The sequence below is a fragment of the Trichosurus vulpecula genome, chromosome 4 (assembly GCF_011100635.1).
Source record: "Trichosurus vulpecula isolate mTriVul1 chromosome 4, mTriVul1.pri, whole genome shotgun sequence".
Taxonomy (NCBI): domain Eukaryota; kingdom Metazoa; phylum Chordata; class Mammalia; order Diprotodontia; family Phalangeridae; genus Trichosurus; species Trichosurus vulpecula.
The window spans coordinates 102,670,132-102,731,079 of record NC_050576.1 but is presented as its reverse complement, the minus strand read 5'-3'; the positions used below and the strand labels follow the sequence as shown (position 1 = coordinate 102,731,079).

At 47.5% G+C, this 60,948-nt stretch overlaps 3 protein-coding genes across 4 annotated transcripts; 2 read left to right on the top strand and 1 right to left on the bottom strand.

Annotated features, from left to right (window-relative positions):
- Positions 1 to 518: 518 nt before the first annotated feature.
- Positions 519 to 25,868, top strand: PTPN7 (protein tyrosine phosphatase non-receptor type 7). 2 transcript variants are annotated; one of them, XM_036756151.1, is made up of 11 exons: positions 519 to 573; positions 1,876 to 2,063; positions 3,133 to 3,316; positions 3,952 to 4,036; positions 6,479 to 6,555; positions 11,284 to 11,421; positions 11,786 to 11,896; positions 19,754 to 19,911; positions 21,306 to 21,419; positions 24,219 to 24,335; positions 24,722 to 25,868. In XM_036756151.1, the coding sequence occupies exons 2-10, from the start codon at positions 1,942 to 1,944 to the stop codon at positions 24,310 to 24,312; spliced, it is 1,083 nt and encodes a 360-aa protein (XP_036612046.1). In that variant the 5' UTR covers positions 519 to 573; positions 1,876 to 1,941; the 3' UTR covers positions 24,313 to 24,335; positions 24,722 to 25,868. The 2 variants fall into 2 exon arrangements, with proteins under 2 accessions (XP_036612046.1, XP_036612045.1); XM_036756150.1 differs by having other exon boundaries at positions 24,219 to 25,868.
- An 8,179-nt stretch (positions 25,869 to 34,047) lies between these two features.
- Positions 34,048 to 46,308, top strand: ARL8A (ADP ribosylation factor like GTPase 8A). Its single transcript, XM_036758138.1, has 7 exons — positions 34,048 to 34,507; positions 42,289 to 42,369; positions 42,950 to 43,023; positions 43,430 to 43,523; positions 43,796 to 43,863; positions 44,720 to 44,790; positions 45,206 to 46,308. The coding sequence occupies exons 1-7, from the start codon at positions 34,385 to 34,387 to the stop codon at positions 45,253 to 45,255; spliced, it is 561 nt and encodes a 186-aa protein (XP_036614033.1). The 5' UTR covers positions 34,048 to 34,384; the 3' UTR covers positions 45,256 to 46,308.
- Positions 46,309 to 50,105: 3,797 nt separating this feature from the next.
- Positions 50,106 to 56,293, bottom strand: GPR37L1 (G protein-coupled receptor 37 like 1). Its single transcript, XM_036756310.1, has 2 exons — positions 55,553 to 56,293; positions 50,106 to 51,577 (listed from the first exon to the last, which is right to left on the bottom strand). Exons 1-2 carry the CDS (start codon positions 56,177 to 56,179, stop codon positions 50,765 to 50,767), a joined length of 1,440 nt encoding a protein of 479 aa, XP_036612205.1. The 5' UTR covers positions 56,180 to 56,293; the 3' UTR covers positions 50,106 to 50,764.
- Between the last annotated feature and the right edge of the window lie 4,655 nt (positions 56,294 to 60,948).

Here is a 60,948-nt window from a genome sequence, read left to right as displayed (position 1 = left end):
TGAAGGCTCTTCCAGTTCTAAATCTCTGACCCCAGCAACGTACCCCAGTGGTCAGAGGCAGCCCTTTGAGGGGAGAGACTCAATCTTTAAAACAACAGCTCTGCTTACCAAAAGCTTAACAAGATGATCTGCCCAGAAAAGATATTTAATAAATATTTGTTGAAGAAATGAAAAAAATGCTGAATTTAATTAATCTCATAGAATTTAGAGGTGGAAGGGACCTCAGAGAATATCTCACCCAATCCCATTATTTAACCAAGGAGGAAACTAATGGGAGAAGTGTCTTGCTTAAGATTTATAGCATTGGATTTAAACCCATTGCTTTGAATTGAATTTCTGGGAAAGTGGAGAGAGGAACACCTGATGTCAGACTTGCCAAGTGGCCCAGGCAAACGGGCACCCTCCCCCTGGTGGCAGTGACAGTGGGCGCATGGAGGGCAGCATGTGGTTGGGGTGTGCGTGGGTGGTAGGCAAGGAGGGGCTGAGGGAGGAAGCTGGCTTCCTGAAGCCTTCTCAGCCCTCAAACAGACAGACAGCTGGCAGGACGCAGCCTGGGGGGACACAGCCACTCCAGTAAGTACCTAGAAGGGGAATGTGGGGAGGTGGGCAGTGGGAGCCCCTCAGCTCCGCACAATGGCAGCAATGCGTGGGAGGAGGGCATTGCTGGAGAAGGTGGAAGAGGGAAGAGTTACGTCACCCTAGGGCTGGACTGGACAGTGGACACAAATTTCCAATAACGCCCAGAGGCCATGAGGGCACAAAAGGCTGAGGGGTCTCCCAGAAAAGGATAGGCAAAGTATTCCTCCTTCCCAAACCCCAGATGTGTGTGTTCCTATCGATCCCACCTCCACTTGCCTTCTCTTTTTCCCTTCTATCTGACCCAAGAAGTTCAGTTCTCCAGCTGCTCTCTTTAGCCCCTGAGCCTGAACAGCTATGGCTGAGAGGGGATTGCCCCCTAAAGAGGAAAAGGCCAAGGTGCGTCCCCATCCCCACCCCCCACGTGTTCCCATCTGTGTTCTGCCACATGCTACAATAGATTAAAGGCTCAGTGAAGCCTTTTCCTGACAGTTACGGAGGCAAGAGTTGGGGAAGGAGAGGAAGAGGAAGGAAACACCCCCTCGCTCTTCCTCCCTGGACAGAGACCCCAAAAGCCACAGCTGAAGCTGGGAGGGGGCACTGCCTACGGTTAGAAGGGACCTGGGTAGGCATGTTGGGTCTTCCACTCCACCACCCCTTGGAGTACATTGAAAGATAGATACGCCTGGGTCCCCATCTCATCCCAACACTGTGATATGCCTGTCTGGGATCATGGGGGCCAACAATACGCCCAAAGAAAAAGCGACCTCCAATCTTCTCCCTTCCTCTCCTCCCCATTGCAACCTGCTCTGTTCCCACTTCTCTTGTCTCCCTGTTAGGAGTTCTTGATGAGCATAGACACATGTACACACACATACACACACACACAAACATATATTATATATATGTATATATTATATATGTATATATTATTATATATTATACACACACACACACACAACCCAGCTCTCTCCTCTATAGATCTCTTCCTGCCCCTCACCAAAGTCCCTCTCCCCTTCCCCTTAGCTCATCCTGGGCCTTAAAAGGCTGCCCTTCCTGCCCTCTAGATAACTGCTGCTCCCACCCCGGAAATGCAACCAACTCTGGGGGGGAGTGATAACACCACCATGAGAAAACGGACAACGGACTGGGGTAAAACCACAAGCCCCAACCCCTGGGCTGTCGGTGCCTGCTCTCCCTCCTCCTCTGCTCAGATTCCTCGTTCTGGTCCGGCAGCCGTGAAGGCCTCCTACCCATAGCCCTAGTGACTGTCAGCCGTGGGGTGCCTGTGTCTTTCAGGTGGTCACCATGGCTGAGTGAGCCTGCTCTGAGCCCTTGCCTTGGCCCCTTGGGCCCCAGCCCAGCATGGTCCAGGCCTGTGGGGAGTGCTCCCGAGCTCAGCAGACAAGTCTACCACAGGGGGCAAGCATGGCCCAGTCCCCTGCTCCCACCTCTACAGCCAAGAAACACATCAGACTGCAGGAGAGGTGAGGCCTGGTGAGGGTACGGGGAAGAACGATTTTGAGAAAGGGAGTTATTCCCTACCCTGTCCCTTACCCCAGAACCACAATTCCCCTCAGCCCTGATCTCCCCAACTGTGCCCATCTCCCCTGCATCATTAAAAACACCCCTCATCCTTCCAGATCAGACACCTTAGTACAGAGCAGACCATGGACCTGAATCAATAGGGAAACCCAGATGTATTTGTATGCATTTGCATGTCTGGGAACATGGGGTTTCAGGTTACTCCATACCCGAGGTCCCCTAGACTCTTCATACTTCTATAGGCTCAAGTTTGGTTGGCCTAGCTTGAAAGAAAAGGTGGCTAGGCTTTGATAGGAGCATTTCTCAGGATATCCTTAACAGCCACAGACCCTGAAAGGACTGTCTTTGGCCTCCCTGGTGTTGGGTATAGATAGGGGGAGGGGAATAGCAGACATGGAGAGAGAGAAGCAAGGCTAGACTCCCTCAGAAGGCATGGCTTGAAAGAGCATCTTCCATGGAAGAGGAAGAAAGAAGAGCTTTAGCCCCAAACACTCTGAGCCACGGACTGGCCTCCTGGGTGAGTGCCCAGGCCATTCCAATGAAGGCACTGGAGAACATGCCAATTCAAGAGCCATTAAAGGAAATGGGGATGGTTAGCTTGGAGAAGGAAAGATTGGGGTGGGGGAGGGGACAGGATAATGATCCTTAGATGTGAAGACCTGCCATGTGGAAAAATTAGCTTTATTCTACTTGGTCCCAGACAGGAGCAATACATGGAAGTTGCAGAAAGGGAGATTTAGGCCTCCTCTAAGGATAAAGCTTCCTAATGTTTAGGGTTGTTCAAAGGTAGTTAGGCTGCCTTGGGAAGGAGTTCCCCATCACTGGAAGTCTTTAAGTGGAAACTGGACTCATGTCATCCCATCGTCAGCAATGTTGTAGAAAGGCCCCTTGCTCAGGTACAGGTTGGGCTGGATCCCTCTTCCAAGGCTAAGATACTGGAACTCTATGACCCTGGAATTGGGAAATGCAGAGCATGGCCTTGACAGCTGCGACCTCTGGCTTTCTTCACAGGAGAGGCTCCAATGTGGCTCTGATCTTGGATGTGAGCTCTCTGGGGGCAGTGGAGCCCATCTGCTCAGTATCTACACCCCGAGAGCTCACTCTTCACTTCCTAAGGACAGCTAGGCACCCCCTCACCCGCTGGGCCCTGCAGCGCCAGCCACCCAGCCCCAAGCAACTGGAGGAAGAGTTCTCGGTAAGGACTGTGGGGTTTACGCTTTACCCCATTTACCTCTGAATTACCGCCCTGAATCATACCACAATTGGGGGATGCCAGAGGTGGGGGAACTATTTGGCAACGTTACAGTTGTTTATAACGTTAGCAAAAATTGAAGACAAATGCGTGTCTTTCTGTGGCCAGGAGAGGTCAGCAGAGGAGTCAGAGGTAACAGGAAGTGCTCTGGAGTCAAGGTCGACATGACAGTAAAAGGTCATGGAAAACCTGGGGATTCTCTGGTGCCTGCTCTTCTGACTGTAACCACATCTAACCTTAGATGCTAATATAAAAATATAGGAAATTTAATCAACTAATTAATCAACTAGGCAGCAAGGTAGATGCAGTGAGGAGTCCTGGGCTTGCAACTAGGAAGACCTATGTTCAAATCCTACCTCAGATACTGACTGGTTTGTGTGACCTTGGGCAAGTCACTTGATCTCAGAGGCTCAGCTTCCTCCTCTGTAAAATGGGGGATTGGACTCCATGGTCCTTTCTAGCTTTAAATCTATGATATATGATCCTATGGGAAAAGTAAGCCACAGAGAGGAGGATTCAGCAGGGAGTCCAGGGCAGGAGTTTCAGCTGCTCACATCCTTCCTCCTCACACTTGCCAGAAGATTCCCCCAAACTTTGTCAATCCTGAAGAACTGGACATTCCTGGCCATGCCTCTAAGGATCGATACAAGACCATCTTGCCAAGTAAGAGCCATGCCAGGGAGCAGGGGAGGTGGGGTGGGGACTCTCTCCGTTGGCTAGAAAAGGCAGGCCTGGAGTGGAATTTAGGGTTGATTACAACACTCGGGTTCAGTCTTGTCCCAGCTGTGAAACCCAGGGACAAGCTGGAGGAGGGGTTGGTGCCACATTCCTCCCTCCCTCCACGAGAGAATGGTGGAACGGTGGAGGCACATCTGGGAGAAAAAGTGGCAGCTGGGGTGGAGGAGGAAGGGCTGGAAGGGGGAAGGCACAGCTGGGACAGAGGATATTGTTTAACTAGAGAAGGCACAGCTGGGACAGAAGATACTTTGTAGAACAGAAAAGATACAGCTGGAATGGAGGAGATAGAAGGCTAGAAGAGGCCTAGGTAGAAAGGAGGAAGCACTCCTGGGATAAAGAATCAATCCATAAGCATTTATTAGACACTTACGTGCCTGGCTGAGCACTGGGGATACAAAGAAGGCTGGTGGGATTTGAGCTGAGTTGTGCAGAGAGCCTGGAGATAGAGGGGGAGCATTCTAGGTATGGGGGGCGGGGGGCCAGCAAAAATGCCTAAAAGCAGGAGTTTATGTGCAAAGTAGGGCAGGGAAACCAGATTGTAGACTGTGTGGAAGAAAATGAAGTCTATGAAGAAGACTTGAGAGGTAGGCAGGGTCCAGGCTGCAAAGGGCTTTAAATGCTACATAGAGTACTCTGATCCTGGAAGTGATGGGAAACCACTGGAGCTTATTGTAGGGAAATGGGACATTGTCAGACATGACCTTTGGTGCCTGAGTGGAGGATGGACTGGAGTGGGGAGACACTTAAGGCCTGGAGACCAATGAGGAAGCTATTTTAATAGGCCAAGCAAGAGGCGATGAGAGCATGGGTTAGGTGAATGGCTGCATGAACTGTGACAAGGGACACCTACAACAGGTGCTGGCAAAGATAGAAAAAATGAAATCCAATGACAGATGAGATGTGTGACGTGAGTGAGAGTGGAGGATCAAGGATGATGGTGAGGTTGTGGGCCTGAGTGACTGGGAGGATGGGTGAAGCTCAATTGGGCTGGAGGAATCCTATGTGGTATGGAGTAGGCCCAGCCACAAGGAAGGAGACACAGCTGGGCTGGAGGAGATGTCACCTCCAGATATGGAAAATGGACAACTGGTAAGGGAGGGAGCTGAGGAAAATCAAAGTAGCCCAGCAGATTTTCAAAGAGATTATGGAATTAGGGTGACACTGGGTTCCAAGGAGCTTGAATCTTCCGTCTCAGCTGGATGTGAAAATCTGTTTCCAAGAAATGGGTAAGCATCAACCTTTTCTCCAATCAGAGTCTTTACTGCACACAGCCCTCCCTCTCTCCTCCGTGTGACCTTAACCACCTACAGAGTCCCAGCCTGGTGATTTCAACAGCCTAAATTCACCACCATACCAATATTCAGAGAAGAATTTTCTGTTCTAAGAATCTGGCTGCTACCCTTGGAGTGTCCATAGCCTGGGGGTGAGGGGCTGGGGGTGGGACTTGGCTAGCAAAAAAGCAGATAGATAGATTTAACTAGACAGAAAGTAACACTAAGCCCAACTCAAGCCAACCACAGAGGTGCTAGGGTAGGCAGAAGGACCAGGATAACATGATGGCAACTCTTCCCGAGCTCCACCCTTCAGAGCCCTCTGATAAGGATAGTCTGGGAAATAGGAGACTTCGTCTCTGGTCCTCTTGCTGCTGAAAGCCACCTTGCCTGTGATGCTTATTGGTCATAGTTTCCTGACTTTGAGCTGGAAGGGACCTCAGGGAACTCAGCTAATGATGAGGTCATCAGATGAGCAAAGGCCCAGAGAGATAAAATTATTTTCCCCAAGGACTAACAGGTAATTCATGCCAAAGCCAGAACTCAAACCCACGTTCTCTGACTTCTAATCTAGCACTGCCTTGATTGCTGTCTTGACAACCCTACTTGTGTTTGTTTAAAAAAATATATGATTATAAGACCCTCCATGGAGGGACTTACATCTGAGTCAAGAGGCCTAAAGTCTTGTCCTGCTTCCTCTCCTGGTTTGCTGTGTAACCCTGGGCTAGTTATTTCTCTCTCAATCTCAGCTCTTCCATTAGAAAGACATTCTTGCTTTACAGTCTCTGTCATCGATTACTACCTTTCCATTCCCAGCGCAGTCTATCTCCATATTACTTCACACTTAAACTATTCTAACAATCTCCTAGCTGGGGTCCCAACCTTCAGTCTTACTTCTCCAATCCATCTTTCCCACTATTGCCAGCATGATTGTCCTAATCCCCAACTCATGTAACACTTCCCTGCTCAAAGACTTTCAGTGGCTCCCTATTATCTACTGAATGAAGTCTTTCCTCATTCAGCAATTCACTAATGATGTTGACAATGAGCATTATTCCATATGACTTCTGACCTCCATCAATTTTTTTTCTCTTAGATCCCCAAAGCCGTGTCTGTCTCGGGCGGGCACAGAGCCAAGAGGATGGAGATTACATTAATGCCAACTACATCCGAGTAAGTATCTCTCGCAGCACCATTGCCAGGCAAGGGGTTTCTTGGGTAATTTGCCTTATTGTAATTCAACTCAATAGACATTTATTAAGTGCCTACTTCTATGTGCCAGGCATTGTGCTAAACTCTAATAAGAAATAACAGCAATTTGCATTTCTATAACATTTTATAGTTCACGAGCTGTAGCAGAAAGTTCATTTCTCAAACACCTTGGTACAGAGGTGGTACAGATAATATCACCACCATTTTACAGATGAGGAAGCTGAGGTTCAGTTTGGCTAAGTGAGCAAGAGAAGCTAGATAGTCCAGTAGTTAAAATGCCAGGTCTGGCATCAGGAAGATTCATCTTTCTGAGTTCAAATCCGGCCACAGACCCTTACTGGTTGTGTGACCCTGGGCAATTCACTTAACCCTGTTTGCTTCAGTTTCCTCATCTCTAAAATGAGCCGGAGAAGGAAATGGCAAACCCCTCCAGTATCTTCTGCCAAGAAAACCCCAAATGGGGTCACAAACAGTCATTCACAACTGAAACGACTGAACAACAAAACAACACAGAGAAAGTGGAAGAGTTGGAATTCTCACCCAGACGTCTCTGCTCTGACGTCTGTGCTCCTCTCTGCCCACTGTGTTAATTCTCTGGACCTTGGGGTTCAAGAGCTCCTCACAGAGCTGATCACCTTTGGGTGAATTACAGAGAAGGCACAGAATGCTAGAGACGGAAGGGGTGTTAGACATTGTTTAAGTATTTTACTTCCTCTTCTGTTGATCTGGGCAATTTATATTTTTGTAAATATTCATCCATTTCATAATATTAGACACTGTTGAATAATATGGAGATTCTTAATCTTTTGGTGGGCTGGACCCCTTTGACAATCTGGCAAAGACTCAGGATTCTATCTCAGAATCATATTCTTAAATAATTGAAGGACATGCTCAATTTCAGTTAGAGGTTAGCGAAAATGGAGACGTACATTTTTCCCATCCGAGTTCATAGACCAAGACTTGGGGATTCATGGACCCCGGCTTAAGGACCCCTGATCTAAAAGAATGTAAAGGTAAGGGCTATTTTTATTTCCTAATCTCGATCTTCAAAGCCTAGCACAGTGCCTAGCACATAGCAGGTATTTAATGAATGTTTGTTTGTTGATTAATGGGTCTAATCCAGCTACTCTGTTTTACAACAAATGAAACGAAGATATAAGCTGACTTCCTCCGTAAAGTGATGAGGTCAGACTGGACCAATGTTCCCCAAACTGTGTACTGTGGAACCCTAGCATGACATGCATGGCGACTTTGGCAGAAAACGTTGTTGTCAGTGATGGCTTCTACTCTGAAACACTAAATATGAACACATATGTAAATACTTACTGCATGTGATTTTTTTGTCTGAAAATAGGCCTAATTTCCTCTTTTTATCCTGGGGATATTCACAGAATAATTTTATTTCAGGGATGAAAGAAAATTCAGAAACCATCTAGCCCAACCCCCAGCCAAAAAAAAATTACCCTATAATAAAGCCACAAGTATCAGCTAGCCTGAACTATATATGTGTGTATACAAACATAAACAAAAAATATATATATATATCATATGCAGAATATATACAGTATATCCACAATGGGACGTTGTTGTTGTTGTTCAGTCATGTCTAACTCTTTGTTACCTACCATACTGTCCATGGGATTTAGTGGTTTGCTATTTCCTTCTCCAGAAGATTAAAGCGAACAGGTTAAGTGACTGGCCCAAGGTCACACCTCTACTAAGTGTTTGAGGCTGGATTTTAATTCAGATCTTCCTGACTCCAGGCCTAGTGCTCTATCCCCTGAGCCACTTAACTGCCATAAATACCACACACACACACACACACACACACACACACACACACACACACAATGGAAGGAAACCCACTTCTACCTAAGGCATTTCATTCCAATGATGTATAATTCCTAATTGTTAGGAAGCTTTTTTTTTCCTGACCTCAAATTTAGTTTTTGCCTCTTTGCAACTTCTCCCTCTTCCTAGTGTCCCTTTTTTTTGCTGTTGTTCAGTTGTGTCTGACTCTTCATGACCCTATTTGGAATTTACTTGGCAAAGATACCGGAGTGTTTTGCCATTTCCTTCTCCAGCTCATTTTGTAGTTGAGGAAACTGAGGCAAACAAGGTTAAGTGACTTGCCCAGGGTCACACAGCTAATAAGTGTCTGAGGCCAGATTTGAACTCAGAAAGAGGAGTCATCCTGACTCCAGGACCAGTGCTCTATCCATTGCAGCACTTAGCTGCCAATGTGTAATAATAGAAGCATTTGTATAGCACTTTAAGTTTTGCAAAGTACTTTATAAAAATTATCTCATTTTATCCTTATGACCACCCTGAGAAGTAGGTGCTATTATCTATCGTCGACATTTTTTAGGTGAGAAAAATGAGGCAAAAGGAGGTTAAATGATTTGCTTATGGTCATAGAGTTTGTTAGTGTCCGAGACTAGATTTGAATTCAGGTCTTGCTGGCTCCAGTGTCAGGACTCTATCCACTGTTCCACCTAGTAACCAGTTTATTCTGGTTGGTACCCAAAGTGGAATCCTCTGTGTATCCAGCTCCATTGCTGTGGTTGATTTTATAATTCCCAAAAGGTCACCTAGTCTTTAAGACTCTAAAATTCTGCATTTATGTACAGCACCCATAGTAGCTAATCCCCCTAAATGTGTCAGGGGCCCCCTCATGCTGAAAATCCCCCACTCAGCTTGATGAGAGTTAATGACGTTGGGAGTCTGCACGAGGAAAATGCCAAAGGCATTGGAGAACAAGCCTCAGCTTGACTGCAATGGCGGCTTGTGTTTGAGTTGCCACCTATATCCTCCTTCTCTCCCTGTGGTCATGGGGAAAGAGAGGGACAGGAACAAGCAATTATTAAACACCCACTCTGTGCCAGGCACTGTGGTAAGCGCTCTATGGATATTATCTCACTTGATAACAGCCCATACATTGTAGGGGGTACTGAAAAAAACGTTGCTTTGGCAATTCAGCCCTTTCAGGGTCGCTTTTTTTCCATATCTCTCACCACTTCCAATTCTCGAGTCTCAGTTTCCCCTGACCTCCATATCCCATCCATCACAAGGGCTCAAAGCCTAGGTGCCACTTGATCAGGAAAGGATTCTAGAGGCTGAGAATCCTCCAAAAATTGGGCAGCTGGTAGCTAAGGAAACTAAGAGAAAAGGCTTAGATTTCAGCCTCCGGGAATGCCTTACCTAGGCGTGGCTTCTCGTCAAGGCATCTTGCCAGAAGTTTCCTTCTTGATAACCCCCTAGTGCCTCAAGGTATGGAACCTTACCCCACTATACCACGCATCCCTACAGTGGATGTGAAACCTGCTGCCCTCTGGTGGTTCACAAGAGCAAGGGCATCCTTTTACAGATGTTGGGAAATAGAACGCCATCAGTGATAAGCCAGGACAATTTAGAGGGGAAACAGGATCTCCCTATTCATAAGATTTAGAGCTGGGAGATAATTTAAAGATCATATAATTGCACTTCCCCCCCCTATTTTACAGAAGAGACAACTGAGGCCCAAAGAGAAAACTTGCCCAAAATTATGCAGGTCACATGTAACAAAGCCTGGTTCCACAGCAGATATGTTGAAAAGAAGGTGGGGTCCAGAGTCAGGTGGCCTGAGTTCAAATCCTAATTCTACCAGCGTACTACCCGTGTGAATTTTGCCATATCGCTTTGTCAATTTGGGCTTCTGTTTTCTCAAATGTAAAATAAAAAGTCTTTACTAGATGTCCTTTCCAGATCTAAATGTCTGGCACTATGACCTAGGTGATTTGATGGGAAATCAAACGTCTCATGGCATCTGTCTCTGGCAGCTCCTCTAGTCAATCCCCACTGAGGAAATTTGGGCCCGGAAAAGTGACCCAAGGTCACACAGGGAGTAAATAGAGCCACAGTCAAACCCAGGTCTTCTGCCTACAATCGAGTTGTTTCCAGAATGTTACACTACCTGATCCCTGTCTCATGGGATGCAAAGAGAGAATGTTGATCTGGAATTCAGCAGGAGCAGCTGTGTATTCAAGGACAGAAAATTATCCTGGAGCTATATCCTCCTTACAGCAAATACTCTTTGATTCTGCAATGACCACCCCCCCAGGGACACCCTCATCATCCCTGGTTTCCTCAGACTCAGATTAAGCATGACCTTCTATATGGGGTTTTTCCTGATCTTCCCAGCTCCTGCTGCCTTCCCCAAATTACTATGTATTTTCTATGTAGCCAGTATTTATTTATTCGTTTGTCTATTTATCCATCCATCCATTTATTTTTGCATTCGTTTGTTTATGTGCGTGTTGCCCTCCCTTGAGGGCAAGGATTATTTCATTTCTGTCTCTGTATGTTCTACCATTTAGCACAGTATCTGGTACATAGTAGGTGCTTAAGACATGCTTATCATTCATTGATTGGGCGGAGGGAGAGGGAAGATGGATTTTGGAGGGAAAGGAACTTGAAGACATTGCTCTGCATTTTGATGCTAAATACATAAAATGTAGCAAAATTAAAATATGCATATGTCATATAAATCGTGAGAGGGGTGTGGGTGTGGGCGTGGGTGTCTGTCAAGAGTTCTGGCACATTTTTTGTAAAAGGGCTGCAACCTAATGTCAGGGTGTCTTAGTTCCAGGGAGAGGGAGCTGGGGGAAGTTTCCTGAGGTTCTTACTCCTCACTTTGTTCCATCTCTTTAGGGCTATGATGGTCGTGAGAAAGTTTACATTGCAACCCAGGGCCCCATGCGTAATACTGTGTCTGACTTCTGGGAAATGGTGTGGCAGGAGGAGGTACCCCTCATCATCATGCTCACCCAGCTTCAAGAAGGCAAAGAGGTAGGTGGCAGCTTTCCCCAGAAAAACCACTCTTGAGGATCTCAGACAACCAGATTGCAACAGAAACAAGGGCAGTCCAGTTAGAATATTGTAGGATTCTTCCTCTGTCTTCCTTCCCTTTCCCTTCCCCCTTCTCCACCTTCCACAGAGTAGGGACAACCACTTGGGGGTAAAGCTTACTCCTTAACTCTTATTCTTAGTAACAGACCTGGTCCCTGACTCTCACCCAAGGGCAGATATAGCCTCTATAACATAAAATCCCCTATCTCTCTTCCCCTAAAGAGGCATTTCCTGTCTAGAGCATCCCCTGGATCTTGCTGACAGAACTGCTTCCCTCTCTCACTCCCATCTCCCTTTCACCTAGAAATGTGTTCACTATTGGCCTACAGAGGAGGAAACCTATGGGCCATTCCAGATACGGGTCCAGGATGTGATTGAACGCCCAGAATACATTGTCCGGCACCTTACCATTCAGGTATAACAACTGCTCCTTAGAATCATAAAGCCATTAGCTGAAACCTCCCTACCCTGAGGAACCTGGTGAGCCTGAAAGGAGATAGACCTCCTCCACAGGGTGTAAGACCTGCCTAGCCTTCCCCCCATCCAAGTCCAAAAATGTATGTCTCATCATGCACTTTGTATCCATCAACTCTCTGACAGGAGGTAAATAATGTGCTCCATCATTGTTCCCCTGGAATTATGGTTAATCATCACATTGATAAGAATTTTCAAGTCTTTCAAAATTGTCTTTATAATGTTGTTGTTGTATAAGTCATTCTCTTGGTTCTGCTCACTTCACTCTGTATCAGTTTCTACAGTCTTCCTCCATTTCTCTGAAACTGTGTCATTTTTTTATGGGCACCATAGTATTCTATTCCAGTGAGGTGTCCTCATTTGTTCAGCCATTCCCCAATTGATGGGCACCACCTTCCTCCCCGGCCTTTTCCAGTAACTCTATTTTGAATCAAGTTGCATCTCCCAAATCCTTCATCAGGACCCAGGTCCAACAAGAATTCTTGAGTCCATAGTCAGAAAAACCCTAGATTATGTATTAAGGCACAAGAGAGAGAACCTACACTGCTCCTGCCTTCAGGGAACCTACAGGCTCACCTTTGTTTTGCCATTTGGTAAATTCATGATCTCATAAATGTAGGCTGGTTCAGATCATAAGGCATCAACATATCCTCATCCTTCGTGATCCTTGTCTGCCTTTCCATAAGTCTTCCTTCATAAGAGGCCTTGGTCTGGTCAGTGCTAAGGCTGTCTGCCTGTTATCCCTCATTCTCACCATATGACTGGCCCGCCTCTTCTTCCAATTATGCACCTCCTCCGTGATAGCATGTATTCCATTTCTCTCAAACAAGTAATTGTTGGAAATGAGCAGCAGCAATCTCAAAGCCACCATGAATCTTTCTGTTGCCCTTTGACTCACTTGCAGTTGGGATTCTTCTGAAAAGCGGTGTTTCATGATATGCGGTCAATAAGCAAACCACGTGATAATGAATGATAGAATTGTTGCTTATCAATGCTGTTCTGTTAAGGTAGATGGCTGCTGTACAGGGAATTTGCCACTTTTATGCAGCTGTCCACGATTGTTAAGTATCCTCCCAGGCTATTAGGAGCTTCTATCAATGCTGGCGATGAAACAGGGTTTAATGTGACGTAGAGAGGTTGGCAAGTGGGAAGAGAGAATAAATAGTGCACAGGATAGTCACTATGTTACAGCAGGTGCAGAATATTGGGAAGGACGAATAAGAAAGGGAGTGTCCCAGGGGAGACTCTCAGAGTCACTTCTGCGTTCACCACGTGTGAGGGAGGAAAGGTGTCCACGTGCAGATCCTTGGAGCTGATTCCATGTTGGGCTATGAGGAATCCACTGTAGGGCCAGAGCATTTGCAGGGCCTGTACCCAGAGAACAGTCTATGGGAGTTATGATGACCAAGCCCTGGCAGATGGAAATATCTAGTTGTCCCAGTTTGATCTCTGCATAGGAAAAGGGAACACTTGACGAGAGATGAGTGGACCTAGTTCCTAGATGTGAGTGTGATTAGGAGCAACGGGAGTACATGCATTCTAGTACCAAGGCAAGAAGAGGCTGGACTAAGGTACATGCTGTCACTAAGAATTAGAAGAACAAGAGATGGGGTGAAAAGGCTTTGAAGAGACTGTAGAATACTCTGGGGTTTGGAATTAGAGGACCTGGGTTCAAACCCCATTTCTGTTCACCTAACCACCAGGACTCAGTATCCTCATCTGTAAAACAAAGGACTTGAATGGATGTCTTCCTAGGTTTCTTTGGGCCCTAAAACTATGATTTCTAACAAGGGCTCCAACCATTCTTCCACTCATCCAGGTTTGCCACCCCCAGGTCATCCCTGATCCCTCATTTTTCCTCACCCCATATAATCAATCTGTTCCCAAATCTTGTTGATTTGGCTTCCATAATGTTTCTTATATCTGCCCCCTTTTCTTCATTCATATGGCTCTCTCTCGCCTGGACTATTTCAGTAGTCTTCTAATTGGCTTCCCTGCCTCTCCAATCCATAGACCACTGTCAAAGTGATTTCCTAAAGGGCGTGTCATTCTCCAGTTCAATAACTTCCAAGGCCTTCCTCTTAGCTCTAGGTGATACAGTGGCTAGAGTGTAGACTTAGAGTCAAGAAAATCTGGCCTAAGCCCTGGAACCCTCGATTTCCTCATCTGTGAAATGGGGATAAGAATGGCCCTTAAACTTTCAGGGTTATTTTCAGGATCAAATAAGATAATGTATATCAAGTTATTTGGAAAATCAAAAATACTTTATTAATATTAGCTACTATTATTATCATTATTAGGATCAATTCAATAAACATTTATTAAGCACCTACTATGTGCCAGGCAAGAAAAAGAAAGACAGTCCCTGCCCTCAAAGGACTTACAATCTAACAAGGAAAGACAACACACAAGAGGAAGCTGGAAAGGTGTGGGGACTGGGGGAACAGGACACCAGGGAGTCATCTTGTTTCATGGAATTGAGACCAAGCAGATCAATACAAAGTCATTTGATTGGCAGGGAAAACTCTTACAACCAGATGCCAATTTATCTGTCTAGCCTTATTACACGTTGCTGTTGTTATTGTTCAGTGGTGATCTCATTTAGGGTTCTCTTGGCAAAGATACTGCAGTGATTTGCCATTTGCTTCTCTAGCTCCTTTTACAAATGAGGAAACTGAGGCAAACGGGGTGAAGTGACTTGTCCAGAGTCACACAGCTAATAAATGTCTGAGTACAGATTTGTACTCAGAAAGATGAGTAGTGCTCTATCTACTGCACCACCTAACTGCCCAGAGCCACCTAGCTCTCCTTCATACTCTGTGGTCCAGCCATCTGGACTTCTCACTGTTCCTCTCACATAACATTCCATCCTGTCCCCATGCATTTGCACAGGCTGTCCCCAGTGCCAGAAATGCGCCTCCTCTTCACCCCCCCACCTGTCTTCTTCACCCCCTCCCCCATCCCTACACCTACTCAAATGCTGCTTCCCACACAAGACCTTTCCTGATGTGCTCCCCTAGCTGCTCATGCCTCCCCATTCCCCTGAAATTACCTTGTATTTACTCTGTATATGTGCTGTGCATACTTATAGGAATAAGTGTTGCTTTCCCTGAGAGAATGGAAGCTCTTTGATAGTAGGTTCTGTTTCATTGCTTCATTGTTTCCTTCTGTTTCATCCCCAGGGTCTAGCTCAGTACATGATATGTAAGAGGTGCTTAATAAAGACTTGATTGAGCCACTGATGAGCCTAGATCCCAAAGAACACATTATGCTTTTTCTGTGTTTTGTCCTCATGGCAACTGGGAGAGATAGAGAGCTGGAAAAGGAGGTGTATCATTACCCCTAGTTTACCATGGATCTGGAAACTGAAGCCCAGGAGATAAAGAGATTTGTCCAAATTCATATTACACATCAGTGGCAGACCTAACACTAAAAAGCAGGTTTCTTAGGAAGAACCCATGTTTGTACCATTGGTCAATGCTCTCTCAATTCCCCAGTCCCCTACCCCAATGTAGATTGCTGTAGAGCAATTCTTTTTTATTTAATTTTTAAAAAATTTATTTTTCTCATGTGTTTAAATTAATTCATTTATTTAATATTTTATTTTTCCCCAATTACATGTAAAAACAATTTTTAACACTTGTCTCTTAAAATTTTGAGTTCCAAATTCTCTCCATCCCTCCCTCCTTCCCCTCCCTCCTCATGGAGAAAGCAAGTAATCATATGGTAAAAGAAAACCCAGACCCCCCAAAAAAAATCTCAAGAAAAATAAAGTAAAAAAAAAAAGTTTGTTTCAATATACATTGAGACTCCATCAGTTCTTTCTCTGGAAGGGGATAGTAGTTTCATTATAAGTCCTTAAGAATTGTCTTAGATCATTATATTGCTGAGAATAGCTAAGATATTTGTGGCTGATTGTCGTACAATATTGCTGTTACTGTGTACACTGTTCTCCTGGTTCTGCTCACTTCATTTTGCATCAGTTCATGTAAAATCTGTCCAGGTTTTTTCTGAGAGCATCCTGCTCATCATTTCTTATAACACAATAGTATTCTGTCACAATCATATGCCACAACCTGTTCAGCCATTCCCCAATAGATGGACATCCCCTCAATTTCAAGTTCTTTGCCACCATTAAAAGAGCTGCTATAAATATTTGTGTACATTTCCTTTTTTGTTCATTTCCTTTTCTAAAAAAAATCTGTTTGGCATATAGACCTAGTAGTTGAATTGCTTGGTCAAAGGGTATGCATGGTTTTATAACCCTTTGGGTATGGTTCCAAATTGTTCTATAAAATGGTTGAAAGAGCTCACAACTCCACCAACAGTACGTTAGTTTCTCAATTTCCCCACATCCCCTCCAACATTTGTTATTTTCCTTTTCTGTCAGCTCATCTGATAGGTATAGGGTGATAGCTTAGTTTTAATTTGCATTTTTCTAATTAATAGTGAATTACAGCATTTTTTCATATGACTATAGATAGCTTTGATTTCTTCATTTGAAAAATGCCTGTCCATATCCTTTGATCATTTATCAGTTGGGGATTGGCTCTTATTTTTTGTAAATTTGACTCAATTCTCTATTTGAGAAATGAGGATTTTATCAGACACTTGCTATAAAATTTTTTTCACAGTTATGATTGTTGTATATTTCCCTCTATCCTATTTCCTCCTGTTTATCCTACCTTTCTCTCCTTTCACCCTGTCCTCTCAAAAGTGTTTTGCTTCTGACTACCTTTCTCCCAGTCTGCCCTCCCTTGTATCACCCCTCCCCCTTCTCTTATCCCCTTTTACTCCTACTTTACTGTAGTGTAAAACAGATTTCTATACCCAACTGAGTGTGTATGTTATTTCCTTTTTGAGCAATTCCAATGAGACTAAGGTTCAAGCACTCCTGTCTATCCCCTCCATCTTCTCCTCCACTGTAAAAGCTCTTTCACATCTCTTTTATGTAAGATGATTACCCCATTCTATCTCTCTTTTCCCCTTTCTTCCAGTGCTTTCCTCTTTCTCACCCCTTAATTTTATTTTTTAGATTATCATCCCATCACATTTGATTCACACCCCTGACTTCTGTCTATATATACTCTAACTGTCCAAATAATGAGAAAGCTCTTAAGAGTTATAAGTATCATCTTCTCATTTAGAAATGTAAACAGTTTAACCTTATTGAATTCCTTATGATTTCTCTTTGCCTTTTTATGCTTCTCTTCAGTCTTGTATTTGAAAGTCAAATTTTCTATTCAGCTCTGGTCTTATCAGGAATGTTTGAAAGTCCTCTGTTTCATTGAATATCCACTTTTTCCCCTGAAGGATTATACTAAATTTTGCTGGGTATGTCATTCTTGGTTGTAATCCTAACTCCTTTGCCCTCTGGAATATCATACTCCAAGCCCTCCAATCCTTTCATGTAGAAGCTACTAAATCTTGTGTTAGCCTGATTGTGGCTTCACAATATTTAAGTTTTTTTCTTGCTGCTTGCAATATTTTCTTCTTGACCTGGGAGCTCTGGAGTTTTGCTATAGTGTTCCTGGGAGTTTTCATTTTAAGATCTCTTTAAGGGGATGATTCATGGATTTTTTCCAATTTCCATTTTACCCTCTGGTTCTAGAATATCAGGGCATTTTCGCTCGATAATTTCTTGAAAGATGATGTCTAGGCTCTTTTTTTTTAATCATGGTTTTCAGGTAATCCAATAGTTCTAAAATTATCTTTCCTTGATCTATTTTCCAGGTCAGTTGTTTCTCCAAAGGGATATTTCACATTTTCTTATATATTTTTTTCATTCTTTTGACTTTGTTTTATTGCTTCTTGATGTTTCATGGAATCATTAGCTTCAGCTTGCCCAATTCTAACTTTTAAAGTATTTCCTTCATTGAATTTCTGTATCTCCTTTTCCATTTGGCCAGTTCTGCTTTTTAAGGCATTCTTTTCTTCATTGTATTTTTATGCCTCTTTTATCATTTGGCCTATTCTGTTTCTTAAGGTGTTATTTTCTTCAGTATTTCTTTGTGCCTCCTTCACCAAACTGTTGACTCTTTTTTCATAATTTTCTTGCATCACTGTCATTTCTTTTCCCAATTTTTCTTCTACCTCTCTTGCCGCCAGCGGCTGTGGCATGGAATGACCGGAGATGGCCAAATACCAGAGAGAGTGAAAGAAAAACACAAGCCAGGGGAACAGTAAAGAACAGCTCTGTTTATTGACCAGAAAGGGTGGATATACTCTCCAAGCTAGTAAACATAACACCTTTCTCATGACAACATTTGGCAATTATTAACTACGTTGCATACTTTGTTTCCTTGTGCCCTATCAGCACTGTGTCTGTATCCTATCTGGGAACAAAATATTCTATACGTACACTTACATGTAAGGGGGTTGGAGAGCCCATGTCTTGAGTATTATCAGCCCAAGGACAAGAGTAGGCTTCAGTTAAAATCTGGCCTGGACTCGTCCTGTTGGGGACTTTCTCAGAGCTGGCCCTCTACACTCTCTTATTTGATTTTTAAATCCTTTTTGAGCTCTTTCAGGGCATGAGACCAATTCACATTTTCTTTGTGACTTTGGATGTAGCAGTTTTTATTTTATTGTCTTCCAAGTTTATGTTTTGACCTTCTGTGTCACCCTAGGAACTTTCTGTGGTCAGGATCTCTTGTTGTTGTTTGCTATTTTTTTCCAGCCTATTTCTTGACTTTTAGCTTTATATTAAAGTTGGGCTTGGCTTCTTGGGTGGATAGGACACTGTCCCAAGCTTCAGGTTTTTCATGCAGCTATTTTCAGAGTTAGTTAGGTGTAAGTTTTTGGTTCCTCCAAAAGTATGATCTAAGGAGGGGTGTGTTTACTACTCTCCTGGCTTATGCTCTGGTCTGTGAGTGACCACAAGCACTCTTTTCCACCCTGGTACTGTAACCAGGGTCCCTGTTTCCTTGCTGCCACAAGTTCTGGTATGCTAGTGTGCCTCCTCACCCTGGACTGCAACCCAGATCCTCGTATGGGTAATGCAACAGAGTGCTGGACCCAATGCCAGCAAAGGCACCCCTGTAATTTCCTTCTGACTAGTTCTCTGACCATCTTACTATCTGTAGGTTGAGAGCTCCAGAAGTAGCTACTGCCACTACTGATTCAATCATCCCCAAGGCTTGCTGCTGGTTTATTAGGGTGAGGCCTATGCTGGTGTAGCCTGTCCTGGAGTGTGCTCCAGTCTCATCCTAGTGTGATAGACCTTTCCTGCTGATCTCCTAAATTGTCTTGGGCTGGAAATTTGTTTCACCCTGTACTTTTGTGAGTTCTGGTGCTCCAGAATTTGTTTTGAGGTGTTATTTAAAGTTCTGAAAGGAATTTGGGAGAGCTCAGGCAAGTCCCTGCCTTTTCTCTGCCATCTTGGCTCAGCCCCACTTCCAGCAATTTTAAGGAGGGAAAGAACAGGACATTGAAGGCAAGAGAAAAGCCGGTATCACCTACCTGGCTCCTAAATTCTCCAGAATAATAATAAGGTTTGACTCATTATACAGAGTTCCCTCCTCTTCCCTACCTCTTAGGACCTTTGGTTCTTCCTTGTAGGTTCGAGCTCCTAAGGTGAGCCTTTCCTGATCTCCCTAATGATCTAGGGCTCTCTCCCTAGTGAATTTAACATAAGCAGACTTATCTGGTGTTAATTCCCAGTACAATGTAAGCTCCTTGGGCAATGGCACTGGTTCCACCTTTATTTTTATTTCCATATGCTTACTTAATGCACACCTGTTGAACTGAATTGTACCTGCACCCCTACCTCGCCTCACCTCTTTACCTCATCCCTTAGTACCAGGAAGAGTGTCGCCCAGTAAAGCACATCCTCTTCTCTGCCTGGCCTGATCACCAGACCCCAGAGTCAGCTGGGCCCCTCTTACACCTGGTGGATGAGATAGAGGAGAGCCCAGACGCAGCGGCCAACTCTGGGCCAATTGTGGTCCATTGCAGGTTTGTATCCCACTCCCTCTTCCCAAAACCCCCCTAGGTCTACCCCAACCCCGGGGAGTTAAATACATAAGCAAACACACACACATAAATATGCACACATATGCTGCACTATTAGGCCTTATTGCTCAAACCTGTGCAAAATGAAGCCAAGTGCTGCCTTGATTTGGGAAACTCTAGGTCATTTATGTAGTCAGATGGCAAAGTGGATAGAGTACTACTGTACTGTACTTGGAATCAGGAAGACTTGAGTTCAAATCCACCTTATAGCCTATATGATCATGGGCACAGCCTCAGTTCCCTCATCTGCAAAACAGGGATAATGATAGCACCTACCTCAGAGTTGTTAATGAGATAATATACATGAAATGCTTTGGAAAAACTTAAACACTAACTAAACGCTATCTATTATTATTATCAAATGACTCGTCTTGACACTGAGTACAGAATGCTAGCCTAGATACTGAAGGGAGATGGGGGGAAGAGTGGACATGGAGAAGTGGTCTCTATTCTGAGTGAGCTCTTATTCTGGGGGAAGAAAATCTGGGAAAGGGGGAGCTGGCATAGCTCGTGGTCTCGAGCTCCCAGAGAGATGGCACATGAAGGCCTCCTAAAGGAGATGAGGTATGAACAAAGCGGAGAAGAGAACTGGGTACTCACTCAGTGGAGGTGGGAGAAAAAGGGAGGATGAAGGAGGAGAAGATGGAAGAGGCATAGCAGGGAGAGAGGGTTGGGGGGCAGGGTTGGAAATATATCTGGGATAGAGGAGGTGCAGAGCAAATAATATGACTAGCCGACATTTATTTAGACAGCACTTTAAGGCTAAATGGCTTGCCCGTGGTTACACTATTACAGGCAGGCTTTGACCCCTGACTTTTCCTATAAAGAAAAAACAGATAAATGAAGAAATGGCCTACCAGAAAAGCATGAGAAATTTTGCTCAGTTGGGGCCGAGTCTGGGCTTACCAGGGAGGAGGATGGTTGCATAAGAAGGGCTAAGTGGTAAAAGAGGCATCATGGGGACCACAGGAGATTTCTGAGCAGATGAAATTTAATAAAAAAAAAAAAGTAGCAGGAAAAGAGTGTGTTTTGTGGCCTTAGATTGGTTTGGATAGCTGGTGTGCTAATAACTGCCCCCCAGTTCTTGACTCCTGCTATAACCACTCATCTGCCTTCCTCCTAGATGAGATTTTCTTTGGCCCATACAGTTATTGTGCCTTCACCAGAGCCCCAAGGTGGTCTGAGCAGCATTGATTTCTTTCCCAAGAAATTCCCAAGGCAGTAGCACAGTTTCCAGCCCTGCTAGCCTACAAACAGATTCCTGGAGCCAACTGATGTCTACATACACTGATCTCCTTGTGACATACCCCACTTTGCCCCCTTTGCTTTATCTCCAGTGCTGGGATTGGCCGGACTGGCTGCTTCATTGCCACACGGATTGGCTGCCAACAGCTCAAGGCTCGAGGGGAAGTAGACATCCTGGGCATCGTATGCCAGCTTCGGCTGGACAGGTGGGTTCAGGCTCAAGCTAAGAGGGTGAGAAAAGCCACCCTGACAACCACCCTTAGTGACTGCCCCAAGGTTGAAGGCTTTTCCTTAGGTCCCCATTCCTATAAATATCACTCAAGCATCAGTGCCTTGAAAGAAAAGACCCCTGCTACTGAAAAAAACTATTTTACAACTAGCACAGTATACATTTTTATTTGTGGATTGGGGTGTCAGAATTTCAATTTAGATCACATATATATGGATTTATTCTGAGCTTCCGTTGGTCATTTAAAAGGATTTGGGGTTTGTATAAAATCATTTTATAATACCCTTGACCTTGAGAGTTTGGGGGTTGGGGAAGAGTGTAAAGCCTAATAATGGGAGAGAGCTAAAAATTGAAGATATAGAGACTAAATTGTAGTCGGATACCTGCAGAAAATATATCATGAAAATATGTCGTGTCAAAAATGCACAAATAGCTAGGTCTCAAGAGCTGATGGAATCAATGTGATTCACCAGACATTTATTAAGTGTTGTGCAAGACTCTGTGGTGAGTACTCAGAATACCAAGATGCCTGTCCCAGAAACTTCCTGCCCTCAATGAGCTTCCTATCTAAAATGGGAGAACAACATGAACACAAGTAATGCTTAAAGACAAGCCAAGGCAAGGAAAGGGCCAAGCAAAGCGCTATGAGAAATCTGAGGAGGGAGAGATCACTTTACTCTGCAGCGAGGAAGGAGGGGGAATGTCAGAGGAGGTTGCATGGGCCTTGAAGATAGAACTTTAACTGATGCAGAGCATAGGAGATCGGATGTGCAAAGGTCAAGATAGGGCAGAGTAATCCAATTAGCTGCTAATTGACTCTCTAGCTTACTCCCCAGATTGCTTTTCCTCCCACCTTTCAAACCACTCTAAGTGTACTTTGCTGATCATCACCCACCTTTTGCCCTTAAACATGGGCATCCCCCCCAGGGTTCTCTCTTGGGCCCTCTTCTGTCTACACTCTTATTTTCCCAAGATCTTTGTTAGCTCCTATGAGTTCAATGGTCATTTTCTTAAATTTTATTTTCAATTCACAGAACAAAACAAGTATTTCCATAATAAAGTACAATAAAAAAGATGAATGTACATGAAACTGCAAATCTACCATGTACAACTTGCTATTCCCTCCAAATATACAACAAAATTATCACGTAAATTTCTTTTTCTTCTTACCCCGCCATATGACTTACCGCTAGACACAAATAGGTGTGTGTGTGTGTGTGTGTATACACACATGCATACATATATATATACTGTGTATATATATATAAAAGTATATACATATGTGTATATATCCACATATATACAGTATATATGTATCTATATATACACGTGGTGGGGGGTGTAAAATTATTCTATACATCTATTTCTCAATTCTTTCTCTGGATGCAGATAGCATCTTCTTCATATGTCCTTTATTTTTAATTTGTATATTTATAATAGTCAAGATGACTTAGTCCCTCTCAATAATTATTTCTATGCAAATGACTCCCCCATCAATATATCCAGCCTTGATTTCTCTCCGAAACCCTAGATCTGCCTCACCAAGTATTTGTTGGACATCACCACCTGGATTTCCTACAGGCATCTCAAACTCAACATGTCCAAAACAGTACTCATCATCCTCTTCCCATCCTCTCCCTGTCTTCCCTCCAGGGGCTATTTCTGTCAAGGGCACCCCCATCCTTCCTACCACCCAGATTCAAGACCCTGGAGTCATCCTTGACCCTTCTTTCTTCCATATTACCACATGCAATCCGTTGCCTTGTCTCGTCAAGCCCACCTCTAGGCATTGCTCCCATCCGTCCCCTTCTCTCTACTGTTATTAACTAGACTTTTCCAACAGCCTCTCTGCTTCTAGTCTCTTTCCTTCTAGAATCCATCTCCTATGTAGCTGCTGAAATCATATACATATATGTATGTATACATATGTGCATGAGCATGTGTATGTATATGTGCATGTATACATATGTACATGTATTGTATATGTGTGCATATATGCATATGTGTGTACATACACATGTACACATATATACTGTTTTCCTGGCTAGATGTCATAGATCATATTATATCGTATCATATCACACCAGTGAGGGACTTGTAGGTAGGAAATCGAGAATGGCATAATACAGAAGATAAGCTGAGAGCCTTAAAAGACACTAGGGATTCTAAGAAACAGGTAAGCAGTGGGTGTATTTTTGGTATGGAGACCAATGGGGACAAAGGCACAGATATTATAGATGGAGTGATAAAGATGAGGCACATAAAGAGGACCAGATTGGCTGAGCCCTCTTTACATGAATGTGAAGGGTAGTAATGTATCAGACTGGAAAAGTAGGTTGCATTCAGATGGTGAAGGACTTTAAATGCCAAACAGAAAAGCTTTGATCCTAGAGGTAATGGGGAGCTATTGGAATTTGTTGAGTAAGGGAGTGATATCGTGAGATCTGCATTTAGTTAGGAAAATCACTTTGATGGCTCTGTGAAAGATGGATCCGAGAGCTGTAGACACAGCTCTGGGCAAAGCAGGATGGGACTTCTCCCTGGAAGGGGTGGTTCTGAGGGTCAGAGAGTGGACACAAGTGAAAAATTGGTTTAAAAAAATTTCATTCAGGGAATCTATGACTTGTAAACCCAGGATACCAGCTTTGAGTCTTAGACCAGAACCCCATATGGGACAGAACAGGTGCCCAGCACTTGGAGAAGATGGAGCACTTTGGAAGCCTCCTGATCTTGTGGTCTCTGCTCTCAGCATCAGCTTTGTTGTTTCTTATTCCAGGGGGGGCATGATCCAAACCAGTGAGCAATACCAGTTCCTGCACCATACCCTGGCCCTGTATGCTGCCCAGCTGCCTGAGGAACCAAATCCATGACCTTCTGGAACCTGGCTGAAGAGGTGACATAGGTCATATAGTATCTAGACTGAACCCATCCAGAGAGGAGAAACTTTCTCCTTAAAGGCCTAGAACTTTGTCCTCTATCTCCATCATACCCCGGTCCCCAGGGTCTCTGATCCTAGAAGAGGCATTGATCCTCTGATGCCCCAAGTTTTCATTCTCCTTTTGTGTCCCGAAAGACCTGGTATCCCAGATCACTGACTCATTGACTGGCAGATGGAGGAGCGGAGGAGTTGTGGGTGTCAGGGGGCCTTTTGTGACTAGAAGCCCAATCCTTGGACCAGAGTGGAGAGTTGATCCTCCTCCTGCAGCCAGAGAAAGCTGAGATGAAAGGATAAGACCAGAGATACAGGGATTTTATCTTACTTTCTTCTCTTGTCCTCAGTTTCCTGAAATGGACAGCAAGGACATTACACCTATATTTGTGTGCCTATTTCTCAAGCCCATAGCCTGCTTCAAGCTCAATGATTTGAGCTGTCAACTGCAGCAAGCCTGAAGGAAAAACCCTAGGTGGTCCCACCTCCTCTGGCGTGCTACTTACGTGCCCAAGCTTCCTCTTCTATGAAGGCAACGCTTCTAGGGACCCCGATCATAGACCTTGTGTTTGAACATCCTAAGGACAAAAGGAGGATGGGGAAATTCCTGGCAACTATTTTTGCCTCATCTCCCTTCCTGGAAAATAATCCTCAGCCATAACCATCCCTCTACCCACTCCTTGTGGGAAGCTTTGTAGCACAAGAGTACTATACAAAACCACCCATGCAGCCCTCAGCACATTGAATGCCAATCAGCCCTGAGATGCTAGTGATGTTAAGCTCTTTAGGCCAGACCCTGATAAAGCCATCTAAATTCCTAGAGATGCTTCCTTCTTCTCTCCATCAACCAATCCGTGTGCACTGTCCTTGTGAAGGCAAAAGAGGCCAGTTCTCTCCCTGCAACCCCATCTTGGGTCTTGGAACCACAATAAATAGATGGCCCAGGCCATGTGGCATCCAGCCTGAAACCATCTTAGGAGGGAAGGGGAGGTGGGGAGGAGAAGAGAAAGAGGAAAGTGAAGATAAGTTCCTCTTGAAATGTCTGGAGAAGTATCCTCTCCCTCTCTGACACCATTCAGAGCTTCCATTCACCAGGTAAATTTCTCAAGGGCAATCCCACCAACCAACTGTAAGCCCCCAAAGGTCCAGTCCGATAAAACAATAAAGCATTTATTAAGTGCCTCCTATGTGCCGAGCACTGAGGATACCCTATGAAGAATGAAACGATGCCAACTCCCTGGAGCTTAATTTTAATAAAGCAGACAAGCACATATATAAATGTATACAGCATAAATATAAAAGTGAATAAACACAGACATATACAAATTACTTAAATAAAAACTGGGAAAATCATTAAGGCTTAATGCAGAAGATGGTCAGTCCAAACCCAGAGATGGAAAAAAGCTTTGATGCAGCTAGCTAGTAGAATGGGTACTACATGGGACTTGGAGTCAGAAAGACCCGAGTTTGAATCCTGCCTCAGACACCAGCTGTTTAACCCGGGGCAAATCACTTAACCTTTGTCTGTTTCTTCAGGTGTAAAATGGGGATAATAATAGCACCTACCTCCCAGGATTGTTGTAAAGATGTGATGAAATGGGGCAGCTAGGCAGGCAGAGAGTAGAGCAGCAGCCCTGGAGTCAGGAGGACCTGAGTTCAAATCTGGCCTCAGATGCTTGACACACTTACTAGCTGTGTGACCTTGGGCAAGTCCCTTAACCCCAAATGCCCTGCCTTCTCCCCTACAAAATAAAAAAGATATGATGAAATAATTGTAAAGTGCTTAGCACAGTGCCTGGCACATAGGAAGCACTATATAAATATTAGCCATTATTATTGGCTACTATGAAGATGGAAGAAGGAAATAGGGGGCTTAGTCTGGCTTTAGGTCCCTTTCTTCTATCCAAAGCCCTGGAGGTTCAGTTTGGTTCCAGATACAATCTAGGACTTGCTGCCACTCTAGAGGACCTGGCATCAGACCTAGCTTCCTCTGAAGTCTAAATCCTCAAACTGACCCAACTTCCCTGGTGTCTCCAGGACTAACTCAGCACCACATTCCTGAAGAGAGAGGATCAGAGTAGAGGCCTGTAAACCCTCCCCTCTAACCTAAGCATGGAAGAAGGTCTGGCTTTTGTTCCATGACATCTCACATCAATCAATGTGGACATGGTTGTATCATTCCTGGGTCCTCAGGGCATTGATCCTCAAGGAGGGTCCCCTTATTCCTCAAAGAATAGTGTTAAAAGAGAATATGATTTCTGAAATGCTCTTTTCTGACCCCTGTGAGCTAGGCGCATCCTTGCAGACAGAGGAAGATGGGGGCAGGTCCTTCAAGTGCCTGATCCTATCCTGAGCTCAGACCCAGCAAAGAGAAAAAGCTATGGAAGGGGCAGAGCCAAGATGGCATGTGAAAACAGCTCTTACAGGAGCTCTTGAACAAATTCTGTCAGATACCTCTAAAAAAGTGAATCTGAGCAGATGTGATAGAGTTAGAAGCCACTATGAGATTGAGTGTGGCAAATTTCCAAGCCAGGAGAGTTCTCAGGGTCGACAGGATGGATCTGTAGGCTTGGGAGAGCGCCGGCGCAGAGCTGCAGCAGACCACACCAAAGCTGAAGCAGCTGTGAAAACCAGCCAGCCATTTCGGCTGGGAGAAGGCTGGGCACAAAACTGGTGGTGATCCCCAGGCCTCCCAGCCCAGGACAGGAGTCTGTCAGAGCTACCGGAGGAAGCAGCACAGCACCTGAGGCTGTGAGAACAACTCCTCCAGAGGCTTGCAACCAGCAGTCTAAAGGTTTGAAATGTACCCTCTTGAACTTCCGGGAGCCATAATGGCAAGCTAAAATGGCTCTCATCTCTCCCTCCTTCCCTAACCCAGATAATATATACTCCTTCAGGAGAAACTTTGAAATAGAAGAGCCAGAAGTAGGGCTTCGGTAGCCTTTTAGCTTGAGAGGTTGGGGAGAGGGCCCTTATTGTGGTGGTGGAAGGAGACTAGTGCAGGAAGGGAGGTGTCCCAGCAGGGCCCACCTCAGCAGAACAGTGGAAGTTCCCAAGTCTCAGGAGGACGGAGCCAGCAATCCTCGACACCAGGACCCCAGACATGCCTTTTCGAACAGCCAGGGGAAGTGGCAGGCATCAAACTTCAGCGAAGAAAAGGGCTGTACCACTGCACTAAGGGAAGAGGAGACTTCCAGCAGCCAAACCACCCCTCCCCCACACCTCACAAAACCAGAGGCCATAACACACAAAGCCAATAACTACGCCCACAATTCCCAGAACAAGAAGCCTGGGACAGAGCCCCCTGAACCCCAGAAGCAGAAATCCACTTTAAAGCCAGGAAAAAGTTAACCAACATGAAGAACTCTAGAAAACCTAGGACTATTGATTCTTTTTATGGAAACAAGGAAAATCAAAATACTAATTCGGAAGAGGACAGCATGGACACTATACCCACATCTGAAACCTCAAAAGGGAATGTGAACTGGTCTCAAGCACAAAAAGCATTCCTGGAAGAGCTCAAGGAGGATTTTAAAAAGCAAATTAGAGAGGTAAAAGAAAAAATGGAAAAAATTTACGGATGAAAACAAAACCTTAAAGAGCAAAACTGGCGAAATGGCTAAGGAGATTCAGAAATCTAGTTAGAGAAAATGATGCCCTGAAAAGTAAAATCAACCAAATGGAAAAGGAGGCCCAGAAGCAAAACGAAGACAACAATTCATTAAAAATTAGAATTGAGCAAGTAGAAGCTAATGACTGAGGCATCAGGAGTCAGTCAAACAAAATCTAAAGAATGAGAAAAGCTATGGGAATTTTCCAGGCTGTTTTCTCTTGTTCCCACCCCACCCCTCAATCAACGTCCCTATCTGCTTTTTAGCCTTCTATCCCTTTTGAGGACTCGAAACAAGAAAGCTCTAAGAGGGTGATCAGGTGGAAAAATAAAAGGTTCTTGAAATACGGGGTTTTTTTCCTTACTACATGAAAAAATACTTTTGTGCACAAGTACAAAGTTTGCTGTCAAGGTTTACTTCTCATGGGGATGGAGTTAGGCTGGGCTGGATGTATGTTGCCAAGAGTGTGCATTTGTGGGATAGAGGTGTCCACGCCTAAGAGTGCCACCTGTAGGCAATCCCTGGCCCTGTTAGTCCTTCTGCCCTGGTCACCTGAGTTTCTTAGATTATGGCAGAAAAAACCCTCAGTATATTTAGCACATATCCTTCCCACCCTTCCTCTCAAGCGTACTCCCTTACAGCTCATCATTCTCTGGGAAACAAGTTGGAACTCTGAAGGGTTTATCTGTAGGGGAGGAGTAGAATTCTGGTGATTGAGGATTTGCTCGGCCTCCCCCTCACCCCCTTCCCCCCAAAACAAGGAGATAATTCTTTCTGGGTGTAGACACCTTTCTGGGAGGTCCCTGTGGCAGAGAGAAGAGGAATGGATTTGAAAAGACTTCATTTCAAATCTCACAGTCACTTAGTACCAGTGGGATCACAGGCAAGTTACTCTGAGCATTCATTTCTTCATCTGTGAAATGAGAATTAAATATATTTGTACCACTTCCTTCTCATAAAGTTGTGAGAGGAAAGTATTTTGTGAACATTAAAGGGCTATGTAAACAGTCAGTAAACATTTAGCAGGTGTCTGCTATGTGCCAGGCATTGAGCTAAGTGCTGGGAATAAAAAATACAGAAAAAGCAGACAGTCCCTGCCCTCAGGGAGTTTACAATCTAATGGGAGAAGATAAAACACAAAAAGCTGAAAAATGGGTGTGGAGAGGGGTGAAAGGGGAGAAGGTATATTGGATGTACTGAGGTGTTCCAGGAGGACTAACACCTCTGGTGTGAGGGCTTGCTGAGCTCTTTCCAGGGCAGCTCATCCGCCTTTGGTGTCTAGCTGATTCAGTCAGCTCTCGCTTGTGGGGGGCTCCGTGGGTCATCAGCCACACTCCAGTAAACTGTCTAGGCAGTGGGCTAAAGGAGATTGAGGGTAACCAACAGGCATCAACCCTGTCGGTGAGTTAGGGGGATGTCTACTCCAAGCTTGTGAAGACCTCCCCCTGTGGAATGGGCAGATGAGAGCAATTTGTTCCAAGGGCCATGAAAGTGGCTGAAGCAGGCACTGTGGAGCACTTAGAGCTTGATCAGAAATTGAAGATACTGAGGGGGTCACCCACTGCCTCCCAAACCATCACCAGTCATCCTGACTTTTGTCTTGCCATTAGACTTCTGTGACTCTGGTAGAGAGAGTGAGGCTGACTCTGCACAACTCTGCCTCACTGAAATTCAATTCAGGCACAAGTCAAGACATCACCCTATGATGTCATTGGTCCTCTTCAAAATGAAAGAGGACCAATAACATGACCTGGGGGGAAGGTGGAGAAATCAGAAAAGTCCCAGGTGAGAAAGGAAGAGAAGTTGGACCAGAGCTCTCCCCTTAAATGGAGGTTTGGAATTCATGGTCCCACCCTCCAATTAGGGGCAGAAGGCAGTGATGAGGCGGAGTGCATCTGAGCAATAGGGAAGGGGAAGAGAGAACCAGAGGATGATTAGCTCACTGGCTTGGCCACTCTTGTCTAATTGAATTCACTGGTAGTCTCTTAGTCAATCATGACTAACTCCCAGTGGAGGTATTTTTCTTCCACAATGAGCAAGTTGTAGTAGGAAAGGAAGCATCTGATGCTCCATGTCTTGTCTCTGCAGCCTTTGCCCCCTCTTCCATTACCTATCACTGTTTGCTCCTATCTCTGGAAGGGCAAGTGGGTGCTGCCCTTCCTCACCTCCTTTTAGGAAGGAAAGACTCCTCACCCCTCAAAGCAGAGAGGTGGTATAACCACCATCACCCTTAATTTCCAGAAATCTCCTAAAATTGAATTTCACTTAGATGGTTCAGCACAAGCCAGAAGGGGCTGGCTAATAAAGAAGTAGAGAGGGGTAGTGGGGACAGATAGGATCGTTCCAGCCACAAACATGACTGACTTCTTCAAAGTGGGTACTTCAAGTTTCCAGGGTCATCTGAATGGGGAGTTAGGGGATATAGGCTTGAGGCTTTGATTTGGTCCTTACAGTCTGTGACCTTGGACAAGTAACCACCACTCTGGCCTCTGTTTCCTGATGTAAAAAGAGAGAATTGCCCTACACTATCTCCCAGGTCATTCCAGTTCCAAAAATCCAGCTGGCTCACTCTGGAAGGTGGGTCTCATTCTTCCCTGGCTGAGGTGGTTTCCGAAGAGCAGGCAGAGACCAGGAGGCCAGCTATGGGTTCCAGGATGTTTCTACCGAGGCTCTGTCATTTTGCTTCATGTTAGCCAAAAATAAAGATTTTGAGGGGAGTCTGATTTTTGTTCCAGGCACAATGATGGTTAATAAGAAGATCTTTTTAGAATGTGCCCGTAAGATTTTGGGTCAGCAGAGTGTAGCTTAAAAGCAAAACCTCCTACCTTGGCCCCAGAAGAAGGAAACACCGCCTGGGGACTGCCTTGAAACACAAGGCCTAGAAAAGCAATTAAAGCATGGGGCTAGAGTGGTACAAACAGCCCAGGCAAATGCAGGCTGGGCCAGCAAGTGTCTAACCAAGCTGGAGGAGGGGTGCCCTTCCACAGGACTATTTTGGGGGCTGTAACGGTTGGCAAGCCAGGCCTGTCTACAGCCTGTGCACCTCATGATGGAAACTGTTTATTTCTTAACCAAACAGACAAACCTTTTCCTTCCCCTCATACGAACCGTCTTCCCTGGAAATCCCCTGTTACAAATTCTCATCAGCCAGACCTCCCCCCTCCTTTTTTCTTTTTTTTTTTTTTTAAACCACACGGACACTAGCAAGAATCTTATTAAGCATAACGACTCTATCCAGGCCAGAGTCTTTCTTACAGAAGTGGGTTGCCTCTGTAGGACACAGGAAGGAGGGGTGGGGAAATAAAAGACCAAAATGAGGCTATTTGTTGCCTCTAAGTGCAATTTGTACAGCTGGGGCTCAGCATCTGGTGCCTGTATCCCCTGTGAGCACTCAATAATTTATTTTCAACTGGTGGCAACTCTTATCCTCTGGTTCTCTTCTCAGAATGTCCCATTCCCATCACTACTTCCTACCAATAGCGCCGACTTTCCTCTCTCCCTTTCCCAAACCCGATTTCCTTATATGTCTAGGATTGGAGGATTTAGAGCTGGAAGGGACCTTGCAAATCTAATCCACCCTCTCCTTTGACAGATGGGGATACTGAGACCTAGAGAGAGAAAGCATGTTGTATAAGGCCATACAGGGAGTAAGGAGAGTCCAAAATCAAACCCAGGTTCAGTGACTCCAAATTCAAATCTCTTTCCAGTATATTATGCCACTGCTGCTTTTCCTCCCTCTATTCCTCCTACCCACCTCCCCCCCACCAGTTCCTCACACACATTAATACACACCCCAAAGCTTCACTGAAAGGCTGACCTCAGTCATCATCGGATCAAGCGAGCTAATTTTGTAAACATTCTCAGATGTGACTCAGTGAAGCCATCAAGATGGCAAGAAGAACCTCAGCTACCATTCCTGGGGGTAGGGGTGAGGGACCACAGAACAAGTGGTCTGTGTGTTGATTAAGGGGACTGGAAGCTCCTTCTTGCCCTCCTCCCCTCACTCCTTTTGACCTCCACCTTTTCTCTGAACAAAAAAACCAACATGGCATAATGCAAAGAGTACAGGTCTCAATGTCAGAAAGACCTGAATTCAAATCCAGCTTCTGACACTTACTATCCATGTAACCAGGGATAAGTCATTAACTCAACAAGCATTTATTAAGCACCTACTATGTTCCAGGTGCTGCTAAATGCTAGAGCTAAGCATGTAAGCTCTCTAACCCTCTGTAATAGGTTTCTATTACTAAATTACTATTTCTAATACTGTAATTAAAGTCCTTGCCTTAATGCTTTGCACAGTGACTGGCACATAGTAGGCTCTTAACAGATGTTGATTGATTGCCTCACAGTACTATGGGGAAGATCAACTAATAATCATAGTAAGAGTGACTGCTACCACTTATATAGTGCTTTTAGGGTTTGCACAGAGGTTTATGAATTATCTCATTACATTCTCACAACAACCCTGGGAGGAAGGTGCTGTTTATCGATCCCCTTTGGCCTCACAAAATTGGAAGTGCTATCTATTAATCAAAACAATGAGCCTTTATTAAAGCTCCTATTGTGTGCCAATACAATGTGAGACAGATGTCTCACTAGCCTTTAAGGCACCTACTGTGTGAGACAAAATGTGTCACAATGAGCCTTCAAGGTGCCTACTGTGCCAATAAAAAAAGTAGTACAAGGGGCAGCTAGGTGGCGCAGTGAGTAGAGCACCGGCCCTGGAGTCAGGAGGACCTGAGTTCAAATCCGGCCTCAGACACTTGACATGTTTACTAGCTGTGTGACTTTGGGCAAGTCACTTAACCCCAATTGCCCTGCCAAAACAAAACAAACAAAAAAAAGTGGCACAAAATGTCAGCAATGATTATATCCAGGGACTGAAAACTAGGATGAGGAGTTAAATATCAGGTGAAGACGTTGCTGACAGTGATGGGAGGAAGGCAGGGCTAATTAGGCCCATTTCCCTGAAATGCTTCCCCCAAGCTGCCCACCCTCACCCCCACTTTACATATTCTGGTTTTCTCTTTTTTCCCAGTTCTCTTTCCCCCTCCCCCTTTACCTGGGGCTCAGACCAAGGCTGTGGGTAGGATGAAGTGGGGTGCAGGGCCTGTGCAGGGAGGGGAGGAAAAAGGAGAGCAGGAGAAGGAGGAAGAGGAATAGATGGAGGGATAGGAGGAAAGGAGAGCAGGAGGAGGAAGAGGTGGAAGGAGAGGAGGAAAGGAGAGCAGGAGGAAGAGGAAGAGGTGGAGGGATAGGAGGAAAGGAGAGCAGGAGGAAGAGGAAGAGGTGGAGGGATAGGAGGAAAGGAGAGCAGGAGGAGGGGGGAAGGGATGAAAGGAGGAGAGTAGCAGTAACTGCAGGAGGAGGGGAAGAAGGATGGGAGGAGGAGGAAGGGAAGGAGGAGCAGAGGAAAAAAACAAGACCAGTCAGGATGGGAAGTGGAGGAGGAGGGGCGGAGGAGGGATGGGAGGATGTATAGGAGGAAAGGAGAGTGGCAGCAGGAAGAGGAGGGGAAGGGGATGAGGAAGGGAAGGAGAGATGCAAGGAGAGAAGAACAGCAGGGGGGGGAAGGACAGGAAAGGAGGAGGAGGGATGGAAGGAAGGATGGGGGAGAAGGAGAGCAGCAGGAGGAGCGGAAGGGGAAGAGGGAGGAGAGGAAAGGAGAGCAGCAGGAGGCAGGGAAGGGGAGGAGGGAGAGGAGGAAAGGAGAGCAGCAGCAGGAGGAGGAGAGGAAGGGCAGGAAGGAGAAGAGGAGAGTAGCAGCAGCAGCAGGAGGAGGGACGAGAGGAGGAGCGGAGGAAAGGAGAGCAGCAGGAGGAGGAGGGGAAGGGAAAGAAGGAGGGGGAGAAAGGCGGCAGCAGGAGGATTGAGGAGGGGGAGGAGGGACAGGAGGAGGAGCGCAGGAAAGGAGAGCAGCCGCGGCGCGGGAGGGGGAGGGCTCTGAGGCCACACCCATCGACGGGCGGGGAGCGGGGAGGGAGCTGGTGCTGCTGCTGCTCCTGCTCCTGCTGCTGCCGGGGCTGCTCGGAGGGCCAGGCGGGCAGGCGGACAGGCGAGTGTGCAGGCGCCAGCAGGTCCCGGGCCGCGCGAGCAGGCAGACACACCAACAGACGGACGGAGGCGCGGGCGGACGGGCGGGCGGGGCTGCTCGGCGGGCGTCCGCTGCCCAGACAGACGCACGGATAGCGGCCGGACTGCCGGACGGGGAGCCGGCGGGCGGGCGTCGCCGGGCGGGCCGGAGCGGCAGCGGCAGCGGCAGCGGCTGCAGCCGAGTCGCCGGGTCCCCGTGGCGGGCCGGGCAGGCGGGCAGGCCGGCGGGCGGCCCGGCTCGGGCCCGGAGCGGAGCGCGGCACAGGGGCGGGCGTGCGGGCGGGGCCCGCGGCCGGAGCCGCCACCATGATCGCTTTGTTCAACAAGCTGCTGGACTGGTTCAAGGCCCTGTTCTGGAAGGAGGAGATGGAGCTCACGCTCGTGGGGCTGCAGTACTCGGGCAAGACCACCTTCGTCAACGTGATCGCGGTACGCGCCCGGGGGCCCCTCCCCGCTCGGGGGGCGCTGTCGGGGAGGGGCATGACGCGGCGAAAGCCGCCCCGGTCCTCTCCGCGGGAGGCCGGGGGGGGGGCTGTTAGTGAGCCCCACGGGGGGGGCAACCCCTCCCAGCCGGAAGAGGAAGGACAGCCCCGAGTGGGGGAGGGGGAGATGTCATCCTCGTGGGGCCCCGGGGGGAGGGGGAACCGAGAAGCCACTTCCTCGGGCTCCAGCCGCCGACCCGCGTGACCATTGCGGGAGGGGTGCCCCGGAGCGGTGCGGGGTGGGGGGGACACGGCGGGGACAGGGGCTCCAGGACGAGATGCCCTCCCAGAAAGGACGGCTGCATCCTAGCTGGGCCCGAGGCCGGGAGACGGGCGTGGAAAGGGTTAAATCTCTCCCCAAAGGGAGGATGAGCTCGATGGGTGTGAGCTGAGGCTGCAGTTATGGCTGCGGCCTGCATGGCCAGCATCCTTCGGAAGAAGTTGCACCCCGAGCTCAGCAGATCTGGGGGGGCGGGGAGCCGAGATGGGGGCCCTCCTCGGGCACCCCCAACCCCAGGGACTCGGCCCCGCTCCCAAGGCCGTGGCTGCCCAGGATCGGGAGTGCCGGGGGTTGGCTGGGAGTGCTGATCCGATGGGGGGGCGGTCAGAAGACCCCCCTGAAGACCTGAGGGTCCTAGGTGACTTCCCCCTGACCTGCCAGTCAAGTTCCCCAATCTGGCAAATGGCAGGGCTTATAGGAAGTGTCAGCATTTCAGGGTCTGTGATCCTGGATCCTCTGAGACAGATGTCATCACATCAGGCCTGGGGTGGGCGGGGAATGGGAAGAAGAGCAGGCAGGCCTCCAGAGAGTCACATGAGTTTACCCTTCTGTTCCCAGATTCTCTAGACAGAACCTCGGGCCCCTTCCCCACCCAGTTCTGCCTGCCCTTGGGCCACGGCATTCCTTGTCTTCCTGGTCCAGACTATTCCCTTTGGCGCGGTGATCTGTAGACCCGACTCCCCACTGGGACCCAGCCACCCACTTTCCCCTCCCTAGATCTATAGTCAGGGACCTCAAGGTTAGAGTCTGGGGTCATTGAGGGACCTTTGGCTATCTCAGGCGGGGGACAGGAGCCCTAGTTCTCTCTTTTCCTTTTCCCCCTTGACTTTGGGGGAGTCAGATATTCAGACAGGGAGTTAGTAACTGTTTTCGTGGGGACACAAAGGGTGGGAACTGGAGAGGACCATTTCTACCACGAATGGGCCAAATGGTTTGTGATTGCTGCTGAATTTGGCCTAGTGTTTGTTTTTGCTTGCAAGCCCCGACATTCGTAAGATTTTTAACAATAAATTGTTTGCTTATATGACAAAGTGAAAGCTATATGATAACATTGTGTAGTGGAAAGAGAATTGCATTAAGAGCCAGAGAAATAGATCCTGCTTTCTATTGTGCTGGTTAGCTGAGTGACCTTGGGCAAGTCTCTGGGCCTCGGTTCCTTATCTTTGAAATGAAGGACTTGAGAGAAAAAACAAGGAGCTTGGACAAAACGATCTCCAAGGTCCTTTCCATTTCTGATAGTCTATCACCTGAATTCTGTAGGTTTGCCTGGGTTAATAGGATGGGTGGAATGCGTTTGCTTTTAGGCCCTGTGTCCTGAGAGAAGTTGATGCTGTTCTGCTCTTGGCCTAGGGAACAGCATGGGGCAGGGGGGACAGACAGCTTTGGCATTGCCCACAATCCCTTGCGCAAGGCTCCTGATGGAGTATTAATGAGACCATGTTCCTGGAAAGGAATCAGTGGATATAGAAATCCATCCACTGCCCAGCTGTTTCCTAGTGGGCATTACCACGCCCATCCCACCCCCTAAGCAACAATCCCTGTAACAATAATCATAACAGCTGACAACACACTTATCTACTATGATGTCTGTTGCTGTGACCCTGGAAAAGCATCTGTTAGAAGGTCCTCCTTTGTCCTGGGCTGGTACCATACCTAGTGATGGGAGAACCCAGGAATCCAGAATCCCAGCCTAGCACCCGTATCAGAGATGCTTCTGGGAGGCCCACGAGGTATTTTATCTGCTGGGCCGCTCTGCTGTCTTTGATTCAGTTCAAAAGTGCAGACCCCAGGAGGAAATGGCAGATTAACTTGACCCTCTTTGAAAGGAAGCCCTAAAAAGCGCCAACAAACTTGTAACCCCGGCCACCCGAACCCTGCCATTGCTTCATGAACTTATGACTTTCTCCGTTTCTCTCTGAGTCACTCCTCTGTACTGTGTGAGCCCTAGAGGGGTTGGAGAAGAACTTGAATTGGGAATGACCTGAGCACCCACCATGTAGTGGGTGGTATTCAGAGTGGAGCCTTTGTACAGCTGGTGAGACTCTGAAGTTTTTTGCCCTCACCTCCATTCATGGTCCAAAATGAGGAGTTGATGAAACAAATAAGAACTGAGTCAGGGGCTTAGGGGATGGCAGTAAGCATTTATTAACAGGCAGTAAGCCTGGCAGTAAGCCAGGCACTGTGTCAAGTGCTTTTACAAATATTATTTCATCTGATCCTCACAACAATCCTGAGAGGTTTACAGTCAGGGAAACTGAGGCAAGCAGAAGTTTTTAAGTGACTTGCCTGGGGTCAGATAGCTTAGAAGTATCTGACGCTAAATTTGAAGTCGGCTCTCACCAATGTCAGGCCCCGTGCTCTATCCACTGTACCACCTAGCTGCGCTATGGCTTAGTTCCCATCCATATTAACTGAACAAGAGGGGGTGAAAGTGGGGGTGCTTTTTTCTGCTGAGTCTCTCAGAATTCCCACTTTTCCCAATAGCCATATTTTGCTCGATTCTTGTTCACTTGATCTAGAAGCTGGGAGTGAGCCACAAAATGTTTGCTTTTCCTTTCAGGGTTCATCTCCTCAATTCTTGGGAGACAGGAACTCCTCCTGTTTCCACGGAGAAGGAACTAAAATTCAGACTCCCAAAATGTTAGAAGTAGGAGGTTTCTGATTGATCACATAGCCCAGACCCTCATGTTAGAGATGAGAAATTGAAACCCAGAGAGGGAAGCACCTCGACCCACGTCCCCATGTCCCTGTCGTCACAGTCGGGGCTTTCTCCTGGTTTGTAGGAAAGCCCGTTGTAAAACCTAAAGGTCAGCTGCTGTTACTTGTGTTCCTTTAGCCAGTACTTACTGATTCACCCGTATTTACGTAGCATTTTAACATTTGCAAAGCCTTCACATACTCCATCTCATGCAGTCTTAGCCACCCTTTGAGGAAGGTGCCAGAACGAGGAAACTGAGGCCAAGAGAGGTTAAGCGACTTGCAAGTAGTCCAGCCTGTCTGAGGTAGGATTTGAACTCTGGTCTTCTCAACTTGTGGTCCAGTGTAACTGCCCTTAGATTAGCCTTTGGTGCCACGGTTCTTTTTACTCACTGTGTGACCTCAGGCCAGTCGCTTCCCCTTTTCTGGTCTTCAGGTTCTGTATCTGTAAAATAAGGGAGTTATGCCAGGGGACTTCTGATGGCCCAACTCCAAGTCCGTGGGCCTAGGATCTCCTTCCTGGCCCCATCTGGGAAGCTTTCTGCCCTGGATGACCTTACCAGGCCTGGATCTTCTAAGTAAAGGAGCCGTCAGAGGCAGACTTGACTTCAGGACTTGAGTTTTCATCCTGGCTCTGAGTGACCATGTGCAAAGCACTAGGTTGGATTCAGTGACCTCCAAGGTTCCATCCAGTGCTCACCAGCTATCTTGGCCATCAGTCCCAGGGGGGCAGAGGCCTTTTATAGAGAAGAGCCTCTGCCTTAGCCTTAGCCTGACCCAAGGGACTTGGGAAGAGTTGGGGGCGGAGCCAGACCCCTGTCAGGAAAGGAAAATGGCCATATTCAAACCCACTGGGAGTTGTCCTTCCTGGGCTTTAGCTCTCAGCCTCTCCTTAGAAGTGCCCCCTCTCCGCCCAGCCCTCCAGCCACTGAGGGAGCTGCCTTTTTATTTCCTTTGCCATAGACTGGTCCTTGTGTTGTCCTGCTTGGCTGCCCCGTCCTTTGGCTTACCAGGGGCCAGCCTGGGTTTTATAAAGAGCGTTGTATTTAGCTTTGAAAAAAAGAAGGTAAAATAAACATGCTTATAGTTCACAGGCCTCTAGTCTTGAGAGGCTATGTAATAGAGTGCAGTGGGAAGCTCCAGGGCTTGAATTCCAGGCCTGATACTTTGTAACTTTACTGTAGTCATTTCATTGTGCTCAGCCACAGGGTCTTCTATAAAATGGGTACAGTACCAACTGTAGTGGAGGCAGCTAGGTGGCACAGAGTGCCTGGAGTCAGGAAGACTCATCTTCCTAAGTTCAGATCTGGCCCCAGACACTTTACTAGCTCTGTGACCCTGTAGAAGTCACTCAGCATTGTTTGCCTTGGTTTCCTCATCTGTAAAATGAACTGGAGAAAGCAATGACAAACAATTCCAGTATCTGTGCCAAGAAAACCCTAAACGGGATCACAGCAAACCAGACACCACTGCAGCGACTCAACAACAAGATAAGCTGCTGTCACCCACCTCACAGCGCTGTTGTGAACAGAGGGCCTCATAAACCTGAAAGTGTGTTGTTATGGTGATCCTAGAACACCCCCAATTGAGGATTCGAGGGTAACGCTAGTCACGGGGTGGAACTTGGTGGGTGTTGGGGGAAAGCTGGTTTGGAAGGCCCTGGGTTTGAATCCCTGATGCACCACATTACGTGTGACCTTGGGAGGTCACTTAACATCTCTGAGTCTTAGTTGGTCAGCACATAGAGCATGGGTCTAGAGTTAGGACATCCTGAGTTCACATGTAGCCTCAGACCTTCCTAGCTGTGTGCCCCTGGGGAAATCACTTTCTGCCTCAGTTTCCTCCCCTGTAAAGTAGGAAACATCATGGTGTCTACGTCAGAGGGTTGTCATTAAGATCAGATGAGATAATATTTGTAAAGCTTTTAGCAATTTTCTCACTTTCTTCATGGAGAGATTGGACTAGATCTCAGGGTCCTGTCCAGCTCTGAATCTGGGATCATCATATTGGTGTGATGATGGGCCTTACCAGACTCACTTTGCAGGAAGGGGAAGAGAGAATGTAATGTGCCTGGGTGAGTCCAGCCCGTATCTTGGTCTGCACCCACAGAAAGCTGCCGTCTTTCCTCTGGAGCAAGCCCACATTGTTAAGTTTGTGCCACCATCATGTTCTATCTGGCCAAGCATCCCAGCCCCACTATGGGCTGCAGTATTCTGTACACAGAAGCATAGGGACAGGTAACCATAGCCACATCCAGTTTCCACCAGGAGTCAATAAAGAGGCATTTCTTCACACTTAAGTGAGTGTTGTAGGTGCCACATGCAGGTGGAAAGGGGATAGAAGAGGGCAGATCGCTTTAAAGACAGTGTGGCGTAGTGGAAAGTGCCCTGAATCTGAAGTCAAAGACCTGGTTTCAAGTCCTGCTCTGTCAGTTGCTACTTCTCTGTGATATTGGATAATTGGATACCTCTCGGGGGCTGGACTGGATGATCTCTCAGGGTCCCTTCCAGCTCTCATCCATGACTCTTTGAATGTGCATGGACACTTGAAGATGGAGATGGTTCTGTGCTGATTGTCAATTCCAGTTCTTGACTTCTGTGCCTGGAGTGAGGCATAGCCATGTCCTATACCATGGGGCCCGAAAAAAAATCCAGGAGGGGATGTTGCAAGAGGGAGCCTGAACCCTTGGGTTCAGTTCCCTGTTTGACTCTCGATTTTGGGTGACCTGGAGGTCAGAATCCCAGGCCTTGGGCCTACGAGGCCATCTGGTCTAATCCATGCTAAAAAGAAATGCCCACCAAGTGGTCATCCATCCACTGCTTAAAGGCCTCAGCACCAATTAATGGTACCCAAGTGATGGGTGGCGTGGTCCCCTTTCAAGTTGTGTCGAGCCCAGCCTCCAGAGGCTGCTGTGCCTGAAAGATAAATAGATTTATCCCATCCACTTCACTTGGTCCTGCCTTTGTTGAGACAAATAGCCAGCTTGGAATCAGAGGATGGCAGGTGTAGAGGCTGAAGGAGCATTAGAGGCCATTTAGACCAATCCCTTCATTTGGCATAAGGAGAAACTGAGGCTCAGAAAAGTGAACTCATTTTTCCAAGGTCATCCAGATTTAGGGGTGGAACAGACCTTAGAGGACTTCCAGTCTGATGCCCTCATTTCATAGATGAAGCAGGCCCAAAGCAGGGCAGTGACTGGGTCATATAGATAATAAGCAGAACTAAGATTTGAACCCAGCTACAGTCTCCAAACCCAGGATGTTTTCTACCACAGGAGACTGCCTCATCAGTCCCTGCATCTTTAGGGGTTGACAGCAACCTAGGGCAGCTGGGTGGCTCAGTGGATAGAGTGCCAGGCCTAGAGTCAGAAAGACCTGAGTTCAAATGTGGCTTCAGGTGTTTCCTAGCTGTGTGACCCTGTGCAAGTCACTTGACCCAGTTGGCCTAAGTTTCCTCATCTGTAAAATGAGCCGGAGAAGGAAATGGCAAAGCACTGCAGTATCTCTGCCAAGAAAATCTCCATTGGGGTCACAGAGAGTCAGACACAACCAAAAACAACTGAACTGCAACAAAAGCAACATGGAGATCTTGGAGATATCTAGAGAGGAAAAATAGAAATGATGAAGCAGTTTACAGATAGGTGCCCGAAGTGGAATCGCAGCAAACTGAATGGGAGTGAGTCATCCTAACATGGGTGAACCGAAATGTTAGATGTCAGGAGTCAGAAAGAGATTTGGAAATCAAGGCGATATAAAAACGAAAGCTCTCTGTAAAGTAAAGGGGAAAAAATTGGCTTGCTTTTGGAACATGCTATGGTCCGAGGGGAGCACAATTACTTTCCCAGTGTTAGTTTGGTTCAGGCTAATGTGAAAATTGGTCACGTATTCCTTGATTTGGGAGCAATGCAATCTAGACATATTCTAGGGGAACAGGAAGAGCCACCCTGGAACTCAGCCTTCATCATGGACATTCTATACCATCTGTGGGTAATCCTTGGAAAGAAATAGGCTGAGGTATAACTTGAATGGTTTTTCTAAGGCTTTCTTCCAGCCCCACTGAGAACTAAAGTAAGAAAGGGTTTCTCTTGCATTTTAGTGTATCATAGTGCATAGATGGACTTGAGTCAGTAGATTGAGGAAGTTCAGACACTAACCCCTAACTTTTGAGTCTGTTTCCTTATTTGGAAAGTGGGAATAATAACTCTTGTACAAAGGGTTATTATGAGGAAAGTGCTTTACCAAAAAGTGCAACGAAAGGAGGATAAAGCAAGGGTAGACGGATTTTACTAATGAATATGGATATAGAGATTTAAAATAAAATCTTAGCAAAGAAACTGTAGCAATATCCAAAAAAAAAATTGCCGTGACAAAGATACTGGGGATGGGAGGAGTGGGGGGACATAAGAAAAGTAATCGGCATAATTAACTGCAGAAATAAACCTTAAAACTCTCCCACAAATGGCAATTATTAGAACTCAGGAAATACTTCCTGACAGTCCAGTGTGAGAAACATCAAGGTTTTGCCTGATGGAAATTGTGTTTTCTTTCCTTGGAGAGGTTTAAACATGGGCCAAGCGCCTGGGTTGGTTTAGGCACTGCCCAGTTCTGAGGACAAACAAGATGGCCAGTGGACTTACCTTCAAACATGAGAAGCCTAGAATCCATCATGCTGATTTTGTCAGGCCTGGAGGGGTCCTGGTTTCTTTGTACTATGTCAATGGGGAATAGCTCTAATTCTGACTCTTTTTCCAGTCAGGACAGTTCAATGAAGACATGATCCCAACCGTAGGCTTCAACATGCGCAAAATCACCAAAGGGAACGTGACCATCAAGGTGAGAGGGCGGACAGCCAGAGCCTGAGCGCAGGGTCCGAAGGGGTGGGCATCGGGAGGTGAAAGTAGCAGAGGGACAGTGGAAGGAGACGCCTCCTCCGTTCCCTCCTGGTCTCAGGGAGACCTGGAGCCTGCAGGCAGAGGGCGGAGGAGGAAGCGGGAGGAGTGACCATTCTGTACTGGCACTGAGAAGTTAGAGTTGAGTTAAAATCTGGCCCCTGACCTGATGGAACATGTAGGCTAGTGAGGAGATGCTAGACTAGTACATCTGATTAGATTCACATCCATTGTGTGCTGTCTTCCAGTGGAAGGTGAGCTCCTTGAAAACGGGGACTGTCCACTTTTCTCTTGGTGTCCCCAGTGTTTACCTATCATAAGTGCTTAATAAATGCACTTGGATTCATTTGTGGTACTAAAAATTACTACTACATGAGAAATACATCAGAAAGGTAGGAGGGCGAGTGGGAAGAGACCTTGAGAGTGTTTGTGGGGTGGGGAGAGTAGTGGCTCCAGTGGGGCTGGAGGTGTTGGGGTGCATGTTTCCTGGCCCTGAGGCCCTATCTCTTCTCCCTGATCCCCAGCTCTGGGACATCGGAGGCCAGCCCCGTTTCCGTAGCATGTGGGAGCGATACTGTCGTGGAGTGAGTGCCATTGTGTAAGTGTAGGGGCCCAAGGCCCTCCCTGGCTCCCCACTGCATCCTGTCTTCAAACCCCCCACCTCCTCCAGCCTGTCCCCTCATGAGGGCCTTGTGGCATCCTTCACACAAGGACCAGACTAGGGTAAATCGATTGGCGCTTTAGGTGGGACCTAGTCAAATGCAGAGTGTCCAGGCTGTGGGTAGGGCATGTCTAAGCCCCAGGGACCCACCCTCACCTCTGCTCTGCCCTTCATTGGCCTGAGTGTACAGTGCCCTGACCAGAGTTCCTTCTTCATCATAGGGAGTTGAGTCCTCATGGCTTTTGGACTCCCTTGACTGAGTCCTGCCTTTTTTAATCTTTAGCCTCTCCATGTTTCAGCCCATATGTGGTATTAAATCACCATTTCCCTCCCATATGCACAGGTACATGGTGGATGCCGCCGACCAGGAGAAGATTGAGGCCTCCAAAAATGAGTTACACAATCTATTGGACAAGCCCCAGCTGCAGGGAATCCCGGTCAGTGAGCCAAGGCTGGAGAGGAAGAGAATGGCCCTAAGGATGAAGGATATGGGTGACACCAGGATTGGTGGTGGGGATGGGAGGAGAAGCTGAGCCAGGAAGGGGGAGCTGGGATTAGAGAAAGAGGCTTGAGTCTGGGTATTATGGGAAGGGCGAGGCAAAGGCTCTTTATGTAGAAGCGACCTCACTATGTGGTCTGCTGGGTCCCATCACCTTGATAGAGAGTGATCAAGAATCTCAACCCCTTCTCTACCTTCTCTGCCCAATAGGTCCTCGTCCTGGGAAACAAGCGAGACCTTCCTGGTGCTCTGGATGAGAAGGAGCTGATTGAAAAAATGTGAGTGCAGATTGATCTCTTTTTTAGCACAGGGTCTCTTGTTAGAGCAGGAAGGGACGGTAAAGGCCAGCCAGACCAACCCTGCTCATTCTACACATGAGCAACCTAACTGAGAGAGGCCAGGGAGCATGAGGCTGATCCTGGTGCTCAGCTGGAAGCTGTTCCCTTCCCCCACTCCCAGCTCTGTTTTCTTTCCTCAAATATTCTGTTTTTCCCCCTCAAATATTCTTAAGCACTGCACAGCTTCATGTTGTTGAAAGAGAATTTCTAGATTAAAGTCCACAATATTTTGGGACTTCCCTATTTCAAATGTAAAAATTTTCTCCCTTAAAATCCAAAAGTATTTCTCCTGGAAAAACCCCATCAGTTAATTTCTGAAATTCATTTTTAAGTGGTACATTGGAAGAGCTTTCGGAGATGGTTTGTAGACGTAGATGAAGAAATTGAGACCCAGGAAGGTCAGATGAATGGCCTGAGATCACACTGATGGCTGGAGAGAGAGCAAGGTCTAGAACCCGTCTGCTGCTCCCCGGGCCTATACTTTTCCTGGCACTCCCCACCAATCAGTCTCCTATTTCTAGCTCTTCCTAGCTCCCCGTCCAAAAAGGGCCTCCTGTATTTTCTCAGGAAATCGGCCCCCAGGGCATCAGCCTTTGCTCCAGGGCCCTGAGGAGTAGAGGCCTGTTCCCTGATCGGCCACAGGGTGGCACCCAATGCTGCTTTTCTAAAGGCCTCACCAATGCCCAGAGTCCCTGTTCCACACCCCTTCCCCTTCTAGTTTCTGGCCAGCCTGGGCGGACCGCCCCCAAACCCCCCCACCCCCGTCTGAGAAAAACCTGTTATTTCCCACCCTTAGGAATTTGTCCGCAATCCAGGACCGAGAGATCTGCTGCTATTCTATCTCCTGCAAAGAAAAAGATAACATCGGTGTGTAGGTTTGGGGCTGGGGGGTAGCAAGGGACGGGGAGTCCGGGAAGGTGCTGGGATGACACATTCCTGGGAGCCAAATAGAAAAGGAAACCAATGTTTCAGGGGCTCGACATCATAGGCCTGGCATGCTCTAGCCTGCCCAGCTGCAGCCCCAGCGCTGAGAGTCTCAGATTTTTCATCCTCCCTCCCAGACTTTCACATCCTCCTGTGACCCCTGCAGCTGCTTTTAGTCACTAGGAGGTGAGAGGGTAAAAGCACCTGTCCTTTAGCATGAGCTGTGCTCCCTGCCTGAGGAACCATTCAGTGCCCAGCCCCTCGGTTCTAGGCGTTCCTCTAAATTATCCCTGACCTTCCCCCTCAGAATCACCTTCAGTCACAGTCTCTCACCTGATGAACCTTGTTGCTCCCACAGACATCACCCTACAGTGGCTTATCCAACATTCAAAGTCACGGAGAAGCTGAGACAGCGGTCCATCCCTTCCCCCCGGACCAGGGACCGCCATCATCCAAACCTAAAGCCGTGTTCCTCACCGGCCCCTCCCGTCCCCCTTCCTCCTGCCCCCTCCTCAGTGTGTGCGGTGGCGGGGGACTCTCCAGGGACCCAGAGTACTGTTCTGCTGAGGTCTGAACTCCTGTTTTTATTGTAAAGAATACTGGTCCCACCTGGACCCGCTAACTTCTCCCCCTCTCTGCCCTTTGTTCCCTTCCGCCTAATCCCTACATCCCTCTCCCTGACCTTGCACCCCCTCTCCAGCCCCACTCTGCCCTTCCCAACACTGTTCAGTTACTGTCCTGTGTGTACAGTATATATATGTATATATATTTTAATTTTTTAATTTAAGCAATGACTAAAATCAACCATATGATGATGCCAGGGCCAGCAGGGGGTTAGGAGAGGCCAAAAATCTTTAGGGAGGAAGAAAAGCTTTAGGGGAGGGGGAGCATAAGGCTTGGAAAACAGGGAGGAGGCTGATGTCCTGGGGCTGGACCCTGGCCCTGGCACTGGTGGCCATCCTGCGCCCCTCTGCTCCCAACCTTGTGGGATCCCCCGACCCCTTCCCTCCAGGTGGGGAGGGGCCAACAGGCACAAGCCAGCTGCCAAAGACCATCCATCCGGCATCAGGGATGAGAATGCCAGCATTGTCTTTCAGGCTTCCTCCCCTGGCCCCTCTTCTGCCTGCCCCAGGCTCTTTACCCCCAAAAAGGGCAGCTTGGCCAGCCCCCCTTCCCCCCTGCCCTGACTCCTGCCTGGGCCTCCCCAGCTCTCGCCCACCTCCCTTACTGGTCTTACTTTGCAGACTTGCACAAGGAGAGAGCTCAGCATGGGGGATTTTGGTTCTTTGGGGTTGGTTTTGTTTTTATTTAATGAATTGTAAAGTGGCATTTATCTCCCCTTTTTTTACAACACTTTCTGGCTCACATTGGATTCCTTCTGTTGGAAAATGACTCTTGTAACTGTACAATTTTTTTTTTGGCCTCCTAATAATGAGAATAAATTAACAATTTTGTGTTGGGGGGGTTTTGCTGCCAGTTATTTTTTTTCCTAGTCGTGATGTATAGTGAGGCAGACCCTTGGACATAGGGGTCGTTTGGAGCACAGGGAGACATGCCTAGACCCAAGCACCATAGCCCTCACCACCCCTACCCCAACCCCAACCCCCAACCCCCCGCCCACATTCTCTCAGTACATGGGAGCACCTGGGAGTCCCCTGCTGGCAAGGTCCAGTGGAAAGAGCAGTGTCTTCAGAACAAGGATCTCGGCTCAAAGGCCAGCTCTTGTCACACACTACCTGGGCAGTCTCACTTCCCCCTCTCTGAGGCTCGGTCTCCCCATCTGGAAAATGGGCAGGTTGGACCAGATGATCTCGAAGGCCCCTGCTGGATCCTGATGGATGACCCAGCGGTCATGCTGCTGAAAGGGAGAACCTTTTCACCCTTTCCCATCAGTGTTCCCTGGCTTAGTTCTACAGATCCTGCTGCCTAGAAGACAGGGGTGTTTTGTAAAGAGCCACTCATGGTCTATGTCCTCATCTTGCTCGGAGCAGTGCTTACCTGTCTCCCTGCTTCCAGGATGGAGGCAAACCCCACCTCCCTGCAGCCAGGAGACTGTCAGAAGCAAGACTCTCTCTGTTGGGGTTCTTAGCCCTCGGAGCTCTTGGGCTGCCTTAGGATGACTGACTCGAAGTTTTAACACCCCCCCCAAGACCACAGAGCTGTCTCCCAGGGGGTTCCCCATAGCCTCCATGTCTCTTGCTCTTCTCTAGGCCCAGCATTATGCCTAGGCAGCCTTTCCAGACAAGGGTTGGCCAATTTACACACACACAAACACACCCCCTTCCATGCTCACCTTTTCTTCTGAGGTTATTTATAAAAATGAGGCCATGTTGACCTATTTTTACATAGTTCGCTCCCATGACCTTCCTTTTCCCTGTGCACCTTAGAAAAATAGTGGGGGATGGGGAGTTTGCACAAACCCACTTTTGTTTGGGAGGTGGGTAGAATACCACTCTTTCCAAGTCCCATTCCAACCATACCTGCCTGAGAAGGAAGGAAGGTTTAAGAGGCAGCTAACGGTGCAGTGGGTAGAATGCTAGACCTGAATCAGAAAGAACTTGAGTTTAAATTCAGCCTCACACACCAGCTGTGTGACCCTGGACAAATCACTTAACCTCTGCCTCAGTTTCTTCAACTGTAAAATGAAGGTAATGATAACCTCTAAGTCCCAGCGTAGTTGTGGGGATCAAATGAAATCTATGTTAAAGCCCTTGGCACAGCGCCTGGCAAGTATTAGATGTTTAATAAATGCATGTTTTCTACCTGATCCAAATGTATCTGCCTCTAGGTTACCCTCTGCCCCGCACCCACCCGCACACATACCCAGCACCCCAGGTACCTGCAACAGTCTGATCCCCCTACCCAGCACAAGCCGTGGAGCTGTAAGGGACCTTGGATGTCAGCCAGTACAGCATCCTTATTTTACAAAGAAAGAAATGGGTCCAGAAAGTTCCAATGACTTGTCCAAAGTCAAACTGGTAGTAAGTAATTAAGAATGTAGAGAAAAATAAAGAATAAGGAACAGGGAGCCCCAACCAATTTAGTGTTAACTAGAAAATTGTCTGAGAACAGACCAGGCAGTGTATACAGCTGTGTATGCAAATAGCATGCAAATATGCCTGTGGGCCTTCAGAATTATGTCAAGCCCTTGGACAGGATGGGGAAAACCCTGGTGCAGCTGAAGCCTCCAAGGCAGCCTCAGAGCAAGGAGAGGGGTGGGCGAGCTGAGGCCATCCCGGGGCCTTCCCCGCCTCCCCACCCCCTGGCATGGGCAGCAGGGACACAGCCACTCAAAACCCACTGTACATAACGGACTGGGAGGGCAGGACCTTGCCAGCCCCCGTTCTTCCAACCCTGTTCCCAAGTGTCCCCGCCTTGTGTCCCCCTCCGCTCCCCACTCCCCCCACTTCTTACAACTGCTGGGACCTACCCCTCCTCCTCTCCCCGCCACCACCACCAAACCCTGGACCTCGAAGCGAACCGGATCCCAAAGCAACAAGCTACACATTGTTTGCCCAGCTGGTCTGGGCCAAGAAGGACAGCAGCTCCTTTCCCAAGCCTCTGGCTGGCTAATCCTGCAAGCTGCTCACGTAGGCAGAGCTGGGGGACAGAGGAGGCAGCACCCCTCACCCCCTTCTGCTCTGAGCTGGCCAGCGAGGAGGGGCATCCAAAGGGTTGTTCGGACAGAAGGGCGCTGCTCTTCCTGGCCTTCCCCAATTCCCAGCTCTCTTCCCTGAGCATTCTGTCCCCTCATTTCATTTCAGTTTCCCTCCTGCTTCCCAAACTAAGCCACCTCCTTCTAACAGAGGAGGTCAGTCCGCTGGTGAGATCTGAGAAAGGATGAGGGGAAGCCTCTGGGGAGGCTGAGGAGGGAGACATCTCCCATAGCTTCAGGAAGGAATCTCTGCTCTGGCCAGTCCTCCCCACCAGCCTGACCACCTCCTGCTACCGCCCCCCATCCCATCTTAAGTTTCTCCAAACAAAGCTGGGGGCTTCAGTCACCGTGGCAACAGGTCTGCAAGAAAGTGGTGGGTGTCATTCTGCGGCACAAAGGGCGGGCACATGGCAGGGCTGTCACTTAGCAACTGCCTCCCTCTCTTGGCGGCGTCACCCGGTCCCGGGGGTGGATGCCAGGGAAAGAAAACAAGGCGGCTAAGATTCCTAGGAGGAGTGGGGGTGGGAGAGGCCTGGGCATGGGATCTGAGGGGAGGGGGAGACTAGAGAGCCAAGGTTGACCAGAGACCCTCTATCCTGACCTCCCAACTTGGATGCAGCCCCTAGAGTATTCTTTTATGGCATGTCTAGGGATGGGCTGTGTGCTTCAGAGAAGGGGTTCAGAGAGCTGGGAGGCTGGTCAGGGGAGCAGGAGTGGTTCTGACAAAGGTTGGTCAGTCCAGGGCTCGGTGACCATTTCCATTCCTCCCCTGCCCCTTTCTTTCATTTCTGGGAAATGAACCAAGGCTGAGGGGGTGGATTTGGTGGAGGGCCCAACTTGAGGGGTGAAAGCAGAGGAGAGCATCCCTAGGATCATAGACCCAGACCTGGAGAGGATCTCAAGGACCCCTCATTTCACATGTGGAGAAACTCAAACCCAGTAAAAGGGAAGTAATTTGCCTAAGGTCACACAAGTACTAAGTGACAGAGACAAGATTTGAACCCAGGTCCTCTGATTCCAGAACCCATGCCCTTTCAACTGCACCACTATGAGAAGGTTCCTACAAATGGGATTGGCATGGGCAGTTGAGATGTAGGACTGAGGCCGCAGGCCTAACTAGGTGTCTCATCCTCAACAGAGGCCAGTCTGGCTGCAAGGTAGGGGAAGAAAGGATGGTCCTCTAAGCTCTCTCTGGGCTAACATTCCCTTCTGAAAACCCCCAAAAGAGTAGCTCAGGGAGCCAGAGAGGTCAAGATGGAGACAGGGGTTGGGAAGTCCCAGGGCTTGGAAAAAGCTGGATTGCTTCACAATGGGATGTGAGGAGGGGAGCCTGGGGTAAGGGCTTGGTAAGAGATGATCTGGCGCCTGTTAGCATCTCTGCTCTCCAGGCCAAAGATAGGAATAAAGCCTCTAGGCCTTCGTCTCTTTCCATAAAGAAAGCAATAACACTGTCTTGAGGTCAGTGGTGTCCAGAATGGCAAGCACCAGAGGTGTTTGAGGTCAACACAGGACCCCATGTAGCCCAGGGTGAGGGAGACTGAGCAAGTAAAGTTGGTCGCTGCAAGATCATGGAGACATGGAAATCACAGCCAGGGGCAGGGCGTAGTTCTAGCTAATTTATTGGTTTCTTAGGTTCTTCTACAGGTCAGAATTTGGCAGGGGGACTGGGAAGAAATTGTGCCCAGGGCCACCCCAGGAAGAGAAGAGACAAGAAGGAAGAAAGAGGAAGAGTCATCTGGGAGCTTAGAAATCTCTGGGCCAGGCAGGGTGGTGCTCGGAATGGCTGGGATCACCCAGCCCCTGCCAAGTTGGAGCCACCTTTTTTCTGAATGTGGGGGACACAGAGTATGTGGATGTATGTGTTTTGGCAGAGAGAGAAAGAAGGGCTAAAAGCAGGGGGGCAGAGAAGGATCCTGAAGGCAGGCCTGGAGAAAACTGGGATGCAGAATTGGGACGGAGTCTGCAGGCGAGACTTCGGCTTCTGGCTAGGAGGCTAAGAGTGGTGCTAAAGGAATGGGGGCAGGTCTACCCACCAAACAAAACTGCAAAGCTGAGTGCTCTTCTCCACCATGGGGCAGTATTGGGGATGGGGTGGGGAAGGGGACTGGCCAGGAGGGCCACTGTTGGGGAAGGGGTCTTTGACATCCCCAAACCTCTATAGGATGAAGTCCATCTTTAGATGGCAAGATGGGAAGAAAAATCTGAATGCACCCCTGGTCTAGAGTGTCCCACCTCCCACCACCCCCCAACTCCAGCCAGGACTCAGCATGGAGTGCCCAGTGCCAGAAGAGGGGGTGACTCCCTGGGCTTGTGGAAATAGATGGAGGAGGACATCTCTGTCTTGAGCTTGCTGTCCGAGCCGTCAGCAGAGGCGGCTTCATCTGCCCCACACTCGTCACAGCAACAACAGCAGCAATCCAGGAAGGCCTGGCCTAAGGGCTTACAGAGGCACAAGAGAAGAACTGGGGTGACTGAGCCTTTGAAGAAGATGGAGAACTGGTTGATGAGGCTGAGGAGATCCAGGGTCTGCCGGGACAACTCCGTGGAGAGATAAGCCACCACGATGTTGCAAACGTTTTCTGGCAGGGTGCAAAGGCCGTACACCACAGTCAGGCCCACCACAGTGCTGTTCAGCTGCTTCTCACACTGTCCGTGTTTGCTCGCCCGGCACTCTGGCTTCTTCCCTGGGGTGCTCCGGATACGCCTGGTCACCAACTGGCAGGTGACAGTGAAGAGGATGGGCAGGCAGAAGTAACAGCCAAAATACCACCACATGCGGGCATTCTGGTATGTCATCACCAGGGAGTAGAGGGACTCAGGCAGGCCAGGCGAGGGTTTCATGATGCATGAGTCCACCATGGTGCCTGCTGTGAGTGAAGGCTCCTGTGCCAGCTGCCACAGCAGGACCTCGGGCACGGCCAGTGTCATGGAACCCACCCAGATGACCGCCAGCTTGGCCACAATTGACTGGCACTGCTCGATGAGCCGGGCCTTGGGCAGGGGACTGGTGGCTGCGTGAAAGCGGTCGATGCCCAAGGCACAGAGGCTGAAGGTCGTGACTCCCAGCGAGGATACCTGAAGACAGATATAGGGAAAGAGCAGAGTTAGGACCAGCCATAAGAGATAGCAGGAGAGCAGGGAGTGAGACATTGTCTTGGCCAAGACAAGAGGTGGATGCAACTAGGCCTAGGAGAGGAAATTCTTGGCTTGTCCTCTGGGGAAAGGGTATAAAGAATCAAGAAATGCACCCAGTGTATGCTTCTTCATCCTTCCTTCCTCCTTTTCCCCTACCCTAACAACCCAGCACAATAATGACCTTTACCTTCACCCATGACATAACATTTTTTGTATCGATGATGATGATGATTCTAGCGTCCTTGTCATGGAATAGTCTTTATTACAACATTACGGCCAAACAGAAGCAGTGAGTGGTTGTAGCAAAGAGGTATACAGAGGGTTAATAATAGGGAAAAACTAGCCAAAAAGGCTGCCTTGAGAGGTGGTGAGCTCCCCAAGCAAAGGCTGGATGATGACCACTTGGCAGAGGTATTGTAGAGGGCATTTTTTTCTTTTTTGGTGCATAGGCTGTACTCGGTGAACTCAGCACAAAAAAGCCAGTAGACAGTTGGGAGAACTTTCAGGAGACAGGGTATGGCCAAAGTCACTCTATAGTGTCATTATTATAAAGAAATTGGATGTATTCAAATAAACTGACAGAGAAACTGTTCTTCAACTCTGGAATTCTGCGATTCTGCACAGACTGTATGTACATGGTACAGTGGAAAAGACACTGTCTCTGAAGTCAGAGGACCTGGGTTCCAGTGCTACCCCAGTACCTACCACTTCTATGAGCTTGAGCGGGTCACTTACCCTCAGTGGGTCTGTTTCTTCATCTGCAAAATGAGGCCGTTGGACTAGAACGGCCTCTGAGGCCCCTCCCAGCTCTAGCTCTGTGATCATGCAGGTTGAAGGTGCTACAGTATCTTATTAAAATTCTGTATCTCCTGAAGTAGCCAGCACACAGCTCTGCACACAGTAGGCACTCAATAAGTGTTTGTCATTGTGCTATTGTACCCTGCCCTTCCCCCCAACTGTGAGGACAGAGCAGTCTGTCTTCAGGGCTCTGGTTGCCAATGGGAACAACATGGTCTGCGGATGGACAAACACTTGTACACATACCCCCCCTCCTTCCCCCAACACCCCTGAAAATGTCAGGATCCGGCCCTGAGGGGAAGCAGAGCTCCCCCCCCCCCCCAACCAAGCCTGCTTCGTGTCCCCATCACGCTATTGAGTGCCCAGGAAAACAGGTCTGTGTGCCAAGAGGAAGAGGCCAGAAGCAGCAGGGGGAGAAAAGGCACATTGGAGCACAAAGGAAGGAGAATAACTGTCCAGAGCTATCAAATAATGTCCGGACACACTCAGGGATTGTGGACAGATCTCCCTCCAGTCCAAATGCCTTGCTCCTCTAGAAAGGGAAACACAATCACCAGCCTATTAGCCCCTGCACCATACCCCCCAGTCAGTGAGCATCCTTTGTGAGCTCTGGCCAGCCCCTTCCCCCGCTCCCTGCCTCAGTTTGGGGCACAGGCTTAACAAGATACAGACAGGCATCTGGGTTCAGGAAAATAGCTCCAGTCTTTCTCCTTTCTCCCTCCCTTTCTCCCTCCTTCCTTTCCTCCCTCCCTCCCTTTCTCCCTTTCTCTCTCTCCTCTCTCACCTCTATTTCCTCTCCTCTTTCTCTCTCTCTCTCTCTCTCTCTCTCTCTCTCTCTCTCTCATTCTCCCCACCTTTTCCATCTTTCTATTAACCCCAATCTACTCTGCCTCATCTATCCCTTCTCCAGTCTTGGGAGTGGCATCCTAAGATGGTCTAGATGAAACAGACCTAGAGAGGTCATTTTGTCCATTCTCCAGCCTCTCTCTACACAGGCCTGCCTTTTACCCATCTAGGACCTGGGGTTCCCCAGTCAGCCAGCCAGTCAACTGACTCAGTGAAAACGGGTAGGGATAAGGAAAAACAAACAAATAGAAAAAATATAGGCATAGCTTAAAAAATAAATTAGGCTTTCACTAAAATAGAAGGATCACCCCACCTCTGGGTCTGTATTTCAGTTTTCTGATTCTCCAGGATGCTGAACTATCAAAACCGGAAGGGCTAGGGAAGGCTTTCAGGCCCACTATTCAGTGGTTTGGAGGGCCTGAAAATTGTTTGATTCTGTCCAAATACATGCCTGCCACAGTTTTCCAACTCATTTCCCATGCCCTGAGATTCACTGGCCCATATGCGGCATTCAGCATTACCTCTATGGAGGAAAATCCTGGGCAGGAGGGCCAAAGTCACTACAGAGCCCTGGGTCCTCAGCGTCTGCCTGGAGTTCAAAGAAATTACTTGGTGTACATGTCAGCCTGTTTGTATCTGTCAGATTTCTAGATATTAATAACATCAGAGAGTGACTTTGGCCTCACCCTGTCTCACAAACGTTTACTGGGATCTTTAGGTGGTGTTTTGATTCAAGTCATTTCTGCATCTGAAATCTCCCAGAAGAAGGTTATAATTTAAAGTCATTGAATGTTCAAAAGGAAGCTTAGAATCTGGTCCAATCCCTAAATGCTTGTTTAGATATAGCTCACCAGCTATATCTAAATGGTAGATCTATCTATCTATCTATCTATCTATCTATCTATCTATCTATCTATCTATCTATCACAGTAGATAGATCCCTGGGCCTGGAGTCAGGAAGAACAGAGTTCAAATCCAGCCTCAGACACTTCCACTTACTAACCATGTGACCTTGGGCAAGTCACTTCATCCAAGTTTGCTGTAAAAATAAAGGTAATGATAGCACCTACCTCACAAGGCTGTCATAAGGATCAGAGGAGATCCTACTTGTAAAAAGCACTTAGCACAGTGCCTGGCACTTAGGAGGCACTATGTAATTGGTTATTCCCTTATGCTCTTCCCTTGTTGGATTGGAATTGGGCTCTCCTTTGTGCCATGTTGAGGCAGCCCCAAAGGGAACTGGTTTGGAAAACAGGGAGGGAGGGAGGGCACAGAAGAGGCAGCGAGGATAGGATCACTGAGGGCATGAAGAGGAGGAAGAGAGGGGACAGAGGGGGTTCCTGGATTGGGACGACAGAAAAGAAGAGAGGATGTATGAGGACGTTTGTGATACTACTTAACACTGAGGAATCGAGAAGGGAAGGAGACTGTTCGGGTCTGCCCCAGGAAAGAGTACAAAGCTGAGGCTGGCCCCTGGGCCACCCCAATGCTGCTCCTATCAGATATCTCACCCCCAGCCTTTCCTAGAGCCCTCCAAGGACATCGGGAGGCATCACCACTACCACCACCATCATCACTACTACCATCACCACCACCACCACCACCATTACCATCACCATCACCACCACCACCATCACCATCATCACTACCACCACCACCACCACCACCACCACCACCACCATTACCATCACCATCACCACCATCACCATCATCACCACCACCACCATCATCACTACTACCATCACCATCACCACCACCACCACCACCATTACTATCACCATTACCATCATCACCAACACCATCCCATTTCCCAAGGAAAGAGGAAAAGAGACATCAATGAGCAGAAGATGGGACCCATGTCCTCCTTACATATATACCTCCATCTGAGGACAAGAGACCTTGAATGTTTCTAACCCATCACAAAAACATTGCTTTGATTTAGCACTTTAAATTTTGCAGAGCACTTCCCTCCCAACAACACTATAAGGGAGACAGTGCAGGTATTATTATTATTATTATCTCCACTTTAAAGATGAGGAACATGACTTGCCTAGGGCCACACATGGCTTTCATGTGTCAGAGCTAGCATTTTGAGCCCAGTCTCCAGGGCTCTCTGTCCACACTATCATGCTGCCTTGGGGCCCTACCAGTTTACCCGGCCACTTCCCTCTTCTTCCCCTAAATCACCCACCGGATTGCCACCTCAGCCCTAGCGCTATCCGGGACAGCCCCACTGAGGGCCACAGCACGGACAGGCATCGGGCATCTCACCTCCATGAAGGGCACGGCCCGGCAAGAGACATCACCCAGCAGCCTCTGCTTGGTGATCTCATTGAAGATGACAATGGGCAGGCAAAAGAAGAGGACCAGAAAGTCCCAGAGAGCGAGGCTTGCCAGGATGGAATTCCAGGCACTCTTCAGGTAGTAACTATGCCACACAATGCACATGACTGACAGGTTGCCAACGATGCCCACGGCAAACACCACCAGTGCCAAGAACATGACCGCATAGGCGCTGTAGGAGCTCTCCGTCACTGGGTAGAGGGGATTCTGAATCTGCAGCCTCTGCCCGGGGGTGCCTGTCAGGTTGCCGTAGGGCTCCTGTCCGCTTCCTTGGGCACCCCCCTCCTGGTCTGGGTTGGGGCTTGTAGGCACCAGGGGGTTGGTGGGCTGTAGACCAGCGGGATGGATGGGCCGAGGATATTCAGCCCACTGCTCAGGCATGTACTGTTGTACCCCCTTCGATTCATCATCCTCTGTTCCCCTCTTGGTCCGTGCCCTCTCTTCCTCTACGGTAGTAAGGCGCCTTCTAGAGTGCAGGGTAACACCTGGGATGCCCTGGAGCCCGGCGGTGGACACAGCAGCCAAGAAGAAGACCAGGAGCCATAGCCAGAGCATGGTGAGAGGTCCGAGAGAAGAGCTGGCCCAGGCAAGGGGAAAAGGGGGCCCCCCAGGTCCTGTGCCCCAGAAGAGGAGAGGCAGCCGGCCGGCTGGGCTGGCTGCAGCCGAGCATCTGGCATCAGCTCCTAGTTCTCAGTGCATTGAAAACCTCTCCCCACCAACCCCCTTTTCCTTCCCAGGCCGATGGCCTGCACCAGGCCCTCTGCTGGAGACCACTGGTTCTAACAGCTTAAGCAGCCTTGAAGAGAAAGGAGAAAAGGCCCCTAGTCCAGGGGCTGGCCCACCCCAGAGCACCCAAAGACTTGTCTTCTGTCCTACCCAAGATCCTTTTTTTTCTGTTTTCCTATTCCCCCTTCCCATCCATTGCCCAACCCAGCCAGGTTCTTTAACAGAGGTCTCCAGCCCTCCCTTTGCCCCTGCCCTCCCATGATACATGTTCCTAACACATGCCCATGCACAAACTTGTAGGAATGAAGACCCTCATGCAATAGACAGATGTACATTGTGTCAGGCACTTAGGGGTGAGTTAGAGAGAAAACAGAAGGTTTAGATAAGTAATATATGGTCCATACCCTCATGAAACTCTAGCAGAAATGATACATATATGAATAATCATTTGTTGTTCAGTCACTGCAATCATTTCCCACTTTGGTGACCCCATTTTCTTGGCAAAGCTATTGGAGTTGTTTGCTATTTCCTTCTCCAGCTCATTTTACAGGTGAGGAAACTGAGGCAAACAATATAACGTGACTTACCCTGGGTCACACAGCTACTAAGTGTCTGAGGCCAGTTTGAAGTCAGGAAGATGAGTCTTCCTGACTCCAGACCTGGCATTCTATCCACTGCCCCCACCTAGCTGCCCAAAAATAATCATAATGTAAAACAGTCAACCAAAAATCATCATGCTTTTTATGGTTCTACTATTTGTCAGGAAACGTGCTAAATACTGGGGTTACAAATAAAAAGCAACTGCCCTCAAGACGCGTACATTCTAAAATAATATATAGTAAGTACTTTGGGCCGATGCAAAGTGCCATGTGAGGGCAGAGGGGGAGGGAAGTACATTTCTTTGGAAAACTGTAGCATCTCTTCACTGGAGAACTTTCAGAACAAGAGCATTGCTATCTTGCCGAGGGACAGGGAGAACAAAGAAGAAAAAGAACTTGGGCCGGTCCTCTCCTGATGATATAAAAGCAACCAGACACAAGCAGAATGAGACCAAACATTCCCTCTACCTCCACCCACAGAGAAGGTGGGGAAAGTATTTGGTCATGGATGTGAGAATTTTAGAGTTGGAATGAATCTTAAATACTATCCAGTCTGACCCACTGATTTTACAGGTGAGGAAACTGAGGCCCAGAGAAGTGGTGTCAAAACTGAGACCAGTGACCCCAGCTGCTGGATTCCCTAAACAGGATTCTTCCCACTAAACCATTCTCTTTCTTCCCTTTGCACCCAAAGACTTGTCTTTTGTCCCACCCAAGATCCCTTTTTTCTGCTTCCCTATTCCACCTTCCCATCCATTGCCCAATCTAACCAGGTTCTTAAACAGAGATCGCCAGCCCTCCTTTTGCCTGCCCTCCCATGATACATGTTCCTAACATATGCCCATGCACAAACTGGTGGGAATGAAGATCCTCATGCAACAGATAGATATACATTGTGTTAAGAACTGCTGTAATAAAATGCTATAAATATTCTTGTACATATAGGCCCCTTTCTTCTCTCTTTTATCTTTTTGGAGTATAGACCTGGTAGTAGCATCACTAGTTTGAAAGGTTTGTGCAGTTTAATAACTTCGGGGTCATGATTTCAAATTGCTTTGCAGCAGGATGTCTAGAAGATAACTTTCTGTAAGGTAAGGAGGCCTGCTTCACTGCCTCTTGAGAGCTTCATACTCTTTGGCCACTTATCCACTGGGAAATGACTTTTGGTCTTGTGTATTTCCGTTAACTTCTCTTCATCTCCTCTGGAAGTCTTGGCAAGCTAACTGATGAAGGTGAGCCCCGGATACCCCTTGAGGACATCTTAGAGATGATAGGTAGCCAGTAGCTCTTGGGGCTGCTCAGCTGCGCTGGGGATGCTGCCAGGGCTGGGCCATCGGGGACCTAGGGGCTAGAGGACAAGGCAGGCAGCAGCATAGAGCTGAGGCCTCTGGGTTACACCTGGAGCCACCAGATACATGAAGTGAGGGAGGAGGCAGAGTCAGCAGAAGGCTCAGCTAAATTAGAAATCACTGGTGTTCTGTTCCCTCCTGGTCCTCCTCTTCTAGACACACACACACACACACACACACACACACACACACACACACACACATAAAGTTCAGACCCCAGATTAAGAGCTCCTGGTCTAGGTGGAGGAAAGAGAACCAAGGCATCTTGCTCTCTGACCCCATACCTTACGGCCTCTGGACCTGTGTGATCTTGGGTAGTCAGTTTAGCCTCTCTGGGTCTCAATTCCTACATAGTTTAAATAAAGGGGCTGGATTCAGTGATCTCTAAGATCTCTTCCAGATCTAAAGTATATGACATTTGTAGAATTGGGACTAGAATCTTAATACAAACTGGTTTTTCCTGAGTAATAGGCCATCCTGTTCTGGGAGGCGTTCATTGCCCTCTTCTGGGCAGATATGTGAGTATGATGTGAATACAAGGTCTTGCTCCTGACCTCTATTTCTCCTTTGAACTCTTAGCAAACTTTTTTTTTTGCTCCTTATTGTACTTTCATAATCTATCCTGAGTTACTGTTATTTGTACACCCATCTCACATCTCCTGTTCCACTATAACTTTTTTTAAATTAAATTTTAGATTAAAATTTTAAATTTAATTTTTAAATTAGTTTTAAATTTTAACTTCAAATTAAATTTTTAAATTAAAATTAAAAATTTTAAATTAAATTTCATTTAGGCAAAAATCCACTTCCAGCCTCCTCCCTCCTTTCTCCACCAACTGACATTAAAAAAAAAAAGAAACCCTGTTACAAATATATGGTCAATCCAAAAATTTCTCCTATTGGTCTTATCCAAAAAAAAGTCTCAGTCTGTACTCTGAGTCCATAATCTCTTTATCAAAAGGTAGCATGTTTTGTCACTAATCCCCTGGAATCCTGCATGGCAGCTGAAATGATTAGAGTTCTAAAATCTTTCAAAGTCGTTTGTCATTTCAGTATCATTGTTATTGTATAAATTGTTCTCCTGTTCTGTTCCCTGGACTTTGCCATCAGTTCATACAGGTCCTCCTAGGTTTTTCTGAAACCATCCCCTTTATCATTTCTAACAGCACAAGAGTATTCCATCACGTTCATAATACCACACTTTGTTCCAGCAGCTAGGTGGTGCAGTGCATAGAATGCCCTGCCTGGAGTCAGGAAGACTCTTCTTCCTGAGTTCAAATCCGGCCTCAGACCCTTCCTAGCTGTGTGACCCTGGGCAAGTCACTTAACTGTTTGCCTCAGTTCCTCATCTGGAAAATGAGCTGAGGGAAATGGCAAACCACTTCAGTATCTCTGCCAAGAAAATCCCAAACGGGGTCATGAGGAGTTGAACACGACTGAACGACAACAAAAAACTTGTTCAGCCACTCTCTAGTTGATGGGCATCCCCTTTGTTTCCAATTCTTTGATACCACAAAAAGAGTTGCTATAAATATTCTTGTACATATGGGCCCTTTTCTTCTCTCTTTTATCTTTTTGGAGTATAGACCTGGTAGTAGCATCACTAGTTTGAAAGGTTTGTGCAGTTTAATAACTTCGGGGTCATGGTTTCAAATTGCTTTGCAGCAGGATGTCTGGAAGATAACTTTCTGTAAGGTAAGGAGGCCTGCTTCACTGCCTCTTGAGAGCTTCATACCCTTTGGCCACTTGTCTACCGGGGAATGACTTTTGGTCTTGTTTATTTCCTTTAGTTGGCAAGATTGGTCAGTGATCATGTAGGTCAATGATCATATTAGATTAATTTTAAGTTCCAAACTTTCTCCCTCCTTCCCTCCCTCCCTGCCCTGCTCTAGAGAAGGCCATCACTTGACACAGATTTATAAATATATGTAAAATCATACTATGGGAGGAAGCTAGGTGGCCCAGTGGATAGAGCATTTGCCTTGGAGTCAGGAGGACCTGAGTTCAAATCCATCTTCAGACACTTACTAGTCGTGTGACTTGAGGCAAGTCACTTAACCCTGATTGCCTCCCCTCCAAAAAGACCAAAACCATACTGTGTATACTTTTACTTATCTGTTCTTTCTCTGGAGGTAGATAGCATCTTCCTTGATAGGTCTTTTGTAGCTGATTTGAATATTTATAGTACTCAGAATAACTTGGTTTTTAACCTCCAGACTCTGCCCTCCCTAAAACTGTTCTTCACACTGACCGAGTAATCTCCCTTGGCTCTGCTATGACTGGGTCACTTCTCTCCCCCAAACTGTCAGTGGCTCCCCATTGCTTACCAAACAAAATGATCGACTCAATTCTGGTAGTGAGGTCCTTCCGAGATGTGGCTTCAAGTTATCTTCCCAGTTTTAGCTGTACCATTGTGTTCATCTGCTCGGCATCCTGGCAGGAGCAAAAAATGGTGTGATGGCTAGAGTCAGAGGACCCGATTCACAATCCTGGCTCTGCCTTCGTGACCTTGGACAAGTCCCTCAACTGCTTCTAGGCAGGAGGGTGCTAGTAAATGTTTCACAACTGGCTCTCTAAAGGAGAAGAAAAAGGTACACAGACTCTCTTTAAGTTTAACCTGTATTATTAACATGTTCTCCATCACGTTCTT

What these genes read in the sequence shown, in the direction of transcription:
- PTPN7 (XM_036756151.1), top strand. Translation starts at nt 1,942, where the DNA reads ATGGTCCAGGCCTGTGGGGAGTGCTCCCGAGCTCAGCAGACAAGTCTA. An exon ending in TTAATGCCAACTACATCCGA is followed by an intron (nt 6,556 to 11,283) that starts GTAAGTATCTCT and finishes CCATCTCTTTAG; the next exon opens with GGCTATGATGGTCGTGAGAA. An exon ending in AGCTTCAAGAAGGCAAAGAG is followed by an intron (nt 11,422 to 11,785) that starts GTAGGTGGCAGC and finishes CCTTTCACCTAG; the next exon opens with AAATGTGTTCACTATTGGCC.
- ARL8A (XM_036758138.1), top strand. Translation starts at nt 34,385, where the DNA reads ATGATCGCTTTGTTCAACAAGCTGCTGGACTGGTTCAAGGCCCTGTTC. An exon ending in AAGGAGCTGATTGAAAAAAT is followed by an intron (nt 43,864 to 44,719) that starts GTGAGTGCAGAT and finishes TCCCACCCTTAG; the next exon opens with GAATTTGTCCGCAATCCAGG. An exon ending in CAAAGAAAAAGATAACATCG is followed by an intron (nt 44,791 to 45,205) that starts GTGTGTAGGTTT and finishes TTGCTCCCACAG; the next exon opens with ACATCACCCTACAGTGGCTT.
- GPR37L1 (XM_036756310.1), bottom strand. Translation starts at nt 56,179, where the DNA reads ATGCTCTGGCTATGGCTCCTGGTCTTCTTCTTGGCTGCTGTGTCCACC. An exon ending in GGGCCGTGCCCTTCATGGAG is followed by an intron (nt 51,578 to 55,552) that starts GTGAGATGCCCG and finishes ATCTGTCTTCAG; the next exon opens with GTATCCTCGCTGGGAGTCAC.